The sequence below is a fragment of the Ambystoma mexicanum genome, chromosome 10 (genome assembly GCF_040938575.1).
Source record: "Ambystoma mexicanum isolate Mex_15411 chromosome 10, UKY_AmexF1_1, whole genome shotgun sequence".
NCBI classification, from domain to species: domain Eukaryota; kingdom Metazoa; phylum Chordata; class Amphibia; order Caudata; family Ambystomatidae; genus Ambystoma; species Ambystoma mexicanum.
The window spans coordinates 1,688,172,896-1,688,244,984 of NC_090932.1; positions in this window are offsets into that span (position 1 = coordinate 1,688,172,896).

Here is a 72,089-nt window from a genome sequence, read left to right on the forward strand (position 1 = left end):
TTTCGCTACTTTTCCCATTTTTATTGCTTTCACTAGGGTGGATGACGGGTTGGGATGTGTCTCAGGGTAGTATTTTTAATGGTTGTGTGGGAATTCTGATTTTATAGGTGTACGGCGTGCTGTTTCCCGTTCCGGGACCATGTTTTTACTTCCGTTTCCGTATATTTACGGTCACCGTATTTTCCGATTGCCGCTCATTACGGTGACCGCTATGATGGGTGGCGGAATTGCACCTAGGGCGCCGTACGACGGCGGTGAGGGGCGTTTTGGGGACATTTCCGCCATCGGGGACTTTGCACTTCCGCCATGGCGTAGTGCTCGTGCCCGATGGGTCGGAATTAGCCGCACTTTACTCCGTCGTGCAATGGCGGAAACGCTATTTACGCTATGGCGGTCAGGTCAGTTACTTTCCGCCAGGGTCGTAATGAGGGCCAGAGTGTTTGTCTCTTAACCCCAGTGGGTGAGACATGCGCCATTGATCGCCCCTTTGGCGGTGGGACCAAGTCTGATTTGCATATGTTTCTTCTGTAATTGCATGGCAAGAGAAGAACGATGGTCCGAAGGGTTGTCCACAGCAATTGTCAGAGGGTTAAGATAATTCTAAACCATCCAGTCATCACCTCTTTGTTTTGCTTTGTCACCCGTGGGTCCCGTGCCTGCTGGCTCTAGGGATCAAAGTTACTCCTCACTCATGATGCCCAATAAGACAGATACATGTCTGGGGATGTTAGTGGTCTTGTGCAGCAGTGATGTGACCTAGAAGTTTGGGCTGGCCAGCCCCTTTGGTGGGCGGGCCCACACATGCTTTGCATATGGCTTTTCCCCTTTCTGTAATGGTCAGGCAGGCAAAGTACGATGATGTGCAGGGTTGCCCAGCGCAATCACCAGAAGGTTAAGATGAATTCTAACTGGCCAGCCATCACCTCTCTGTTCTGCATTGACTGACACCTGGCAGAAGGAGTGGGGGCAGTTTGTGAGTTCGTCACACATGTCTAGTTTTGCTGGCAGGGTTTCAGCAAAGATTCTGGGGGGTAAGTGACATGCCGTTAGTGCTGGCTCCTGACGCCAGTAGTGAAGAAAAGTGGCATTTCTGGGAGAAATTTGAAACACCATGTTCAAACCCAAGCATGTGTGAGATAAAGGAACATCTGCTGCACCTGCTCTTTTCTCTAGTTCAGCAACACGTGCATTGGTGAGGACAGATGTGCACATGGCCTTTTCGTTTTATAAAGCACAGACCTAGCTTGAGTGCTGCGGAGGGCATGATGTATGCAGCTAGCGTCATGGTGTGCATCGTTTTACAGTTGCTCAGCACTGTGAGTTGCTTTCTGTGAGTCAGTATGGGAATCCATCAGTATAAATCAGGGGTCAGAAAATGTTGAAAACACTGTTTTTTGGGGAGCTTTGTGGAATTGGAGAATTGTGGAACATTCCGAGCCAACACCGGGGCAGAGTTCCAGAGGGTGGGTGCGTGACAAGAGAAGGATTGTTTGAGGGCACTCTCTTTGCAGGTGTTTTGTGATTGGAGCTGGTGTATGGGATGCACCTGACACCAGATATGTGAAACTTATCCACCAGGTACACCGATGTGTTACTTGTGACTGGTTTGTAGGTAACGCATGAAGTCTTGAACAGTATCCTGGCCTGGAGTGGAAGTCAATGTAGTTTGCATAGAGTGGGCGTATTGTGGTCAAAGTTCCATGCACCTGTAACGAAGTGTGCTGTGGCAGGGTGGACTACTTTTAGGTGAGCAAAGGTGAGAGGCTCTGGGGACCCGGCACCTGAATGGAAGAGAGACCAAGATGTACTCGTCCCAATAGAGGGTCAAACAGGAAACAGGGGGGAGAGATGGGTCCAACACAATTGGACCACAGATAGAGGGCCTTAGGTGAAAAATTGAAGCGAGAGGTGTCCAGAACTCAGAACAGGTTGACCACAGGGCACAGGGAGCACATCCCAGCCTTGGGGGGCCTGCTGGAGTGGTGGTTGCGGCATACTGAGGTGCGCTAGGGGGCAGGGATTTGGGTGGCAATTGTTCAGAACACTGGGGGTGGGGAGGATGCTGCCACTGAATTGCACTGTTGAGGAACCACACCTCTATACACAACATAGAAGTGGTACGTGTTCACACCAGAATATTCGAAGGGGAAAGGATATATGCACAGGCAGTCAAAACGGAGGGGTTGGTGAGGGTACTCCCACTAACCAAGTCTACTAAAAAACAAATCCTTCTGCATACACCTCTCAAACTCTGAACCAAACACAACCATGCCTCTACAGCACAACAAACTGCACACATTTCTCTATACCACAACAATGAAACAAAGCACACATAGCTTCACCCAACAGCACAAGGCTGCTACCAACCAAAAAACTCACCTACGCTCAGTGAACGGTTTAAACTGAACTGAAGCTGCCAACATCACATCACAGCTCGCTCGCTCTTTTCTCCCATTCTGTCCAACTAATAATCGTTATGCAGATAATTGATAGGTAATTAATAAGAGAGACGACTGATTTTCAGCAGGCGTTTTACTCTGCTGTACAGCTGAGAGTTGTTGGCACATTGGTGGATGGCTATTTCTGGATCTTCGAGGAGTGTGCCCAGAGGCTCCCTGTACAGGTTAAAGAGGATCCTTGAGAGGAGAGGATCCAGAAGGAACAGCAACTAGCCCAGATTTGGCCAAATAACCCAGGAATGATAGTGATGTCAGGGAACAGTACATGACTGATACCGGTTGAAAATTGTGTGAGTAATGTGGGCGCAATAAACCACAGTGAGGGGAAGCTGTAGCACACCCTCCTCAGTGGATCGGATATCTTGAATACAGATGGGTTATCAGGAACCGAGAGAAGACCTTCAGCCACACAGATGTTTGAAGGCTATATACTGGACACTTCATTTTTGTGAAGGGATGATGCCCTTTTGCCATATTGGAACAGCATGCTGTCTGCCTGGCCAGCAGCAATTGTGTGAGCAGGTGGAAGGTTTCTAGCTGCCCCCTCACAACTGTGCAGCTACAGGGAGTTATTAGTGCAGCCAGGGCTAATATCCCTTAGCACAGGAGAAGCCTTGCAGTGCTCCATGCTGAACAATTGACATTTATAAAAAGAATGAAGTCACTTCATTGCAGAAGCCTATGTGGCATCACCCATAGCCAACACACTAGCTCAGAAGATAATGAGTACGTCTTTTTACCCAGTCGAGGTCAGACACTGGCGAATGGAGATGTAGTTGCATGGTGAATGTGGCTGGAAAACCAAGAGCTGCAGTATTGAGTGTGACTGAGCCTGAGTGACCGGTTGCTGTCTTACACATTCCGTTTCATTGCTTAAACTGAAAGCGAGCAGCTTCCCACTAAATAATGTGAGGTGCTTATACAGCAAATAAATTGTGTTTCAAAGCGCCCACAGAGAAACAGGGAGGGAACATGGGAATGAAAATCAAATATAACAATGAAGGATACAGGCGGACCTATTATGCCGTGCGAGTATTCAGAACGTGCAAGTGCAGAGAGAGAGAGAAGGGATGAGGGGTGGGAGATAAGTGCAAGATGTACCAGAAGGGAGGTGCCAGGAATGAGCAGCTGTAAGGGTCTAGAGGAGTGGTCAGCTACCTATAAATGAATAAGTGCAAGCCTGTGGTGGCCTAGGCCAGTGGGTGACAAAGCAAGTGCTGGGAGCGGGCAGAGCATGAAGGCGATTGGGTATGGAGGCCAGGGCCCAAAAGGACACATAAGGGCCCTGGTCACCAATCCCAGTGACTGTGGAGTTTTAGCAGATTAGGGATGAAGGGAAGGAGGAGATAAAAATGAGAGTCTAGAGGAGCTTCTGGGATTTGAGGAGATCCTGCTCAAGACAAAGAGGAGGAAGCCTGCCGAGGAAAGAGATCGGCCACCAGCTCGCTGTTTAGCGAAGCGCTTGACACACAGAAGATTGGTGCCGGGGGAACATAGAGATCTGGAGGGAGAGTATTTAGTGAGCGCCAGTTGTAGACAGCATGTATCCTAGCACCAGACAGCCGTATGGATGATGCAAAGGGATTTGAATATGATCCTTGCAGCAACCGAGAACCAGTGCACAGTTTTTAGGGCTGGAGAGATGTGGTCCCTGGGCTTGAGGCCAAGGATGAGTTTCGCAGCCCTATTCTGGATTAGCTGGAGGGGCTGTAGAGATGATGCAGGTAAGAGTAGTAGGAAGTAGTCTAGCCCAGACAAAACCAGAGCTCTAGAGACATTGAGCTTTGGGGGGAAAGTGAGGAAAAGAAGAATTCCTTTGAGGGGGTCGAGATGAAAGTGCGCCTTCTTGGCAGGATCCAGAATGTGAGCGAGGAAGGAAAGAGAGAAGTTGAAGATGACTCCCAGGTTTCTGGCTACAGATGAAGCAGAAGGGGGAGAGCCCATACAGGATGGACAGAGTGAGAGGAAGAAAGAGGGAAAAGAATTCCCAATAGGAAGGATCTCAGTCTTGCTGGTGTTGAGGCAGATATGATTGGAAGTGCACCAGGACTGGATGGCAGATAGGCAGTAAGAAAGGATGAAGTAAGTAAGGAGAGGATCAGAGGGAAATTTGAAAAAGAGTTGTGTCTCATCTGCGGAACACTGGCAGTTAGGGGAGAAGGCAGGGATGAGGTGTGCAAGTGGGGCAGGATAGGTGTTAAAGAGACAGGGGGAGAGGTTTGAGCCCTGGGGGACACCCCAGGTGGCGATAGGGGTGGGGTAAGAGAAAGAGCCCAGAATGACCTAGGATGGATGCTCCTTGAGGAAGGAGGACCGCCAATCCAGTGCCCGCTCCGAGATACCTAGGGTGTATATGGAGACTTTTTATGAGAATGGAGTGGTTGACCGTATCAAATGCAGAGGAGAGATCAAGTAGAATGGGAACAGCTGGAGAGTTTGAGTCAAGAGATGCAAGCAGTTCCTCATGGATGTTCAGAAGATCAGTTTCTGTGCCTCTGGATGCTTAGAATCCAGACTGGTGGTTGTGGAGGCAACCAACAAGTTCAGTGTGCTGGATAAATTGAGGGAAGAGCAGCTTCTCCAAGAGTTTCCTAAGGAAGGGAGTGATAGATATGCAGCGGTTGTTGGCTGGACAAGAGGGGTCAGTAGAAGGTTTTTTCAGGAGGGGCTCACAAGGGAGTGCCAGAGAAAGGAGGGGAAAGACCGAGTAGTAAAAGAGTGGTTGCAGAAATCAGCAAGTGCAGGGGAAAAAGAAACAATGATGTCCTTAATGGTTCTGAAAGAGCAAGGGGAAACCTGTTTGGAGGAGACCTTCATGGAGCAAAGAACTCTGGTGACCTCATCAGGTTTGATAGGGGAGAAGGAGGAGAGAAAGGCAGAGGGTGGCTGGGAGGTCGTAGAAGTCAGGGGGCTGCTGGAAGAAGAGGGGGGAGGGACGTAAGGGAGCTCAGGATGTCCTGCATTTTTGCAGTGAAGTGTGTGGCCAGTGCGTTGCAGAGGGCCTGGGATGGAAGAGGTGAGGAGGAGACAGCGGAAGGGTTGGCAAATTCCCTGCAGATTTTAAAGAGTTCAGCCGTGTTTTTCGATGCACCATAGATGCGAGCATGGATGTGGACCTTTTACTTGATACGGATGGAGAGTCTGTATTGTCTACAGAGCAAGCGACAGACCATTTTGTCAGAGGGTGAGCCTGAGGTCTGTCACATCCATTCCGCAGCTCTGCACTTGTGCTTCAGGGCTGTAAGTTCGGTATCATACCAAGTGTTATTCTTGTAGGCTTGTTTCAGATGGATCCTCATGATTGGGGCAAGAATGTCAATGGTATTAGTAATGTCAAGATGGAGGTTGCTGAGAGCAGAGTCAGAAGTATAGTCTGGAGTGGGAAGAGTGGGGGGAATAATGGTAGATGCAAAGGCAGCAACTGACACTTGTTTCATCAGACGGATGTTTGTGAACAAGGTTGGCAGGGCTGGAGGAGGTGATATCAGATGCCGAGTGGGCCCAGGTGAGAAGAGAGCAGAGAGTGGTCAGACCAGGAGAGTGTGGTGATCAGTGGGGAGCAAAGTGAAAGAACAGTGTAGATGAAGGCATCAAGAGTATGTCCAGCCATGTGGGTGGAAACGGAAGGGAGAATGGAGAGGAAGAGTGAGAAACAGAGGTCACAGAAGAGAGTGTAATGCTGAGAATGAGTTTAGAGGTGGTTGTGAGGAGAGAGGTGAAGAAATCAGCTCGTTCAGAGAAGAACAGGGTAGTAGAACCAGGTGGCCGATAGATGGTGGAAATGGTCAGAGAGGAGGTCGGAGAGAAGACCAGCTTGCACACCAGGCTCTCGAAAGAAGAGCAAAGATAGGTGGGTATGAGGGAAGACAGGACCCACTCAGGGAAGATCAGAGCAACTCCACTGCCAGCACTGTGCGGGTGGTGCTTGGAGATGATATTATAGCCATCAGGGAGAATGGAATCAAAAGCATTGACTGAGCTAGCCTTGCACCACATATCAGTGAGAGCAAGGATATCAAAGTCAAGGTCTTCAAGGTGGAGGCAGATGACATCAGAGTGATTGATGGCAGAGCGAGGATTAGGCATGGCTAGATGCAGAGGGGTACAGTGGCATGGTACACCAGTCAGGGTAGGGGTGACAGAGAAGGTGTAAGAAGGAGTAACAAGTGTGGGAAGGAAGTTAATGAGGGACAGCAGGTGCTGGTCAAAGAGGAGGAGGTTGGGTTAAGGACCCTGAACCAAGATGGTGCCTGTATGATAGACATTAATGATACACCCGGATGATGTAAAGCCTGCCAAGAGGACTTCCCATTTAGTGCCACCATTAATGGTTGATGATGTAAGAGGAGAAATCGTAGAGGTGAGATGAGGAGTCCATAGATCAGGAGAAGGGACAGAAAAGAGGAGGTCAGACAATAGGTGATAGTATAGCAGTTAGAAAAGATAGAGGAGATGGTAAGTGCAATAGGGATAGTGGAGGATAGGAGGAGGAAAGAGGAGGGGGTGCAGAGAACAGTACTAGCACAAACTCACCAGGTGGCCTCGTAGCCAAGGGAAGCGAGAAACAGATGCACTGGGAGTAGCAATCAGGCACATCAAACGAGAATGGCTACACAGATGTAAGGGCATCTAAATTCAATGTTTTATACATGCAGTCTGAACACACAAAACAAAGTGGCTGCACAGATGTAAGGGCAGCTAAATTCGATTTTTGATAAAGGCACTATGAACATAAAAAAAAACGGAATGGCAGCACTGATGTAAGGGCAGCTAAATGCAATTTTTTAATATAGGCACTCTGAACACATAAAGCCGAAAATGGCAGCACAGATGGAAAGTGCATTCAAGCAAACGTTTTAGCTCGGCATGCATTTAGAGAAATGTGAGACAGGTGGTGATGACTCGTGCTATGTGGAAGTAGGAGAAAGTCAGTGCGAGAAGTAGAACGCCAAAGTGTCAGGAAATGTGGGGTTGCGTAGAGGAGGAGAGAGCATGCCTCATGCTAGATTACCAGGGCTTGCAGTAGTTCTTTGCATGTTTCTTGGGGCTGTGAGGTTGCAGAAGATTGTAGCCAGTGGTGCCCCCATGCCCATCATGCTCAGACAGGGGCCTGGGAATCGGGCTTTGTGTGGAGGGACGACTTTCATCTGCTGGCTTGCCTGATTTGATATTAGACGGAAGAGAGGCTCAATCAGAACAGGCACTCCAGTGACTGAAAATCCAGCATCGGCCATGATGGAAAGGAGGGCCACTACTGAATCACAATGAATGGTAGAGCACAACACAAAGCACAGAGTTGCAATGGAATGCTGCAGCAAATGTTTTAGCAATGAAAGTCTTTCAAAATTAAATTTCTTTTTTTCCTGATGACAAAACAGATGTGGGCACAGTGAGCCACTTATGCATGTGGGTTAGTGCCCCACAAAAGCCCAACAGGACTTACCTTTTGTGTGAGTGGTGAGGGGAGTCCTCCAAGCCTCATGGTGAGGAGACAAAGCCTGTCCTGGCAGTATGGCTTCACAGAAGAATATGTGGGTGGCACAGACACCCCTTAATGTTCATTGGTATTTTTGCAGGTTTTTAGACAGATCAGACCCCTGAAAGCGACATCTCGTCAGGGTACTGCATGAAAGAGAATAGGAAGGTTAGTGGGTGCATAGGTATTGAGAAGTTATGAGGTTTATCGTTTTATGTTTGTGGTTATAATAATAATAGGTCGCCATTGAGATCCCTAAAACAATGCACCTTGGTGTCTGTGTTACCATAATAGGAGCAAGGTAATAAGGTAAGAACTCAGTGAGAAGCCCATCTCCTGTTACAACATCTTTTGATGGCAGGTTGAATGGTGCCCCTTCCTGCCCAGCAGGTCCGGGGAGTGGGAATGCTTAGTTCCAGCTGGGTCTGTCGCTTGCTTGGGGTAAGGATGCTTACCCTTGCTTCAGGCTTGGTCCAGCAGAAAATTCAGGAGCTACACTTACATCTCTGCTCCTCGATCCTGTAATGTAGCTTCAGAACCTGCACTCTCTGCTCCTTTCCATGTTCAACCTGGCTACGTATTCTGGGCTTATCGCCACTCACCCAAGTATCCTTGGATACAGCGGCTTTCCACTCTGCCCTTCCCTGCTTTCACCCTGGCTACAAACCATGTATGCTCTACTTCTCTTCCCTACCATCTTGGATAGAAAGACTGGCCTCTGCGACCCTCTCTCCTGTCCCCCTCACTACATAGGCCTATTTGCTCCTCTGTCCTTTCACCCTGGCTTCAGCACCTGGCCTCTCTAGTCCCCACCCCCTGTCACCCTGGAGAAAGAGGCTGGAGTCAATGCTCCTCTCCCCAGTCTCCATGGCTGCACAGCCTATTTTCACTGTTCCTCTCCACTTACATCCTGGCTACCCACCTGAGACCACCTCTAGATTGAAAGTTGATTATTGTATACTGCAACATGTACTGGCAGCACAACATGGAGAGCTTTCATTGGTCGGCACCTTGCTCACCAACCGTGTCTATGACATGTCATCAGCACATGAAGCAAAGATGGAAGTACGGGATGAAAAGTCTAAGACCTGTGTTCTATCCCTTGTCCCCAGGCCATGAGACAGACATATTCCTTTGCATTTGGCCTTTTTAGCCACTTGGAGTCTGAGAACATGTGAGGAGTTGAGACAGGTGCTGGGTTGTGTCTATTAATGAATGGATACTGGTTTTGAATTATAAGTCATGTGTGTGGAAACCATGTTCGGAACTATCCTGTCCTGTATTTGTTGAGATTTTAGCTAATATGAACGCAAGTGTTATTACTTTTCCAACCACCAGGGAGTTGGTTTGTCCCTCTCTTGTGAGGTTTTAACTTATAATTTGTCGGCACCTAGCATTCAAAGGCTGGTTGTTCTGCAATTAATCTAAGAGAAATATGTCTTGTGCCTTGGGAATCATTGTCTTCTGTTTTCTTCTGGAATGTTCAAGCCCTTCCTTGTTTCTTCCATAACCTTGGAGAGGGGCCCAGCTGCCCTGGCTGTACCCTGCATGGGTCTGAACTGCAGTGGATTGAGCAGTTTGAGTTTTCATAAAGCTTTCAGACCTCTATTCATTTCAATGCGTGTTACGACTTCTATTTGGCGGCTATTACTGTTGAGTTTCTCCATTGGAAATGTACAATTGTATATCGTTTGTGTTGCGTTTCAGCTTATATGTTGCTTGTGTTGTGTTCTTCATGTCTTTATGGTGCAGGCAATATTCTTCGGGTTAAATTCACATTTGACCTAGTGCCTGAATTTCTTCATGGTGAGTGCATATTTGCTTTGTGTCTATTGCGTGCACGTATGTCAGTCTAACCGTAGGTCTACTTACTCTTGCCATCTTCAGCTACATCAGGTCCATCTCTTCCTGTATTGATCTGGGGTAAGGCTGGTACGGTCGCCTTAGAGCATAGCATTTCTCTCCTTTATGATACTGGGGCAGGAGAGGGGCAGTTGCCATTAATGACGTATTCATCTCTCTCTCGACAAATTCATTGCATATTATGTTACTGGGGCAGGAGAGGGGCAGTTGCCAATAATGACGTAGTCATCTCTCTCTCGACAAATTCATTGCATATTATGATACTGGGGCAGGAGAGGGGCAGTTGCCAATAATGACGTAGTCATCTCTCTCTCGACAAATTCATTGCATATTATGATACTGGGGCAGGAGAGGGGCAGTTGCCAATAATGACGTAGTCATCTCTCTCTCGACAAATTCATTGCATATTATGATACTGGGGCAGGAGAGGGGCAGTTGCCATTAATGACGTATTCATCTCTCTCTCGACAAATTCATTGCATATTTCTTGGGCGACTAATGCCCGACACACATGGATATGCACTCCTTGTTCAGCAAATTGACCAACCGGCTCAAACCACAACTAGTCATGTAAGGGAGGACTCACAAACCATCCTTCTCTTTTGTCATGCACCCACCATCTGGAACTCAATCCCAATATCACCTCTCGGCACCCCCACAATTCTCCAATTTTGTAAATCTCTCCTGACCATGGACTAATCCAAATTGATGCACAGACCACAACTCTCAGTACTGCGCCACTGTTAAACGATACCAGCCCAAACGCTGACAACCCAAACCTTGTACAGTGCTCCGTTGCTCTCGAGCTAGATCTGTGCTTTAAATAATCAAATATAGATACTAAAAGCCTTTTCATGCTTGAGGGCTGATATTCCTGGGCACATTTTCTGTTCTTTTAGTGTGGGTTTTTTTTTCTTTTTCCTGTGGATATATTTAGGGCCGCAGGTGCCCTCAATGTATGCCATAGCAAGAGCAGATCCAGTAGCCAAGCAGCCACAAGAGCCGTCTGCCTCCATGCCCTTGCCTTTCCTGGCGAGGTACCTACACACATGACGCAGGACTGTGGAGCGGTAGTGCAAAAGGCACACCATAGGCCAGCTGCCTGCACGCGACCGCCTTGTGGCGGCGGGTTAAGCACCAGGGAACGCCTCACAAGAAACAACTTTATATTTTAAAAAAATGAGCTTGTATTCTTAAATAATAGCACTGGACTGATTCAAGGACAGACCCTTCGTCCATGAAGCCATTCTTAATTCTCCACCTGCTTCACCTTCTAGGCGCTACTGTTCCGCTATCGTTAAAAAACAGGTTCTTCTTCACAGTCGTATCTTGGAAACAGATGTAGACTTTGCTTGCCATGTGGACTCTTATTTAAATGCCTGTATAACATAAACCTTAAATTTCAAACCTCACCCCAAGGATTGGGCGTAGCATTTTTGTGTAAACATTCCTATTAACCCATTAAATTCAAGAACCCCATCTTATAAAGAAAATGATCTTTCACGTGCAAATCCTACCATCTCCTGCAAAGGCAAGCTGCGTCAGAATGTAGCCATCATTTTGCTTCACCATTGCAATTCTACAGAGACTTTAATTAGGTTTAGAAAATCCGAATAAATTGAAAACTGCCACTCTGGCACATGCTCTGCCAACTCGAATCCTTTCCAGTGCATTAATACCAGGACACAGGGATGTGGTGCGATCCTTGAGGGGATGTTTAGGTGGAGGACAAAGTCTTAAAAGGGGGGATTTGGGTATTGACCTGGACTGAGAATATACGGTCAATCGCCAGCACCCGAGACTAGTGACACAACAGTCCTGCTATTGGGTGAAGGGTCTGCAGTGGTGCCAGTGACCCCAGGAGCACAGCATGCCGGTGTTATTGAACAATTCTTTAAGGAAATAGCAATCAATCAAATGAGTTTATTTGGACACTTGATGGAACTGTTACATACATATTTCCATAAATACACTACGGGGAATAAATATACAAATAACGATAAAAAAAGCCCTCACCCTACAATTAATAACTGTGTACATTTGGAAGACTTAAATAATTAAAACGACATTATCCAGTTCACGGTTTTACAAACTCGAGGTCATCGTGGCTCTTTGTTTCTCATGAGTGTCTGCCTCCCACGCCGGGCATTAACCGGCCATTTGAGACGGCGATTATTGCATCCAAGCTCAGTGTGTACTTACAGAACTCTTCCGCCTCGTGTAACGTTCAGACCTGATGAGTATTTAAGCATGGCTTTCCTTGTGTCAGCATGGGCGGCACAAATGCAGCATGCTACATTTCCCATGACCTCACACATAGCATCGTTATACATGTTTAGGTCATGGAAGGAAGGAAAAGCCACCACAGAAAGGAAGTAGCATAACAGCAAGGAAATGCCACATTAGTAAGGACATGCCACAACAGGAAGGACATGCCTCCATGGAAGGAAAATACAAACGAAGAAAGGAAATGCTACAACAGCAAGGAAATGCCACAGCAGGAAGGACAAGCCACAATAGGAAGGACATGCCACCACAGGAGGAAAATACCACCAAAGAAAGGAAATGTCACCACAGGAAGGAAATGCCGCAACGGGAAGGACTTGCCACCACAGGAAGGAAATGCCATCAGAGGAAGGAAATACCACAACAGAAAGGAAATACCACCACAAGAAGGAAATGTCCACCACAGAAAGGAAATTCTATAACAGGAAGCAAACGCCATTGCAGGAAGAAAATGCCGCAACAGGAAGGACATGTCATCATAGGAAGGAAGTAGCATAACAGGAAGGAAATGGCACAGCCGGAAGGACATGCCATCACAGGAAAGAAGTAGCAAAACATGAAGGAAATGCCACCACAGGAAGGAAATGCCACAACAGGAAGGGCATGCCACGACAGGAAAGAAATGTCATCAGAGGAAGGAAATACCGCCACGGGAAGGAAATGCCACCACATAAAGGAAATACCATAACAGGAAGAAAATGGCATTGCAGGAAGAAAATGCCATCATAGGAAGGAAGTGCCACCACAGAAAGGAAGTAGCATAACAGCAAGGAAATGCCACATTAGTAAGGACATGCCACAACAGGAAGGACATGCCTCCATGGAAGGAAAATACCAACGAAGAAAGGAAATGCTACAACAGCAAGGAAATGCCACAGCAGGAAGGACAAGCCACAATAGGAAGGACATGCCACCACAGGAGGAAAATACCACCAAAGAAAGGAAATGTCACCACAGGAAGGAAATGCCGCAACGGGAAGGACTTGCCACCACAGGAAGGAAATGCCATCAGAGGAAGGAAATACCACAACAGAAAGGAAATACCACCACAAGAAGGAAATGTCCACCACAGAAAGGAAATTCTATAACAGGAAGCAAACGCCATTGCAGGAAGAAAATGCCGCAACAGGAAGGACATGTCATCATAGGAAGGAAGTAGCATAACAGGAAGGAAATGGCACAGCCGGAAGGACATGCCATCACAGGAAAGAAGTAGCAAAACATGAAGGAAATGCCACCACAGGAAGGAAATGCCACAACAGGAAGGGCATGCCACGACAGGAAAGAAATGTCATCAGAGGAAGGAAATACCGCCACGGGAAGGAAATGCCACCACATAAAGGAAATACCATAACAGGAAGAAAATGGCATTGCAGGAAGAAAATGCCATCATAGGAAGGAAGTGCCACCACAGGAAGGAAGTAGCATAACAGCAAGGAAATGCCACATCAGTAAGGACATGCCACAACAGGAAGGACATGACTCCATGGAAGGAAAATACCAACGAAGAAAGGAAATGCTACAACAGCAAGGAAATGCCACAGCAGGAAGGACAAGCCACAACAGGAAGGACATGCCACCACAGGAGGAAAATACCAACAAAGAAAGGAAATGTCACCACAGGAAGGAAATGCTGCAACGGGAAGGACTTGCCACCACAGGAAGGAAATGCCATCAGAGGAAGGAAATACCACAACAGAAAGGAAATACCACCACAAGAAGGAAATGTCCACCACAGAAAGGAAATTCTATAACAGGAAGCAAATGCCATTGCAGGAAGAAAATGCCGCAACAGGAAGGACATGTCATCATAGGAAGGAAGTAGCATAACAGGAAGGAAATGGCACAGCCAGAAGGACATGCCATCACAGGAAAGTAGTAGCAAAACATGAAGGAAATGCCACCACAGGAAGGAAATGCCACAACAGGAAGGGCATGCCACGACAGGAAAGAAATGTCATCAGAGGAAGGAAATACTGCCACGGGAAGGAAATGCCACCACATAAAGGAAATACCATAACAGGAAGAAAATGCCATTGCAGGAAGAAAATGCCATCATAGGAAGGAAGTGCCACCACAGGACGGAAATGCCACCACAGGAAGGAAATGCCACAACAGGAAGGACATGTCACCACAGGAAGGAAGTGGCATAACAAGAAGGAAATGGCATAGCCGGAAGGACATGCCACCACAGGAATGAAGTAGCATAACATGAAGGAAATGCCCCCACAGGAAGGAAATGCAATAAGAGGAAGGAAATACCGCCACAGCAAGGAAATGTCACCACAGATAGGAAATACAATAACAGGAAGAAAATGCCATTGCAGGTAGAAAATACTACTATATGAAGGAAGTGCCCGACAGGACGGATATGCCACCGCAGGAAGGACATGTCACAACAGGAAGGACATGTCACCACAGGAAGGAAGTGTCATAACAGGAAGGAAATGGCACAGCCGGAAGGACATGCCTCCACAGGAAGGAAGTAGCATAACATGAAGGAACTGCCCCCACAGGAAGGAAATGCCACAACAGGAAGGAAATGCCACAACGGGAAGGAGGACATGCTACCACAGGAAGGAAAAGTCATAAGAGGAAGCACATACCGCCACAGGAAGGAATTGCCACCACAGAAAGGAAATACCATAACAGGAAGGAAATTCCATAGCAGGAAGAAAATGCCACTATAGGAAGGAAGTGCCACCACAGGACAGAAATGCCACAACATGGAGATGCCATCACAGGAAGGAAATGCCACCACAGGAAGGAAACACACCACAGGAAAGAAATGGCAACAAAGAGTGAATATGCCACCACAGGAAGTATATGCCACCACAGTGAGGAAATACCACTACAGGACGGAAATAACCCCACAGGAAGGAAATGTCACAACAGGAAGGACATGTCACCACAGAAAGGAAGCAGCATAACAGGAAGGAAATGCCACAGCAGTAAGTATATGCCACCACAGGAAGGAAATACCACCACAGGAAGGAAATGCCAACAACAGGAAGGAAATGCCACAAAAGGAAGGACATGTCAACACAGGAAGGAAGTGGCATAACAGGAAGGAAATGCCATAACAGGAAGGACATGCCACCATAGGAAGGAAATACCACCACAGGAAAGGAAGTAAATGGCACAACAGTATAGACATGTCATCACATGAAAGAAGTAGCATAATAGGAAGGAAATGCCACAACAGGAAGGACATGCCACCACAGGAAGGAAGTAGCAGAACATGAAGGGAATGCCACAACAGGAAGAACATGCCACCACAGGAAGGAAATACCACCACAAGAAAGGAAGGAAATGGCACAACAGGATAGACATGTCATCACAGGAAGAAAGTAGCATAAAAGAAGGAAATGCCACAACAGGAAGGACATGCCACCACAGGAAGGACACAGCCGTCATGAAGGAAATGCCACCACAGGAAGGACATGCCACCACAGGAAAGAAGAAGCATAACACAAAGGAAATGCCACATCAGGAAGGACATGCACAACAGGAAGGAAAACCCACCACAGGAGGAAAATACCACCAAAGAAAGGAAATGTCACCACAGGAAGGAAATTCCACAACGGTAAGGGCATGCCACCACAGGAAGGAAATACCATCAGAGGAAGGAAATACCACCACAGGAAGGAAATGCCACCACAGGAACGAAATGCCATAACAGGAAGGAAATGCCATTGCAGGAAGAAAATGGCACAACAGGAAAGACATGTCATCACATGAAGGAAGTAGTATAACAGGAAGGAAATGGCAAAACCAGAAGGACTTGCACCCCAGGAAGGAAGTAGCAAAACCAGAAGGACTTGCACCCCAGGAAGGAAGTAGCAAAACATAAAGGAAATGCCACCACAGGAAGGAAATGCCACAACAGGAAGATGCCACGACCGGAAAGAGATATCATCAGAGGAAGGAAATACTGCCACAGGAAGGAGATGCCACCGAAGAAAGGAAATACCATAATAGGAAGAAAATGCCATTGCAGGAAGAAAATGCCACTATATAAAGGAAGTGCCACCAGAGGACAGAAATGCCATGCCACCACAGGAAGGAAATGCCACAACAGGAAGGACATGTCACCACAGGAAGTAAGTGGCATAAAAAGAAGGAAATGGCTCAGGCAGAGGGACATGCCACCACAGGAAGGAAGTAGTATAACATGAAGGAAATGCCACCACAGGAAGGAAATGCCATACGAGGAAGAAAATACTGCCACAGGAAGGAAATGCCAAACACAGAAAGGAAATACCAAAGCAGGAAGAAAATGCCATTGCAGGTAGAAAATGCCACTATATGAAGGAAGTGCCCCACAGGACAGATATGCCACACAGAAAGGACATGTAACAACAGGAAGGACATGTCATCACAGGAAGGAAGTGGCATAACAGGAAGGAAATGGCACAGCCGGAAGGACATGCCACCACAGGAAGGAAGTAGCATAACATGAAGGAAATACCACCACAGGAAGGAAATGCCACAACAGGAAGACCATGCTACCACAGCAAGGAAATGTCATAAGAGGAAGGACATGCTGCCACAGGAAGGAATTTCCACCACAGAAAGGAAATACCATAACTGGAAGGAAATGCCATAGCAGGAAGAAAATGCCACTATAGGAAGGAAGTGCCATCACAGGACAGCAATTCAACCACATGAAGGAAATGCCATCACAGGAAGGAAATGCCACCACAGGAAGGAAACACACCACAGGAAGGAAATGCCAACACAGGATGAATATGCCACCACAGGAAGTATATGCCACTACAGGAAGGAAATACCACCACAGGACGGAAATAACACTGCAGGAAGGAAATGTCACATCAGGAAGGATATGTCACCACAGAAAGGAAGTTGCATAACAGGAAGGACATGCCACAGCAGGAAATATATGCCACCATAGGAAGGAAATACCACTACAGGAAGGAAATGCCAACAACAGGAAGGAAATGCCACAAAAGGAAGGACATGTCACCACAGGAAGGAAGTGGCATAACAGGAAGGAAACGCCACAACAAGAAGGACATGCCACCACAGGAAGGAAGTAGCATAACAGGAAGGACATGCCACAACAGGAAGGACATGCCACCACAGGAAGGAAATACCACCACAGGAAAGGAAGGAAATGGCACAACCGTATACACATGTCATCACATGAAGGAAGTAGCATAACAGGAAGGAAATGCCACAACATGAAGGACATGCCACCACAGGAAGGACATACCACCACAGGAAAGGAAGGACATGGCACAACAGTATACACATGTCATCACATGAAGGAAGTAGCATAACAGGAAGGAAATGCCACAACAGGAAGGACATGCTACCATGGCAAAAAACCATGGTCTTAATTACATTAGAATGCATGTATGGGAAAACAATATGGTGTTAGGAACCATCATGATACACTTGATAAGCATTAAGATGTTGATTACATTAAGTAAAATGGAGCACAACTGTTCGCATGAATCATCACATTTTTTCTGACCTAATAGTCACAGCATTATGACTAAAAACGAAATAGTGTACCTACTAAACATTGATGTATCAGAATGTTCTGACTTTCAACGGGTATATTTTCTGCACTTCTAATTGAAACCCCCTATCCATACGCCTAATGGCTTCTTTTTGCTTTTGTTGGGCATGGGCTAAAGCCTTTCCAACTTGCGTAATCTGTCTACGTGCGTTTTTCTCTCTGCTTTTGAGGCGTTGGGTGGCTTCCTTTCGCCATTCCCTAACGGCGTCAAAGGCTGCAAACCTTGCTTTCTTGCTCAACAGTACAGGCTCTAGATGCTCAATTCTAGCCATCTCAAAATGTCCTAAATCTGGCCATTGAAGTTCTGCTTCATGTCTAGTTTGACGATGCCATATACTATTGAACACTATAGCTCCTAAAACAAACTTTACGTTTCAGGCAATCAAAAAATTGACAAAGCTGCCATGCTCAGGAGTTGGCTGAGCTGGGGATAACGTTCTGAAAATCAACCATTGAAAACAAATGGTTGGAGGAAGTAGGAGGAGCTGGTGGTTGAGTGTGAGAGTTTGAGGAAGTGGGAGGAGCTGGAGGTCGAGTGTGGGAGCTGGAGGAAGTGGGAGGAGCTGGAGGTCGAGTGAGGGAGCTGGAGGAAGTGGGAGGAGCTGGAGGTCGAGTGAGGGAGCTGGAGGAAGTGGGAGGAGCTGGAGGTCGAGTGTGGGAGCTGGAGGAAGTAGGAGGAGCTGGAGGTCATGTGTGGGAGCTCCTGTGGGATGAGGGCCACGGGAAATCAACAGTACTGGCTGGCCCCTGCATGCACATAATCTACCGTGGGCACAGACTGCCTGCCAGTCTCAGCCAGAGCACCCACAGAGCCTGAGGAGCAGTCAACCCACCCTGCGGTGAGACTGAGCAGGCCCTACAACAAAGACCCCAGGCTGCATGGGCAGTGCACTTGGGGAGATGATCAGGCCTGCACAGTCTGGGTTGCATGTGTTCAACTGCCCGGACCAGGCAACGCAGCCATGACCCCTGTTGGTCTGCCCAGAAGGCCGTCTCTGGGATGGGACTGCCCACTGGGGAGGGGGCACACCCCAGGCTCCTGCCACAATTGGTGGTGCAGCATCTGGAGCAGGGATCTGTCCTGTCAGTGCAACCCAAAGGGTCTGCCCTTGACCCTTCCCAGGAAGGGTGGGCTGACAGATCAGACCCCTGAAAGGGATATCTCGCCGGTGTACTGTGTGAAAGTGAATAGGAAGGTTAGTGGGTGCATAGATATTTAGAAGTTATGAGGTTTATCGTTTTATGTTTTTGGACCAAAATGATAAGGGGTCACCATTGGGATCCCTAAAACAATGCACCTTGGTGTCTGTGTTACCATAATTGGAGCAAGGTAATAAGATAAGAACTCAGCGAGCAGCCCATCTCCTGTTTCAACATCTTTTGATGGCAGGTTTAATGGTGCCCTCTCCTGCCCAGCAGGTCCGGTGGTTGGGAATGCTTAGTTCCAGCTGGGTCTGTCCCTTTCTTGGGCTAAGGATGCACACCCTTGCTTCGGGCTTGGTCCAGAAAATGCGGGAGCTACACTTACATCTCTGCTCCTCGATCCTGTAATGTAGCTTCAGATCCTGGACTCTCTGCTCCTTTCCATGTTCAACCTGGCTACGGATTCTGGGCTTACGGCTACTCACCCAAGTAACCTTGGATACAGCGTCTTTCCACTCTTCCCTTCCCTGATTTCACCCTGGCTACAGTCCATGTATGCTCTACTCTTCTTCCCTACCATCTTGGCTAGAAAGACTGGCCTCTGCGACCCTCTCTCCTGGCCCCCACTACATAGGCCTCTTTGCTCCTCTCTCCTTTCAGCCCGGCTTCAGCGCCTGGTCTCTTTAGTCCCCACCCCCTGTCACCCTGGCTAAAGAGGCTGGAGTCAATCCTCTTCTACCCGGTCTCCACAGCTGCACAGCCTATTCTCACTCTTCCTCTCCACTTACATCCTGGCTACCCACCTCGGACCACCTCTAGATTGAAAGTTGATTACTGGATACTGCAACATGTACTGGCAGCACAACATGGAGAGCTTTCATTGGTCGGCACCTTGCTCACCAACCTTGGCCTTGACAGGTCATCAGCACATGAAGCAAAGATGGGAGTAAGGGTTGAGAAGTCCAAGACCTGCTTTTCTATCCCTTGTCCCTAGGCCATGAGACAGACATATTCCTTTGCATTTGACCTTGTTATGCGCTTTGATTCTGAGAACATGTGGGGAGATGAGACACGTGCTGGGTTGTGTCTGGCTTTAATAGACACTGGTTTTGAATTATAAGTCATGTGTGTGGAAACCATGTTCCAAACTATCCTGTCCTGTATTTGTTGAGATTTTAGCTAATATGAACGCAAGTGTTATTACTTTTCCAACCACTAGGGAGTTGGTTGCTCCCTCTCTTATGAGGTTTTAACTTATAATTTGTCGGCACCTAGCATTCAAAGGCTGGTTGTTCTGCAATGAATCTAAGAGAAATATGTCTTGTGCCTTGGGAATCATTATCTTCTGTTTTCTTCTGGAATGTTCAAGCCCTTCCTTATTTCTTCCATAACCTTGGAGAGGGGCCCAGCTGCCCTGGCTGAGCCCTGCATGGGTCTGAACTGCAGTGGATTGAGCAGTTTGAGTTTTCATAAAGTTTTCAGACCTCTATTCATTTCAATGCGTGTTACGACTTCCATTTGGCGGCTTTTACTGTTGCGCTTCTCCATTGGAAATATACCTACGTATATCGTTTGTGTTGTGTTTCAGCTTATAGATTGCTTGTGTTATATTTTTCATGTCTTTATGGTGCAGGCAATATTCTTTGTGTCTAAATTTACATTTGACCTAGTGTCTGCATTTCCTCATGCTGAGTGCGTATTTGCTTTGTGTCTATTGCATGCGCGTAGGTCAGTCTAAAAGCACGTCTGCTTACTCATGCCATCTTCAGCTACATCAGGTCCATCTCTTGTTCTATTGATCCGGGGTAAGGCCGGTATGGTTGCCTTGGAGAATAGTGTTACTTTAATTTACGATATTGGGGAAGGAGAGGGGCAGTTGCCATTAATGACGTATTGATCTGTCTCTCGCAAATTCATTGCATATTTCTTGGCCGACGAATGCCCGAAACCCATGGATGTGCACTCCTTGTTCAGCAAATTGACGAACCGACTCAAACCACAACTAGTCATCCAAGGGAGGACCCACAAACAATCAATCTCTTTTGTCATGCACCCACCCTATGGAACTCAATCCCAATATCACTTCAGAATGTCCCCCCACAATTTTCCAAGTTTGTGTATCTCTCAAAACTTGTTTTTTTCAGCATCTGACCATGGACTAATCCCAATTGAGCAAAACAGAAATGTGATGGCTGGAAGGTTTTGAATGAATCATAACCACGGGCAAAGCTCTGGGCAACCCTCCAGTCCATCGTTAATGATTGATGCAACTCTCATTACTGTGCCACTGGTAAAAGATACCAGCCCAAACATCAACAACCCAAACCTTGTACAGTGCTCTGTTGCTCTCGATCTAGATCTGTGCTTTAATTAATAAAATGAAGAAACTAAAAGCCTTTTCATGCTTGAGGGCTGATATTCCTAGGCATATATTCTGTTCTTTTAGTTTGAGGCTTTTTTTCTTCCTGTGGATATATTTAGGGCTACAGGTGCCCTCAATGTATGCCATAGCAAGAGCAATGATATAGCTATTTGAGCTACAAATGGGACCACTTTTTTAGTTAGGGGCTTGTGGGATGTGGTCAGAACTATAAGCACACAGAAAAAGTCCCAGAAAAACAAGCTACCTATTAGTGTCACACTATTTGGGCTAGTGATGTCTTGAGATAAAGCACAAGTGAATTACAATCTTGTATTAGGAACAAATATAACAAGATATGTGCATCAACTCATAATTAGATTATATATAAAGTTTTATTCAACACATACATAAAAAATTGAACTATATATGTTCAATTGCTAAAAAAAACCAAAAACAAAAAAACACAGGACTAAGCCTAGAGAGAAATCACAAGACTGTTGGAAAAACCATGTAGTTCATAGAAATGACATCAAATGAACAAAGTGATGTTAGTAATAGCTGCAGTGACTTTACATTGTAAACAAAAACATATTGGTATTCATTGCCAGTATGTACATCAAAACTAAGGGCATCAGCCCATCTTAAATGTGTATGTCGTCAACAGGATGGCTCTGTTTCTAGCCTTATATTGGACAGTTCTTCTGAGTTTTTTATAGATCACTGTTGTCCCTTATATCACAATAGGACCATATAGGGCTTTCATCAGGACACATAAGGGTGGTAATGGTAACCCGGACATCATTTTCTTCACGATGGAGATACGGTGTCTAATGCTGTCTCTCTATAAACCAAAACAGACGAATCAATTAAAATAAAAATAAAAGATTAATACCTATAATATCAAAACATTTGTGACTAGTTGCTCTATCAGTATCACTATCACCAGCCCTATTACTTTATTTGCTCAGTGTGCACCTACACAATTCTCTGTGACTGATCAATTCAATCTCAGTCATACTCCATTTCATATGACCAGCATGTACACATCATTTGCTTTGCCGTTTCATATGTATCGCCAGAACTGCTCGCACATCTTCCGACATTATTTTAGACCAACATCTATTATTTGTGTTCTTACACTATTGCTTGGTGTAATATCATCTCGTTAGGCATTGAATCGAGCGTTATTACATTTTAGCTAATACACGTAAACAGTTCAATTAATTGTTTCAACGCTCCATGGATAAAACATGCCAATATTAGTCACACACTAACTCAGTGACCATCCACAAAAGCATGCCATCAATGCATGTCGATGTTTTATCAAATGGTTTCAACAACTCACACATATTTCTAAAGAAAAGTGTTCGTACCTGTAATTACTAGAGAGTACAATCGAAATCAGGAGTGTACTAATTTGGAGGCGAAGGACACACAAAAAACTGCTCTGTCGCTTCCTGACCGTGCTTCAACAATGCACGTTTGAACGTAAGTTCATGTCTAACATTGATGTGCTGCAAAACACAAAAGACAAACGCGAGCGCGATCAAGTAAAAGCTTCATAGTGTGTGCTGTGCAAATATATTATTCTGTATACACAATAGCGGAAAAAACGTACTCATGCACGATTTTAACGAACACTTCTTCCCGCATTTGCACCCTCGCGTATCGTCAAAGGATGTAACACATTGATCATGTGATTGCTGTGCCATTTACATATTAACGTGCGTAACGCAACGTAATGATCATGTGATTGATATGCCGTTTGGATGTTCACGTGCATAACGCAACGTGATGACAAACTACTCTAAAAAACGCCCAAATGAGCTATGAAAAAAAGGTTTGCCATCTTCAAATGGATCACGAACCGATATACTATATGGATAATAAGGATAATAATATATAACCATATATCTAACGTGCACGTAGTTGTTGTTAGTATTGATGTCAAATGCTGTATTTCTGTTAGTATCGCAAAATTGTTCACACTACACTTGTGACTAACTATTAGGCATCCCATATTGCTTGGTGTAAAGTTTATGCATGGTTACACGCAAAAGCCGTTAAAACTACGACTAGTAGGTTATGAAATTATTATGATCTTTTAATCATAGCAAACATGTAAAAGTGTGGTGACGATGGTGTTTTTACACAGGAAATTTACATTGAGGAAAAGGACAGTCATCTTAATCGAGGACCGATAGACATCTCCATATTGCCAGGTCTATAGTAGAACAAATAAAAGAACAGAACAACCAACAACAAAAAATTATTTGTGTAGGAACAAATTCCATTCAATATATAGATTTAAACCACATTGCACTGAGTCCTGTTTATAAATCCATTTTTGTTCTAATTTACGCAAGTTCAGATCTCTATCTCCTCCACAAGGGTGTGCATCCAAAGTTTGTAAAACAAACCAAGTAAGATCATTATAAGAATGCTTCATTTTGCTATAGTGTTCTACTAATGGTTTGTCTTTGATATTGTTTTTGATACATGAACGATGTTCCCCTATTCTTGTCCTAACGGTGCTTTTAGATTTTCCAATGTACATAAGATTACACGGGCAGATAATGCAATAAATGACCCATTTTGTTGCACAATTCGAAAAAGATTTTAGGGTCCAAGTTCCCGTTTTCAATTCAATACTTTTTACGTTCCTTGTAAAATTACACATCAGACATTTTCCACATTTGTAGTGGCCTACAACCGGAGGTAGATTCCAAAGTGTGGGTTGTGTAGATAATTGAATGGGAGGTCTCGGGTACGTATGGACCAACCGGTCTTTGAGGTTCTGTAGCCGTTTGAAAGCAAAACGAGGTGGAGCAATGGAGAAAGTCTCTGTGTTGATCATTTTCCAATGTTTAAGAATAGTTCTTCTTAGTGCATTGCTAATAGGGGTAAAAGTTGTCACGCAGGTGATTTTGTCCAACTGTGTATGATCCTGTTTGACAAGACAGACAGCCCTAGATGTATGTTTTGCCCTTTTGTACGATCTCCTAATCGTGTGGGAGGGATACCCCCTTGCTTTTAGGTTGTTCTTGAGTTTTTGACTATGAGCTACAAAGTCTTTTTTCTCAGAGCAGTTCCGTCTAATCCTAAGGAACTGTCCAAAGGGCAAATTCTCCTTCAAGGATTGAGGATGAAAGCTGTCAAAATGAAGTAGTGTGTTTTTTTGCGTCGGTTTCTTATAGAGACTAGTGCCAATGATATTGTCAGGTGTTCGGAAGATTAGAAGATCCAAAAAAGGTATTTGTTTCTTGTTGGCTTGACAAGTAAATTGAAGAGACCGCTCACGTTGATTAAGCTAAGCATTAAAACTGTTTAGATCTTCCATTGTGCCATGCCAAATCATAAAGATGTCATCAATATAACGATGCCGTGTGCGAATATTGCTGAAGAAAGGATTAGTATTATTGTATAGTATAGTATTATTGTATATAGTAATAGGGCTGGTGATAGTGATACTGATAGAGCAACTAGTCACAAATGTTTTGATAGTATAGGTATTAATGTTTTATTTTTATTTTAATTGATTCGTCTGTTTTGGTTTATAGAGAGACAGCATTAGACACCTTATCTCCATCGTGAAGAAAATGATGTCCGGGTTACCATTACCACCCTTATGTGTCCTGATGAAAGCCCTATATGGTCCTATTGTGATATAAGGGACAACAGTGATCTATAAAAAACTCTGAAGAACTGTCCCATATAAGGCTAGAAACAGAGCCATCCTGTCGACGACATACACATTTAAGATGGGCTGATGCCCTTAGTTTTGATGTACATACTGGCAATGAATACCAATATGTTTTTGTTTACAATGTAAAGTCACTGCAGCTATTACTAACATCACTTTGTTCATTTGATGTCATTTCTATGAACTACATGGTTTTTCCAACAGTATTGTGATTTCTCTCTAGGCTTAGTCCTGTGTGTTTTTAGTAATTGAACATATCTAGTTCAATTTTTTATGTATGTGTTGAATAAAACTTTATATATAATCTAATTATGAGTTGACGTACATATCTTGTTATATTTGTTCCTAATACAAGATTGTAATTCACTTGTGCTTTATCTCAAGACATCACTAGCCCAAATAGTGTGAGACTAATAGGTAGCTTGTTTTTCTGGGACTTTTTCTGTGTACTTATAGCAAGAGCAGATACAGTAGCCAAGCAGCCACAAGAGCCGTCTGCCTCCATGCCCATGCCTTTCCTGGGGAGGTGCCCACACACATGACGCAGGGTTGTGCAGCTGTAGTGCCAAAGCACACTATAAGCCAGCTGCTTCTTCACAGCCGTATCTTGGAAACGGATGTAGACTTTGCTTGCCATGTAGAATCCTATTTTAATGTCTGTATAACATAAACCTTTAATTTCCAACCTCACCCCAAGGTGTAGGCGTAGCATTTTTGTTTAAACATTCATATTAAACCACTAAATCCGAGAACCCCATCTTATTAAGAAAATGATCTTTCACGTGCAAATCCTACCATCTCCTGCAAAGGCAAGCTGCGTCTGCTGGTCTGGCCCGTCCTCATGTCTCAGACCCTGGCTTGTATTTTTCAGAATGTATCATCGATTATTAATTTTGCTTCACCATTGCAATTCAACAGTCTTTAATTAGGTTTAGAAAATCCAAATGCTGCCACTCTGGCACATGCTCTGCAAACTCTAGTTCTTAATCAGTGCATTAATGCCAGGACAGAGGGATGTGGTGCAGGGACGTCATTTGGGGGTCGCCAGAGGTTGCAAGTGCGACCTCTGAGGTCTCCCTTGCGACCTCTGTGGTCTCCCGTGCGACCTCTAAAAAAAATTTTTTTTTTTTTTTTTTTGCAATGCAAGCTCCTGGGCTGTGGGCAGCACCATGTGGCTCTTTACTTCTGGATTGGCTGGCTTTCTTGTTCAGGCCCCTTAAAAAAAGAAGAAAAATAAGAACAGGAGTGCCACAAGTCTAACACTTTCAGCAGTGACCCTAAATAAGAAAGAATAGGAAGACCAAATAATGCGTCTTTCTGGAATTCTATACAATAATTGCTAGACTCATTAAGGGTTTATTTCAGGCACACTTCAGGGAGTGAGTCACTGATTTAGTCTGTTCTTAAACACTTCAACTCAGCCCCTTTCATCCTTCTGAGGTTGATAAATGAATACCAACACAGGTTGGGTGATATTGGGTGCATATTTTTTCTATATAAAGCGCTCAAGCGTAAGTGCTATATAATAACACATCATTATCATTTGGTCACGGACATCTGCTTGCATTCACAGTCATTTGGTAATATGGGCCCATACACACTGATCTTAGTGATACATATAGCGATCCATTCTTGTATGAAATGTACATCACATTATAGTGATATCGTAACCATATTTTTCGTAGTGTACAATGCTATGTGATGCCACTTCCTGTTTTTTCAACGGGAGATAGGTCGTCTTCCATCACTCCCCGCGATATCACTTTGCGGTGGGGTCAAATGACATCACTTCTTGTGATGTCATCAGGGGGTCAAGGGTCGTGTGATGTCACATCCGCTACCCCTGGCATTTTGGTGAAATGAGTCCCTGATGTGGTGCGATCCTTGAGGGGATGTTTAGGTGGAGGACAACGTCGTAAAAAGGGGATTTGGGTATTGACCTGGACTGATAATATACGGTCAATCCCCAGCACATGAGACTTGTGACACAACAGTCCTGCTATTTGGTGAAGGGTCTGCAGTGGTGCCAGTGACCTCAGGAGCACAGCATGCCGGTGTTATTGAACAATTCTTTAGGGAAATAGCAATCAATCAAATGAGTTTATTTCGACACTTAATGAAACTGTTACATGCATCTGTCCATAAATACACTACGGGAAATAAAAATACAAATAACGATAAAAAAGGCCTCGCGCTACAATTAATAACCGTGTACATTTGGAAGACTTGCATAATTAAAATGGCATTATCCAGTTCACGGATTCCCAAACTCGAGGTCATCCTGGCTCTTTGTGTCTGTCTCCCGCGCCGGGCATTAACCGGCCATTTGAGACGGCGATTATTGCATCCAAGCTCAGTGTGAATTTACAGAACTCCTCCGCCCCTTGTGACTTGCAGACCTGGTGATTATTTAGGCTGGGCTTTACTGTGTCAGTATAGGCGGCACACATGCTACATGCTAATTTTCCCATGACCTCACACATAGCATTGTTATACCTTTGTAAGTCATGGAAGGAAGGAAATGCCACCATAGGAAGGAAATGCCACCACTAGAAAGGGAATATCACCACTCGAAAGAAACACGCCACCACAGGAAGTATATGCCACCACAGAAGGAAATGCCACCACTAGAAAGGGAATATCACCACTCGAAAGAAACACGCCACCACAGGAAGTATATGCCACCACAGGAATATATGCCACCACAGGAAGGAAATACCACCACAGGAAGGAAATACCACCACAGTAAAGAAATGCCACAACAGGAAGGACATGCCACAACTGGAAGGAAATACCACCACAGGAAAGGAAATATCACCACTGGAAGGAAACACACCACAGGAAGGAAATGCCACCACAGGATGAATATGCCACCACAGGATGAATATGCCACCACAGGAAGGAAATGCCATCACAGGAAGGAAATGCCACTGGAGGAAGGAAATACCACCTCAGGAAGGAAATGCCAACAACAGGAAGGAAATGTCACCACAGGAAGGAAGTAGCTAAGCAGGAAGTAAATTCCACAACAGGAAGAACATTTCACCACAGGAATGACATGTCACCACAGGAAGGACATGCCACAACAGGAAGGACATGCCACAACAGGAAGGAAGTAGCGTAACATGAAGGAAATACCACCACAGGAAGGAAATGCCACAACAGGAAGGAAATGCCACAACAGGACAAAAATGGCACTATAGGAAGAAAATACTACCACGGTGTGAAAACAAAATCAAAATATTGAGGCTGAGTACCACAAAAGGAAATACACCGAACACGGGTTACAAAAAAACATACAAAGTACTTTATTTTATACTGAATCCAGTTACAAAAACAGAGCAAAATCATATAGCTATCGGCCCTCAGTACAACACAACGAACTCCAGCGTGGTTCAATGTGTTCAGTGAGAGACGCTGTACATTAGAATACATTGGCTTTTCATACCTTTTGTGAGCACAATGTCCAGCCCCACTTCGGGTTAATAACCCACTAATACATCACCGATCTAGGGTTCATGCCAAGACATGAACATCCGCATTTTGCTTTTAATACATATATCAACAAGCCTATACGGCAACTGTGTATTCTGGGATTTTCCATGCAAGTCTTCTTAAACATTAATACAATGTAGTTAAACAAGTGTTCTACGTTCAGTATTTGAATACATTGTCTTTATCGTATACTTGTGGATTAGTTTCATTGCACGAGTAATCCTTTATACACAGATCAACGAAGGGCAAGGTCTCAGTTCATGACCACAACAAGTATCCTGAAGGCAAGTTACATATTAGCTTCGTAGAGAGGTCAAGACGGCCATGTTGTATTTTGGAATGACATCGTCCACCATTTTAACTCACAGAGTGACTTTACAAAGCAAACCTAAAATGGCGGATTGACCTAAAATGTACTGCCCTTCTCCCTCACCAGATCGTATCTCTCATTGATTTAAAGGTCAGTACCTTGCAACACGGATTCTTTCACAAGCGACTTACGAGCAGCTTGGCGTAGGCCAATATTAATATATTTATTGCAATAGGAGGCACAATATAATTTCTCTTTTGACAAACCCTCCTTTTGGCCTATGCCAAGTGCTAAAACTACTTTGGATCTCCTTGCAAATAACTCCATGCATCATCGTCCATACACCCTGAATCGCTGTCGGAAATATCTATTGCCATTAGGTCATTTGCTAAAATTTCTTTCGACGCATATTGTTTGGAACTTTTATCTGGGGCATACACTTTATGTCTTATCGAACCTATCGCTTGTGCTCAACATCCCTCTAGCATTGAACACATACCAGGTAGACACTGAATACAACAACAAAGAAACAACAGGATTCCCAAAATAGTCAGCAAGACCAAAAGTACCTTCCAACCTCAAGATCGCAAAAAGTCCCAGAACCAAGCGCTAAGATCCCAGTTTCCCTTGGGAACATGCACTTCTGAACTAAGGATGTGCAGATTCTGTATTGCCTTGAAGATGGTTGGGGAGGAATCTGGTACGAAAACACAGCAAGTGGACACTAATTTACATACTCCACCACGTTCAGCCAGAATGACATCTAATGCCATCCGGTTTTGAAGAGCTACAAGTCGTATCGCCTTCTGTTCTAGCGTCATATTATAGAGTATGTCCGTGGTCCGGTTGATGGTTCTTTCCAGTACTCTTGCTAGTTTTCTGATATCTTCTGAATTCGCTATCTGCCCCCAAAATGGCATAACTGCTTTTGCTATATCTCCCAAGATTTGTGCTGGGGTGTCACCATTCTCGTCCCGCCGTGGACGAGCCTTTGAAACGTCTTTTGTACTAGTTATAAATACCCCAGGTAACAGGATCCCTAAATAACATGTTCCCTGCCAATCCCTGGGCAACGATGGGAATGCTACATTACCACAGACAAAGTAGACCGGTTCGCCTACATACAAAGGTCTGTTTTCCCCAGTCAAATTTGCAACGTTGGCACAACCTAGAAAATCTCCCATTGACTGAGTTCCATTCCTCTGTATGCAAAAAGAAACTGAATCGGGGCTATGATTAACAGTGTAAGAAGGAGGCAGGGCATCCTTATTGTCTATCGGAGCCATTTTAAAAGAAATCAAAGATTGGAAAGGACGAGACAGTCTATCAGAAGGCCTAATAGAAGCAACGTTAGGTTTACTCCTGTTTGCGAAAAAGCGAGCATCCCAGGGGAGTCAAAACACATTTCTCAAAACTATTCAAATTGGTGCCATCAAAGTTCCCTGAGATGCAATCATTCCAACGGCCAAAGAACAGTGATCTAAGAGAGGCATAACAAGCAGTTGTCAAAGGTAAAGGATGAATATACCAACCTAATCCCTTATCCCCGTGTTGCGGTAAATGTGAGCAGACCCAACAGTTAGACTTATTAAAAATGGCATTCATGATAAGTAGTAGAGTATTATTGTGGTACCTTTGTCCATGATGAGAGTCCCTAGGGGACAGAGTATGGAAATATACAAAGGGAGTAGGAACAATAGGTGTACTTTCAGTAGGTAACAAAAGTTCTAAAGAATGAGTTTCCTCAAGGTACCACTACCTTAAGGCAGTTACTATTAAAAACCCAAATATCATTATAAAAATACAGCAATACATTTTCGGGGCCCAGGTGTTTTGTCCATCGTCCCGGTTGGTCGCCCCCTTATTTACAAGTCCCATACGAGCGGTAGTGGTAACAGGCATTGTAGTCTTCAGACGAATACTCCAATGTTCGTTGCTGGCGATCTCCCGGTCGAGCGACTTCTTGGTCCTTCCACAAAACTAGCCAACAGAATCCTCTCAGATTTGGGCAAAAACAAGCCCTCGATGATCCTTTTCTTCTTCGAATGCACAGCCGAACCGTGCCGTAACTCTATCAGATGCACAGCAAAACCGTGCCATATGTCTATTTTCTTGGACGCAGATTGTACCTAACTCTTCCCGGTACTGATTGATCCGGAAACAATATGTCGTCACTTCCTGTTAGAAGCAACGTGTCAGAGACAGGTGAAGATGCCGAATTTGAAATAGTAGTTTCCGGATGCAAGACTTTTGGAGAGTGTGGAGACAAAATGGCAGCTTCCCCAAGCCTCACGGGCTCAGAGAGTTTCTCTGACACACTCTCAGTGTTACTTACTGCTTTGGGATCATTGGTTGCAGTATTAGCAAGGGGTTCTGTTTCTTCTGTAACGTGTGGCACAGGGTGAGGAAGTCTCTTGACGTGGGACGCGTGGATCCAGTTCTTTCTCCCAGAGACCTGCACCGCTGTTTGGGTGACCAACAGGACTTGGAACGGCCCGCGCCAGCGAGGCGTAAGGCAGGAAGAGCTCTCAAATGCTTTGACGAGCACCCAGCTTCCAGGCCATGTGCTGTGGCCCGGGCCCTCGTATCGCACAGGTACAGCATCTCATACCTGGTAATAAATCAAATACAGGTTTTTAGTCAACTGGCTGCAATAATCTGAAAGCAATACATTTTCAACATTTCTCAATGCATTGCATTTAGGAAGGTTCCAAATATTGCCAGGTCTCCCCATTACCACCTCAAATGGAGAGAGCCCAGTCTTAGTTTGAGGGGTTGTACGCATGGATAATAACACAATCGGTAAGGCGTCGGGCCATTTTAGTTTGGTGCCAGCACACGTCTTAGCGAGCTTGTTCTTAATGATACCATTGTGTCTTTCTACTAGTCCGGCGCTGTGAGCATGTCTGGCCGAATGGAACCGTTTGTCAATTTGTAATTCCGCGCATATCTGCAGAATTACAGCAGCGACAAAATGTGGACCATTGTCCGACCAGATCACTCTCGGTAGCCCGAACCACGGGAAGTATTCCCTTAACATGGTTTTTGCAGTAGTCATAGCTGTAGCATCTTTAACAGGGAAAGCCTCAACCCATTTACTAATAGCACAGATAACCACCAGCACATATTTTTTATTGTCACATTGTTCCAATTCAATAAAGTCAAAGTGGATAACTTCGAAGGGGACAGAGGGTGGCCCAAAACTTCCCCTTGGAGTTACTGTCCCCTTTCCCACATTGTGTTGTAGGCAAATCATGCAATCCTGGACGTAGCGTTGGGCAATTTTCGAAATTTTGTCATTCACCCAAACTTTCTCTAACATTTTTATCATTTTCTGGGCACATACATGCGTAGGACCATGGGCATGATGACCATCATCATTATACACGCATTAGGGAGTAACCATTTCCCTTCCACTATATCCGACCAACACCCGTCATCATCAAGTTTCCCCAAGCCTTCAGCCCACCCTTTGGATTCTTCTAACGTGGCATCAGCTTGGATATCCCGTACAGACCCAACACCCTCATCCATTGCATAAGCATTTACAGTCTCCCTTGAAACATATATCTCCGTAAGGGGATCGGTAGCAGTTTGTCTAGCTATCTGATCAGCGAAAGCATTCCCTTTCCCTATGTCATCTGTAACCTTTTGATGTGCTGCACATTTCATAACTGCTAAATGAGTTGGGAGCGCAATCGCTAAGAGTAGTTGTACTATTAGGGAGCCGTGTTGGATTTTAGTGCCATGTGAAGTTTGGAACCCTCTCTCTTACCAAAGTCTCCCAAAGTTGTGAACCACCCCAAAGGCATACTGACTATCAGTATATATATTTACTGCAAGCCCTTCGGAAAGTTCACAAGCGCGGGTCAATGCTATAATCTCTGCGGCCTGCGCAGAATTATGAGTGATTCTCTTAGTTTCCACAACCGTGCTTAATGTGGTGATTGCATAAGCAGCTGTGGATGTACCATCCGGAAGTTTGAAGCAAGAGCCATCACAGAACAGCTCCCTTGAGGATTATCCAAAGGAGTGTCTTTCAAATCAATTCTACCCTTCGTCTCTTGCTCGGTAGTATACAGACAATCATGTGACTCTTCATCGCCACAAGTAGTATCTTGCGGGAAAGGTAGGAGTTCAGCCGGATTAAGAACAAAACACCTCTTAATTTGAATGTGAGGAGCAAACAAGATCAATTCATTTCTTGTCAACCGTGCAGAAGTGAGGTGTTGCGTTTGGGTTCGGTTCAGTAGAACATCTACAGAGTGAGGCACCATCAGGTTAAGATCATGGCCTAGGACCATTCCCTCGCTCTGTTTTACAGATGCAGCAGCAGCGACAGCTCGAAAACATCTTGGCAAAGCGCATGCTACAGGATCAAGGGCGGAAGAAAAGTAACCGCATGGCCTATTCTTCCCTCCATGTTCCTGTGTTAATACAGCCAAAGCACATCCATCACATTCATGCACAAACAACACAAAGGCCTTTTAATAGTTTGGTGTGCCCAAAAATGTTGCAGAGCATAATGCAGTCTTAAGCAAGTCAAACGATTGCTGGTGTTCCGCGTTCCATGGCAATGGCGAAGAAATGCCCTTCTTTGTCAAAGCCAACATTGGTTTGATCACTAGTGAAAAATTAGGGATCCACAACCTACATTAAGAAGCCATACCTATCAAGCTTCTAACTTCCTTCTGTGTATTTGGGACAGACATGCCAGAAATGTGTTTTATTCTTTTAGGTGTCAATCTTCTTCCCTCCTTTGACAGGAGATAGCCTAAATAGGCGACCTCCTGGCAACAATATTGACATGTTTTAAGCAAAGCTTTGTGACCATGCTTAGCTAGATGGATAAGCAATAACACAGTGCCCTCCTTACAGGCGCTCTCGGAATCAGCAGCTAAGAGCAAGTCATCAACATACTGAAGCAATGTACAGGTAGAGGGCAATTCAAGGGTATCAAGTTGTTCCTTCAAAGCCCTACTATAAATTCTAGGACTCTCTGTGTACCCTTGAGGTGCACGAGTAAATGTGAATGAGCATCCTCCTAAGGTGAACACGAACAAGTATCTACTATCCTTGTGTATAGGAATACTAAAGAAAACATTCTTTAGATCACCACACTGAAGTAAGTAGCTGTAGCTGGAATCATAGTTAGGATTGTCGTTACATCAGGCACAATTGGAAATTGTGGAGCGACGACTTTATTAATGGCACGTTAATCAATTATGAAACGAATGGAATTGCATTATCGCCTTTCTTGTACATGGGTAAAATCGGACTATTACACAAACTTCCTGAAATTTCTTCGATCACCCTGCGATGCACAAAATCGGAAACAATGCATTTCAAAGCTCGCTCGCCCTCAACTGAAATCTTATACTGAGGAATGCGTGGCAGCTCAATTCCATCTTTCAAAACTATCTTAACAGGTTCAATCTGTAACACACCGACATCATTGTCAACAGCATCCCATAAGCTCTCTGGTACCTTAATGAATTCTGGCGGCAAATGTTTAGTCAAGAATTGCGAGACAGGAAATTGCTGTGGTGAAATCGTCAAGTGCACTCCATCAGAAGAACAATAAATCACTGCATTTAATTCTTTTAACAGATTCAACCCCAGCAAGTTATCTCCATGATTCGAAGTCAACAGAAATGGACAGTGGCCCGTAAAGGGACCCAAAGAAATGGGTACCGGCGAAGAAACCGCACAAACAACTGGCGTGCCAGAAAACCCTACTGAAACATTGGTTTGCCCTGAGAGTGGAATGTTTGGAACCCGTGAATGATCAATGGAACACTTCTGTGCTCCAGTGTCTATCAAAAACTGATGTTTCCTATTTCCCACCATCATTTCAATGTAGGGACCTTTCTGATTGACGGGAATAGGTGTAGGTTCCAAACCCTGCTTCGGGCAATCCTAACGAAACAGAATGTCATCAAAAGGAAGCTCTTCAGATAAATATGCAGCGGAAGGATGATCAAATATGTTCCTGGTGTCCACACTCGGAATCTGATTGTCCTGTGAGAAAGTTTGCTGAGGATCCTGTGTGAACTGACCTCTACCAGGGTCCCCTACACCAGGGCGACCTCTGGATCGTCTACCCATATTCCCGAATGTGTTATTCGACCTTTGTCGAAGGACAGGGCATTGTGCACACCAATGACCCTCTTGACGACAATAGGCACACTGGTTAATGTTCACAGGAACCAAGGGCACATTCCCTTGCGGGACATACTGACCTCTAATCTGAGAACTACCCACTCTGGGGCCTCTAACAATTTGCTGCAATAGCACTTTAGTTTTCAAATCACCTTTTCGTTTTTCAACTCTATCTTTTTCATTATTTGCACGGTTCTCGTAGTACTGAGCCATGTGCAGTACTTCTGATTGTTGATTTTGCCTGCCAAGCGCTCTCAGAAGACATCTTTTGTGACTGGATGTCAGGTAGCAATCCACGCACAAATTTGTCCACAAATAACCTTTTCACAGACTCTGTGCCTAGGTCTTGTTCACTGAAATCCGAGAATACCTGTTCGAACCGATTAAAGAACTCGGTAGCACCCTCAGACTTTCCTTGGACACAGGCCGTAAGTTTGTCCCAAATAATTATTTTCTCTGGAATTATGGTTTTTAATTTTGCAATAATTGTTTCAGGCAAAGTCAATATCACCTGAGGCGGTCTTTCACCAGCTGGCCTTTCTCCATCGAGTCTAGTTATATTCACCCATGTATCTCCCAACCTTGGCACGTCGTCTAGAGTTCGAACTTGTTTCCACAAATCTACGGGCAGGAGTACAGGGAATAACAAATCAATATCACCTAAGGTGAACACTGAGGATTGCAAGACGGACTCTATTTCTTTATAGAATCCTGTCGGATTTTTCCTAATATCAGGAATAGATTGTCTAATAGTATTCACTTCCTGTCTTAAGAACGACACGTGAACGAACTGTGATACTAAATGTGCAGGAATGTCCACAGCGACTATACCGCGTGCAGCATCTGCTACAATCTCAACCTTTAGGACAAATGTCAGAGGAACCTCTCTCATAGGCAACTGAGAAGTAGGTGGCTCCGAACGCTTACTAAGCAACAGAGCTAAATCGAGCGCTAAAGCAGTCAAAGAAGTGTCAAGTGAAAAAGCTCTCTTGTAAATACTCAATAACTCTGTGGGACAACTAATCTTTCTTTTGACCCAATCATCCTGTAGGTATTCTATCATTACCTGTATCACTTCTCTCTGCATTTCTGGCGTATACTGACTATATGTGTCATATAATTCAACTGGAGTTATCGACATATCCAAAATCCATCTAAGTGCGTCCTTCGTACAAATTCGTGCTTCCTCAGATATCGATTTACGACAAGGAAGGAACCGTTTCTGTACATACATACTTTCCTCCTCGTCATCCTCATTCTGCAACTTTTCTAACTCCTTTCTATACCCAAATAACCTCTCGACATGCTCATTTACTTTCTCCACAGTGTCTCTAGAAAATGCTAACGTATTTAGATCCCTTAACCGTTGTGGGAGATCTGTATTATTTAATTTTCCCCACATTACGCATAAATGAATCCCTAAACCTTCAATAAAAACATTTTTGACAGGAAAATTATTCATATTAAAAAGTGTGGCAAAAACATTAGCTTGATCATCCTTCTCCATACAATACTTAGCCCATGCAATCAAATCACGTTTCTTCTCTGGTGGTACAGTATTGCGAGTGACATCCTTTGACCCTGCTCCTCGTTCGACTACAAGCGGCCCAGGACCACTTGGAAGAGAAGGAGCAGGGAAATTCAATGGAGGTACGTTACAGGTGTGATAAGAAGAGGTGGAGGGGCTGGAGGAAGGGGAAGATTAGGAGGAGCAGGAACAACAGGAACAACAGCAGGTAGAGCAGGAATAACAGGAGGAAGAGTCAAAGCAGCAGGAAGAGGAGCATACGGAGGTGGCGCAGAGGCACCAGGCCTTTGTTCATTTAATAATGTATCTATAAATTCATCGGAAACATGGAGGTCTTTGGAAGGATAGATTTTTTGAATTCCAAGTGAGAAAGTCCTATCCATATTCCTAGTTGATTCAGAATGTTTATCTTGGTCATACAATAATGCTTTTTCGGCATTCGTCGTAAGACGGCGCGCATGTTTTTCTCTACTTTTAAGTTGCTGCAACGCTTCTTTTTTCCAATTCTGCAAAACATCAAATGCTGCAGGTCTCGCCTTTTTCTTTAATAGAATTGACTCTAAATACTCAATACGAGGGATCTCAAAACTGCCATTCATTGGCCACTGAAGTAGAGGCATGTCTGGTTTGTCTGTGCCAAATGTCATTAAATACTATACTTCCAATGCCATGCTTACAGTACATAGTACAAATGCCGGCAACCCCTCCTGTGGTGTGGGACGGCTAAATTCCAAAGATTGCCTATCACTGCGGAACAACGTCCTGAAGCAGGTAGACAATTTCCCAGGCATATCAAATTATTGGTGTTACCTGGTCAATAATTGTGTCTGCAGATGCAATGCGCCAAATTCAAATTATCAGGGTTGAATTAAGAGTCGGGTCACGACTCACCTGAACAAACCTAAGGAGGTCCGATCGGATTTCAAATAATCTTACCTAACTAATCTTACCTCATGTATGGTGATTTTAGCAAATCTGCCCGCGTCGATAAGTGGACCCTCGTCAAGATGCCGTCTCAGACCACAAGCTAATCGTCCAGGGATCGGGTCGTGCAGCGCTGCTGAGGTGTCGCTTCTCATTCAATGGGGCCCCTTTTTGTCACACCGTCTGATCCCGGTCCGATAGCGTGCGTCAACCTTCGACAATCCGGCATCAATCTTGAGGGTCCCTATTCGGGTACTAACTGTGAAAACAAAATCAAAATATTGAGGCTGAGTACCCCAAAAGGAAATACACCGAACACGGGTTACAAAGAAACATACAAAGTACTTTATTTTATACTAAATCCAGTTACAAAAACAGAGCAAAATCAGATAGCTATCAGCCCTCAGTACAACACAACGAACTCCAGCCTGGTTCAATGTGTTCAGTGAGAGACGCTGCACATTAGAATACATTGGGCCTCATTACAAGTCAGGCGTTAAGGGTTTAACGGCGCTGTCGGCGCGGCGCCGTTAACCCTTAACGCCTGATTAAGAGGTTTCCGGGTTTTAACGCCTGCTTTTTGCAGGTGTTAAAACCCATGCCGCAAAGTGACCTTGGTGCAATTTGCGGCACCATACTTAGCGCCTTTCCCCATTCCCATTATGCCCTATGGGGCAAAAATGGGAATGGGGAAGGGGCCATTGGTGAATGGGGAATTACCGCCCCACTCACCTTGTAATGGGGCGGTAATTCCACCATCCACCATGGCGGAATCGTAACCTTAGCGGCATGGACCATGGTGCTAACAGCACCATGGTCCTCCGCCAAGGTTGTAATGAGGGCCATTGGCTTTTTATACCTTTTGTGAGCACGATGTCCAGCCCCACTTCGGGTTAATATCCCACTAATACATCACCGATCTAGGGTTCATGCCAAGTCTCGAACATCCGCATATAACTGGTTTGCTTGTAATACATATTTCAACAAGCCTATACGGCAACTGTGTATTCTGGGATTTTCCATGTAAGTCTTCTTAAACATTAATACAATTTAGTTAAACAAGTGTTCTACGTTCAGTATTTGAATACATTGTCTTTATCGTATACTTGTGGATTTGTTTAATTGCACAAGTAATCCTTTATACACAGGTCAACGAAGGACAAGGTCTCAGTTCACGACCTCTACAATTAGCCTGCAGGCAAGTTACATATTAGCTATGTACAGAGGTCAAGACGGCCATGTTGTATTTTGGAATGACATCGTCCACCATTTTAACTCCAGGGTGACTTTACAAAGCAAACCTAAAATGGTGGATTGACCTAAAATGGCGGCTTACATTGATTTAAAGGTCAGAACCTTGCAACACGGATTCTTTCGCAAGCGACTTACGAGCAGCTTGGCGTAGGCCAATATACATATATTTATTGCAATAGGAGGCACAATATAATTTCTCTTTTGACAACGGGAAGGAAATGGCATCACAGGAGGGTCATTCCATCACAGGAAGGAAATGTCACCATAAAAGATAGCAATTACCATTAATGTAATATTGACTTGAACACTGAACAAAATAGTCCCTAGGAAAACAAGGTTAGTTAAATCATGAGCTACAGTATCCTGACCATATTAGAACAAGGTTTGGGTCAGAGGCAGTCTATCAAACAACCAGAGTGGGAGGAACCTCAAAAGCTCAGAGAACAAATTGTTCTTGTTAATGTCAATCTGCAACTATAAAAGAAGCATTGTTTACACAAGGAAAACTTTTTTGACTGAGTCCTCTCTTCAATCACTGAAAGTTTTTAACATAACGGATGAACTCTCAATGTCATCAACATGTGCTGCTAGTAGTATCATCTGCAGTATGTGCCACTACAATCACCATCAGCATGTACTACTACTATCAATATCAACATGTGTTACTACTATCATCTGCAGCATTTGCTACTGGTATAATTCTCAGCATGTTCTACTAATATCAATGTTACCATGTGTTACTACTATCATCAGCAGCATGTGCCACTACAATCACCATCAGTATGTACTACTACTATCGATATCAGCATGTGTTAATACTATCATCTGCAGCATGTGCCACTACAATCACCATGAGCATGTACTACTACTATCAAAGTCAGCATGTGTTACTACTATCATCTGCAGCATGTGCTGCTACAATCACCATCAGCATGTACTACTACTATCAGTGTCAGCATGTGTTACTACTATCATCTGCAGCATGTGTCACTACAATCAACATCAGCATGTACTACTACTATCAATATCAGCATGTGCTACTACTATCAGCTTCAGCATTTGCTACTGGTATCATTCTCGGCCTGTTCTAATACTATCATCAAAACAAACACAGTGATAGCTGGAGGTAACATCTGGCATTGCTCTGGGCAACCCTCCAGACGTGGGTCCCTGTCCTGCTGGGCCTAAGGACCCATGCTACTCCTCACTGATGACACCAAATGAGGCCAAAATATGTTTGGGGATGCTTGTGGTTTCGTGCATTAGGGATGTTTCCTAGCAGTTCAGCCTAGACTGCCCATTTTGGGGTGGGGTAAGCCTGATTTTTATATGGTCTTGTGATGGCTTGGCAGGCAAAGAACAATGGTCTGGAGGGTTGCCTAGAACAATTGCCAGAGGTTAACATTAATTCTATACCTTCCAGTCATCTCCTCTTTGTTTGGCTCTACCTCTATCATCATGAGCATGTTCTACTACTAGCATCTTCGGGGTGTGCTACTACTATCATCATCTTCAGCATGTGCTACTAGTATCATCAGCATGTTTTTATAATATCATCATAGACATGCAGTACTCCTATCTTCATCAGCAGGTGCTACTACTATCATTACCAGCATGTGCTACTACCATCATAATCAGTGTGTGCTACTACTATTATCTTCAGCATGTGCTAATAGTATCATCATCAGTATGTGCAACTACTATTATCTTCAGCATGTGCTACTAGTATCAACACCAGCATATGCTACTAGTATCATCAGCATGTGCTTCTAGTATCATCATAGACATGCACTACTCCTATGTTCAGCAGCAGGTGCTACTACTATCATTACCAGCGTGTTGTACCACCATCATCATCAGCATGTGAAACTACTATTATCTTCAGCATGTGCTACTACCATCATAATCAGTGTGTGCTACTACTATTATCTTCAGCATGTGATACTAGTATCATCATCAGTATGTGCAACTACTATTATCTTCAGCATGTGCTACTCATACCTTCATCAGCATGTGCAACTACTATCATCAGCAGCATGTGCTACTACCATCATAATCAGTGTGTGCTACTACTATTATCTTCAGCATGTGATACTAGTATCATCATCAGTATGTGCAACTACTATTATCTTCAGCATGTGCTACTCATACCTTCATCAGCATGTGCAACTACTATCATCAGCAGCATGTGCTACTACCATCATATTCAGTGTGTGCTACTACTATTATCTTCAGCATGTGATACTAGTATCATCATCAGTATGTGCAACTACTATTATCTTCAGCATGTGCTACTAGTATCGACACCAGCATATGCTACTAGTATCATCAGCATGTGCTTCTAGTATCATCATAGACATGCACTACTCCTATGTTCAGCAGCAGGTGCTACTACTATCATTACCAGCGTGTTGTACCACCATCATCATCAGCATGTGAAACTACTATTATCTTCAGCATGTGCTACTACCATCATAATCAGTGTGTGCTACTACTATTATCTTCAGCATGTGATACTAGTATCATCATCAGTATGTGCAACTACTATTATCTTCAGCATGTGCTACTCATACCTTCATCAGCATGTGCAACTACTATCATCAGCAGCATGTGCTACTACCATCATAATCAGTGTGTGCTACTATTATTATCTTCAGCATGTGATACTAGAATCATCATCAGTATGTGCAACTACTATTATCTTCAGCATGTGCTACTAGTATCGACACCAGCATATGCTACTAGTATCATCAGCATGTGCTTCTAGTATCATCATAGACATGCACTACTCCTATGTTCAGCAGCAGGTGCTACTACTATCATTACCAGCGTGTTGTACCACCATCATCATCAGCATGTGAAACTACTATTATCTTCAGCATGTGCTACTACCATCATAATCAGTGTGTGCTACTACTATTATCTTCAGCATGTGATACTAGTATCATCATCAGTATGTGCAACTACTATTATCTTCAGCATGTGCTACTCATACCTTCATCAGCATGTGCAACTACTATCATCAGCAGCATGTGCTACTACCATCATAATCAGTGTGTGCTACTACTATTATCTTCAGCATGTGATACTAGTATCATCATCAGTATGTGCAACTACTATTATCTTCAGCATGTGCTACTCATACCTTCATCAGCATGTGCAACTACTATCATCAGCAGCATGTGCTACTACCATCATATTCAGTGTGTGCTACTACTATTATCTTCAGCATGTGATACTAGTATCATCATCAGTATGTGCAACTACTATTATCTTCAGCATGTGCTACTAGTATCGACACCAGCATATGCTACTAGTATCATCAGCATGTGCTTCTAGTATCATCATAGACATGCACTACTCCTATGTTCAGCAGCAGGTGCTACTACTATCATTACCAGCGTGTTGTACCACCATCATCATCAGCATGTGAAACTACTATTATCTTCAGCATGTGCTACTACCATCATAATCAGTGTGTGCTACTACTATTATCTTCAGCATGTGATACTAGTATCATCATCAGTATGTGCAACTACTATTATCTTCAGCATGTGCTACTCATACCTTCATCAGCATGTGCAACTACTATCATCAGCAGCATGTGCTACTACCATCATAATCAGTGTGTGCTACTATTATTATCTTCAGCATGTGATACTAGAATCATCATCAGTATGTGCAACTACTATTATCTTCAGCATGTGCTACTCATACCTTCATCAGCATGTGCAACTACTATCATCAGCAGCATGTGCTACTACCATCATATTCAGTGTGTGCTACTACTATTATCTTCAGCATGTGATACTAGTATCATCATCAGTATGTGCAACTACTATTATCTTCAGCATGTGCTACTCATACCTTCATCAGCATGTGCAACTACTATCATCAGCAGCATGTGCTACTACCATCATAATCAGTGTGTGCTACTACTAATATCTTCAGCATGTGATACTAGTATCATCATCAGTATGTGCAACTACTATTATCTTCAGCATGTGCTACTAGTATCGACATCAGCATATGCTACTAGTATCATCAGCATGTGCTTCTAGTATCATCATAGACATGCACTACTCCTATGTTCAGCAGCAGGTGCTACTACTATCATTACCAGCGTGTTGTACCACCATCATCATCAGCATGTGAAACTACTATTATCTTCAGCATGTGCTACTCATACCTTCATCAGCATGTGCAACTACTATCATCAGCAGCATGTGCTACTACCATCAGAATCAGTGTGTGCTACTACTATTATCTTCAGCATGTGATACTAGTATCATCATCAGTATGTGCAACTACTATTATCTTCAGCATGTGCTACTAGTATCAACACCAGCATGTGGTACTAGTATCATCAGCATGTGCTTCTAGTATCATCATAGACATGCACTACTCCTATGTTCAGCAGCAGGTGCTACTTACTACTATCATTACCAGCGTGTTGTACCACCATCATCATCAGCATGTGAAACTGCTATTATCTTCAGCATGTGCTACTCGTATCGTCACCAGCATGTGCAACTACTATCATCATCAGCGTGTGCTACTACTATCATCATGGGCATGTGTTGGAAAATACCTCACTTTGATGTCCCAGAATTGTGACCTTGATGTACTGAACCCAATCTGGGATGCTTATAAAAACCCTAGCCAATGTTGTTTTATTATTTTCATATTTTCTCCAATCTCTTAAAGTGAACACGATTTTGCCTGAGGAAGAGCCAAACCAAATGGATCTCACTATGACCTGTATCTTTCCAAGCCCGACAAGACTATCTGCCCTCTGTCTGAGTATTCTAATAAATCATTCACACCTGCCATAGATCCAAGATTTTAAGCATGTGATGGTCTGCACTGCTCAAAAAGCCCAATTTGGATCCCACAGTTTCAGCTGGTTTTAGACCTATTCCCCGCTGGTCCTTTATGAGGAAGCCTTTCTAATTGGTTTCTATCAGGCAACTGCAGACCGATGTGGAGGAAAATCAGCTCCCGGGTGATTGGCAGCTAGGCCATTCCTAATGCAGGAGCACACAGACCTTTACAACCTGAATGCCTGGAAAATATTCATAAAGTAGCAAGAACTGGTGCACTGGTGCCCGTGCCCAGCTTGATAATGCCACGGCACTTGATACAGTCAACGGAAATATTCTCATGGGTTGACTGTCACACATTGGTACCTCAAACATTGCATTATGCGGTATTGTATCTTTTTAGACATCCTGACACCAATCAGTAATGGTAGGCTCTGCGCAATCAGACCTATGCTCCATGGGGCATGGGGGTAAAGCAGGGTCCACACACACATCCATTTTTACATTTCAGTTTATATCACAAACCTCTGACCATCCTCCTGCATATGCATAGAATAGATCTCTTTGTCTGTGCAGACCGTGCCCACATTAAGTTTCTTATTGACAATGATTCACTTACTGCCCATTACAACATTACAACTGCACAATGGAAGGTTCTCTGAGGATTGGCACCAACAGGCTAAAAGGCAGGGGACGAAAGACTGAAGACCTATTCATTGGTTCTTCTAGTCTTCAATACCACCTCTTGCCATGGACCAATGCTTTAGTCCCTCCCCACTGTTAGGAAAGATTTCATTCTTGGGCAATTTTTACTCCATTTATGGACCCACCAAACTTTTTTGATTTTGTTAGTCTATCCTAATCTGACTTTTTCCAGTGGAGCCCAGCCTTCAGCTGAGCTTCCCTGGGCGTTTGCTCACTTGTTATGGGGAATCTGACATGTCCTTCAGGCTGTTAATTCTGGGAAACGTACCTTCCAGTACAGTGCGCTGGGGTCTCTTTTTGTTTTATGGCCCTAGACAGCCTCAAAGGATTTTTAGGTGATTTTACGAGTTTGCCTGGGACAAACTGGTGGCTGCAGTTACCTTTCATAATATTTAACTTCTTTTTACTGAGTTAAACCGCGTTTACCACGTTTAGCTCAAGACTGTGGCCAGGTCCGAAGATGGCTGAGCCACAACGTCTTTTGTTCTGTCCCATAGCCATTTTGTCCCTTGTCTTCACCATGTTGAGTATCCCGGGTTGTCCTTATTTGGGCATGCAGCCTCCTGTGAAACCCGTTCTCTTTGGCGTGCTCCTGCATGTCATGTGTGTGTGCCCAGGAAGAGGGCTGGAGCTGTCTAGTTCCAATCCACACTGCTGGTGCCAGATGTCTGAAGTACCTGAATGACTGAGACAAATGTGGGCCGTGATTGGTCCACATCTGGGACGCCTGCAAGAAAGCAGATCTTATATTGCAAGTCCTCGATTTTGGCACAAAGGACCTTTCACACCAACAGAAATATAAATACAGTAATAGAGTATTTTAAATTAAATATGCTGACAGTAAAATGATAAATTATGCATGGATGTCACTTAACAATTTTTTATCGCCCCTTCAGGTGAAAGAATGTCAGAAAGGAGTACACTCACCGATAACGGCACAGTGTTACTTAGCGGTAGGGTAGCTAATAGAGTTAACAAATACTATAATATAGAATGTGGTATAAAATACTGTGTAATACTGTTTTCTACAATATTATTTTTTATGGCATGGTACTATACTGTGTCTTTCATTATTGATAACATGAAAGAAGGGGGGAGTGGGGTAAATCTGATACGTGAAGGCTCAGCACTCATCTGGGCGGGTGTAAAAACTATGTGGAGACATAATCCCTCAACTACTGCAAATCTCACTACGTTGCACAAGAATCGCACAACAATCGCCCCCTTTTTTCCACTGCTATCAGGCCAAGTAATGGGAACGAGACCAATCAGTATGATGGTGATTACTTTTGGGAGAGTGAACCTGATCTGATAGATACTGATGGATGAGCAATCACAGTACCTACCTCACAAGGCACTACACTGCACTTTAATATTGCTGCTACCAACAAACCAGAGACGCCAGGCCTACAGGCCTGGCACGCTGCTAGCGAAATTAATGACACAGCATGGGCGAGTGTCTTTCCCATACACTATCGAAAAGTAAAAGTGATCAATGACAGGGAAGGGAGGTAGAGGAGAAGGAAAAGGGGGGCGGGAGGGAAAAGATATGATATCTACCATGGCCTGGGACTAGATGAAATAGAAGACCCCCGCTACCCAGACCAGTCTAACAGATGCTACATAGACATGAGTGCAACAGCAAAACAAGCAACTAACGAGAGCTGCTATGTTTGCTCTCTCATACCGCATGCAACAGGCACGACAAAAATACTTGTACCCCAAGAAGTGCCCTTGTCGGAAGCCCAATGTTTGATTCATCTCATATTATGTAGGATTCGGAGCACCTTTCCAGGCACACACGGTTACAATAGAAATGCTGCAAAACGAGAAAACCTGCACCAGCAATCACCGAGGAGCAATTTGTATCAAGGAGCCATTTATCGTGATAAGAGGAACGAGATTTACAGAAAATAAGTGGCATGATGAATCAATCATGTGCAAAGTTGAAGCGCTCAGAGGACTAACTGAAGAAAACCTTCAATGGGTCAAAGAAACATGTGCTCTCGTCTGGTCCCTAGATACAAAGGGGGTTTGCTCTGACGTCTGAAGTTTTGGGGTCTGCTAATTGGCTTCAGTAGACCTGAATTTATTCAATCATGTCTCATACATACAGAATCACTTTGAATGTAGTAGTACTCATAGAATTTGAAAGAGTTCAGACAACAAAATAGAAAATAGAACATACAGCTTTTATTTTATTTTACTGTAAAATGCATTTCAAAGTCATGCATTTGTAATCTTTTCTGAAAAGAAGGGGATTCCTTCCATTAAGGGTAGAAAGTTCTTAGTGTTCACAAGTCCTTGGATGGACTGTATTGACAACTCAGTTGAAAATATACAAAGCTTAACAACTCAGTTGAAAATATACAAAGCTTAAACAAAATAGTGCTTTGAAAATAGTCTGTGACCACCACCTATAGTGACAAGTGATAGAACAGATACTTAATGTAAAACAACCAAACTGAGAACAATAAATGGTAACACAATTGGTTATGTCAAAACAATCAAACTGAGAACAATAAATGGTAACACAATTGGTTATGTCAAAACAACCAAACTGAAAACAATAAATGGTAACACAATTGGTTATGTTTAGCCAGGCTAGAGGGTGACCTAACACGTGGTCGACGTCTAGAGCTGAATCATAAGGTTGAAAAGACCAGGTAGAGTGTGGGTTGCTGGTCATTAGATGTTTCGGCAAGATGCCTTCATCTTGGGCCTGGAGTAGGTCTCCCTAGAAGAGAGTTAGGGGGACTCTATTAGTGCCTGAAATTGTGGTTTAAAAACTGAAGGACATGACGTACTAAAATGTACAATTGTGATACACCACTGTTAATGTGAGTAAAATCAAGGGAAGCACAGGACTGATCTGGTGGGAAGCAAAGTTGGATGAAGCTTGGAAATGCTTGTACTCGGGTGTGAAGAGAGGTATCAATATGTCTCTGCTTCTTGGGTGTTATGGACTCTAGAGGGGAGCATACACCCATTAGTAATTATACCACATACATATAATGAAACCAGTAAATAGCATACATCTGCTGGAGGGACCAGAAGTGGAGGGAGACAAAGAGAACAAGAAGGAGACGCTTGATTAAACTCACCTTGCACAGTGTGCTCATGTTTGAGAGGCACTGGAGGAAAGCAATTGCTGGGTAGCAACAGCTTAAGAAAAGACGAGCCCTGGCTTTTGTGGGTGTTTGAGTTCTCTCAGTGGTTACCCAATGTCCGCTATTCTGGGAAGTGAAATAAGAAACAAGGGCACAAACTTCGTTAATCAAGAGGCTGGGGTGGCGTGATAGTTGCCAGGTAGAGGTGGCTAAGTCTGACATTTACCTGGAAATGAAGTTCAGCACAGGAGACTGGTTGTCCTGTGACACCGCGGTAACGAGTCGTGGCTGCGGCGCAGTGTATAAAGAAAAGCTGGTACGGGCGCCAAGCTGTGTATGGATAGGCACAGTGCGCATGCGCAAGGGGGATAGTGTAAGTTTGTATACTATCCTGCGCGTGCGCAGACGCGGGAGGCCACAGCGTTCCAGGGTGCGCGTTCATGGTAGTGATGGTGGTGATACACTACTGTGCATGCGTGGATAAGGGACACGTCTATGCGATAGTTGGAATGGCATGGGAATCACCATGGAGCCAATGGGGTACTCGTAATGCGTGGTTGCTGGAAAGATGTGTGATTAGGAGGAATATATTATTAGAGGCAAAAAAATTGCGTTGAGTGAGAAAAAAATAAAAGAAATAAATTAAATCGGTGTAAGTGACCCAGAGGGCCGAGAGCTAAAGGTTAAGCAGTATATGGTAAAAAGTAAGTGATTGCGGGAATACCGGTACTTACAGAAGGGTGGTGATAGAGTAGTGCCCTGAAGTGCCATGAATGTGTCAGGGTAACAGATGTGAAAAAATCTAAGTACTAAAGGAGAAGAGGCCCTGTCAGTTGGAGGGTGAAGAGGAGAGCTAATGGAGTGTGATACTTGATGGCTCCCAGAGTAGGGGGTAGCTATTGGGCATGATGAAGAGCTGCTGAGTAGTAAAAAGGTGTGGAGGACAATAGGGGAGAGGGTCCTGTGTCAATAACATTGGGAAATACCAGCAGTAGTCCAAAGTATAGTTAGGAGTTTTCAGACTGTGTGGCAAGATGGCCGGATAGTTTTTTAAGTATGGAGGCATGTAGCGTGATTATCCCCGGAACCCTGTAGGTTCTGCCTTGTTAAGTCCATTGGTGGTACTTTTCAATTTAAAGATCCATCATGCCTCTTTATGGTTAAGAGAGTTGACGGCACTGCTGTTGTTGGGTACTGAGTCTGCTATCCACCATAACATGTCATCAGGTCCATGGTGATTTTTAAAATAGTGTTGAACCATTGGAGCTGTTAGGGATTTGCACCTGATCCGAGATCGATGTTCTCCTATTCTTTTGTGGATTAGACAGGTCGTTTGGGCATTCAATTATGTATATCACGATGGCTGTTTTACAATTGGTAAACTTCCTGAGTTGCCAGTCTTTTTCCCCAATCTTGAAAGAAGTCATTTTCTTGGTGAATCGACACACTGTGTCCCAGCACATTGCAAAACTCACATGGGTTACCGCTCTCGAAAAAGCTATCAAAACCCAAAAAGAAATCGCACATGAACGTTTTTTTCACGTAGAAGGAAAGGTGCCGATGGGTGCCAACGAGAAATGCAACAAAACAATCATAATTCCAGGCATTAAAAAAGGTACAGCTGCATTCATGCACATGTACTGGGTCTGTGGCAAACAAGCCTACCTGCACCTAGCGGCATCATAGAGAGGTACTTGCTCCTTGACCACTCTGCACTCAGCACTAATGGTAATACCAGAAAGCAATATCCAAGGGGGGAGAGGTTCGACTGGCATATCGGCAGCAGGGGAATTGGCTGGCATATTGGCAGCAGAGCAATCGGCTGACACATCGGCAGCGCCCCAACCAGCACCCACAGAGCTTCCATACAACATTCTATCTGAAAATGACCTCAAAGATAGACTGTCCCGCAGAAGGAGGTCATCAAACTATATCTCCAGCGAATCATCCAACCTTCTTGCTGAGATCCCAGCAAAGTATAAACTCTTTAACTCTGCAGAGACATTCTTTGCCTCCCTCCTAATGCCAGGACTTCAGGCACAAACAAATGCCAAATGGTTATAGATCATCCGCTGGGAGCTGATCCAACTGGCCAACGACACTGAAGAGGGATTCAATGTGATCAAGGTGGAACTTCGCGCCTTGCGTCTAATGACAATGCAGAACCAGTATGTCCTAGACCTCCTCACAGTGATGGATGGTGGTGCTTGCTGAAAAATCGGGAGCGCATGCTGTACAAGGCGCAGATAATGGGACCCTATCCCACGTCATCTCAGCAATACACAGCCTGGAGGAAAGAATGCTGAAAGAAGGAGGAATGGAGCCTAGCAACTGGTTTGATAACATGTTCAATTGGATACCATCCTGGTTCAGCATCATGATGAAAATGTTTGTCCCAGTCATCGTGTTTATTTTACTATTTTTCTGTGTGTGCTAACTGGGTATCTGATGCTGTGCAAAATCTATGCCTAATTCAACAATGATGATGGTATCGACGGGCCGACATACAACGGTAGCCACTATGATAGATGCACAGATGCAAACTGGAGAGCCAGACCCACCAAAATACTGCATGACAGCTGTCTACTGCCAAAATGGGGCTAGGGTGGATAATTTGTATCACACAACAATAAAAGAACCAAGGGAGCTGCAACGGTACAGGGAGACCCACACCTCCCTGTCTGGGGATGCAGGGATATATATGACATGCACACCTGATGCATATTCTAGGAATGGGCAGAGTTTGAGAAGCGTATGTCAGGCTTGGATGCCAATAAAAGGTACACCTGTTTGGGATGAAGTGGTAGTGGTAGCAGAGTATTATCGGAATGAGAATAATAATAAAAAGTAATTTGTTACTTTAGATGTAACGAAAGGGGGGAATGTGTGGGAGTGAGGGGTCATTTGGGCCCCCCTCAGGCATTCAGTACGAAGTGCATCACTTGCTCGACCAACAGTGGGGGACGCCTCCTTTGCAAACAAACAGCCCTTATGCTGGCGATGGCATAGGTGGGACTGTTGCAGAGACACTTGGCATCCATTTTGTGCACCCCGACTCCATTTTTAGACTAGGCCTCACTGCGATAATATGAAAAGGCTTATCTCCCCTCCGCAGTGCCGCACACACCGCGCTCCTGGCCCCCACCGTTTCTCACTATCCCTGAAAACTTTGCAGCTCCATTCTCACGCTTGAGCCAGAGGTAATTGCAACAAATAAAATGTAATATCTCGCCCTTCTTCTGAGATCACTGTCCCATGTGTGAACCAGCCTGAACCATGCATTGTAGCTCATCCATCTCCAAAAACCTGCCTGTGCCCTCTTACCCCCATCTGTTGGAAAATTACTGCCAGTATAACCCTGTGTCCCTGCAAGGTATTCTCTTGATGTGCCAGACACACAACCCTGCCATGAAGCCCACCCCAGTTTGCCCCCAACTAAAATCAGACCTCTGTCACAATATATTGCACCCTAGAACTAACAAAATGTTAGCATGCCCCTTAGGTTCTTTTGATGTGCTCAGACCCACCCCACAATCAATGTTATCACACTTGCCAAGACCCCAAAGCTGGGTACTCCATATAAGTCTTAATGAGTGATGGTGTAATCATATGTATACAATTTATAGGTTTATGATGATTTGCTCAAAGGAGATGTAGTGACTATTATTTAGTGCATGTCTAATGGTAATATCTCATCTTAGCTTAGTTAGTGGCCACCATGCTCCACAGCGACCTGACCCTCACCCCGCCCAGACACAGACAGATGGACCTCGTGACGCTCACCCTCCCGCCAACCGAACAGCCAACCCGGAAGGAGCAGCACCTACAGCTACATATGTTACTTAATTTTTATCCAATCCTGTGTCTGTATAGTCCCTTATATCATGATGTCACCAGTGACTGGATTTTGCCTTGATAAGGTCATGTAATTGTAATGTTTGCCAGAGCGCTCTCGGGCAGCAGAGTTCTCTGGATGCCAATTTTACATAAAAGACAACTAACTCTCACAGCCTGTTCTCTTAGTCTCATTCCCCGTTGGGGTGTTTCTTATTTTTTTGCATTGCACGTTTAAGACAGGGATGGGCCTTTACAATCCTCAAGTTGTTTGTGTTCACAATGATGCTCAAGATCAGAATGGGTGCTCTCATTCAAAGGCACACATTTGGTTTCAGGATTATCAACCCCCTTCTTAACCCACTTATCGTAGGGCAAAGGCAAGGGCACTTGTTTCAGGTGTGCCGCATGGATCCAGTGTTTCTGCCCCTCGACTCTGACAGCCGTCTGAGTAGCCAACAGCACCTGATAGGGTCCTATCCAACTTCATTTCAAATCCTTAATTAGCACAAAGTCCCCAAGTCGAATGCGATGACCAGGTCCTTTGTATTACTCGGACTAAGCTGCTCAAACCTGTTGGTGAATCAACCACTGGTTTTGAGTCAATTGGTCACAATAATCAGTTAATAATCAGTTACTCTATCTCTTACAGTTTTCTAGCTCTGGGTGCGTTCCATATATTAGCAGGTCTCCCCATAACAATTTTGTAGGAAGAAAGTCCCGTTCTTATCTGAGCCACTGTTCTCATAGACACTAATGCTAAGGGTAAGGCGTCAGGCCATTTTAATTTCTTCACTAACTGTTTTCGGGGGAGGCAAAAATCATTTCTGCACACATGATGTCTGCTGTGTACCTTGGTTCAATTCTATTTGATGTAAGTGATCAAATTCATGTTTAAAGAAAAATAATTTTGCTAAGTGTTCGCGCACTTTCAGTGGTAACAGCTATTCTTGGCGCACTCTGCTTACCCACCGAACAAGCACCATCTGAAGTGTTCCTGGGCCATCCAGTGAACTGTCCAGCTCTACCACAGAGTACCCAGGAAAACTTCTGTGGCTCAAGTGCGAACCCGAGACTTGGAAAGTCCTTGATTGTGGTTTTTTGCATTCTCTCGCCAAATTTCATAGGCCTTGCTCCTCTGGGTCCCAAATTAGGAGAGTGCGTAACGCTGCCTGCACCTGTGATTCCTGCATCACTACTCGCTGTAGTCCCCTTGCTATTCTGCTCCCCTGTGCCCTGAAGCTCGCTGCACCACAATTTTCTTCAACCCTCCTTCAGAAGCTGAGAAAAGGCAACTGTCCCGTCACAGACGATTGTTCTCCACCGCAGCTGCTGTGAGCGATGACCTGCGAAACATCAGGACTAGGACCTATCAGCAAGCTCAACTAAACTGGCAAAGTTTGGTCCGGACTGTTCCGAGAGTCGGTGAGTACTTGCATAACTTACCGGTGGCCCCCTGGCACAGCCGATCGTTTTTATGCACAAGTATCTCATAAAGGTACTCGAACTTGGCTGGGTTAGCCTATGCTTCATAGCTATTCCCCCCTTTTGAATACTACTTTGCTGCCAAGGGCAGGGCCTACTTGTGTAGTGGGAACCATTTCTTCATTGCCTTAAGCCCCTTCTTGACTTTCTACAGCCTCTACAAGAAGACACCATTTTTAATTCATTTGTGCGATTGTGCATATTTACGCACCACTGTACTGTTGAGCACAAAGCTCCACTCTTCTTAGGGTTGAACTCAAAAGATAGGGAACAAACTCTGAAGAATTGCCTACTGCCATCTACGTGTTAATTTAACCCTCTCTTTACAGGTTGTGGTTGCATTTATAACTATACTTCAGTAGGAAACGTAATGTATGTGTACTGTATAAATTAAGGATTTGTGTGATCATTGTTTTGCCTCATTGCTAAAGTTACTTGTATCTATCTATCTAGGCCTTACTCCGCCGGCGGGCGGATAAGGCCTAGGAAGAAGGCCAACAGCTGACTGAGCTGACGAGCAGCTCAGACCCTCATCGCATCTGCCGGAGCAGGTGCTCCCAGCCCTGCCTCGTGTTGCAAGTGTCCACCAGCAGGATCCTAATCAGAAAGGCCTGGGAGGTAGAGGTAAGGCAAGGCACTACACGTGCAGCCACACAGCTCCTCTATGCCCACTGCCTACCCCCCACCACCACCAGCCTCCGGATCAGCAAGGTCAGCTTTGCCCCTCTTAATTCTTCCTTAACTGCAGTGCCGTCCCGCTCTGCGTTCGACCGCCGATCGAAATTCCAAGATGGCTGCCACCGTGATGCCCGGATCTGCCTGACCCTGTCTCCGAGGCTCCAGGTATCCAGGAATCTCCCCATTGGCTGTGCCCATCCACATCACTCACGCCCAATCACCGTCAAGCAGTAGCCGGAGGGTGGAGTAAGGCCTAGGAAGAAGGCCAACAGCTGACTGAGCTGACGAGCAGCTCAGACCCTCATCGCATCTGCCGGAGCAGGTGCTCCCAGCCCTGCCTCGTGTTGCAAGTGTCCACCAGCAGGATCCTAATCAGAAAGGCCTGGGAGGTAGAGGTAAGGCAAGGCACTACACGTGCAGCCACACAGCTCCTCTATGCCCACTGCCTACCCCCCACCACCACCAGCCTCCGGATCAGCAAGGTCAGCTTTTCCCCTCTTAATTCTTCCTTAACTGCAGTGCCGTCCCGCTCTGCGTTCGACCGCCGATCGAAATTCCAAGATGGCTGCCACCGTGATGCCCGGATCTGCCTGACCCTGTCTCCGAGGCTCCAGGTATCCAGGAATCTCCCCATTGGCTGTGCCCATCCACATCACTCACGCCCAATCACCGTCAAGCAGTAGCCGGAGGGTGGAGTAAGGCCTAGGAAGAAGGCCAACAGCTGACTGAGCTGACGAGCAGCTCAGTCCCTCATCGCATCTGCCAGAGCAGGTGCTCCCAGCCCTGCCTCATGTTGCAGGTGCCCACCAGCAGGATACTAATCAGAAAGCCCTGGGAGGTAGAGGTAAGACCAGGCACTACACGTGCAGCCAGACAGCTCCTCTATGCCCACTGCCTACCCCCCACCACCACCAGCCTCCGGATCAGCAAGGGCAGCTTTACCCCTCTAATTCTTCCTCAACTGCAGTGCCGTCCCGCTCTGCATTCGACCGCTGATCGAAATTCCAAGATGGCTGCCGCCGTGATGCCCGGATCTGCCTGACCCAGTCTCAGAGGCTCCAGGCATCCAGGTATCTCCCCATTGGCTGTGCCCATCCACATCTTTCACGCCCAATCACTGTCAAGCGGTAGCCAGCGGGCGGAGTAAGGCCTAGGAAGAAGGCCAACAGCTGACTGAGCTGACAGAGCGCCACAGGCGCTTAGGTGCCGTGATGCTGGCCGCACACGCGCCTCCACTTGCAAAGGAACGTAGGTGAGTCTTCCGCATGCCACCCCTAAAATCCTTCCCTTGCAGCCCCCTGCTAGCAAGCCAATGGCCCCCCTGACCCTTTCAAGTCTCAGGCGTAGCTTTTCACGCCACCTCTCCTGTGCTGCCCTCGAGCACAAGTCTAACTTTTTAACAGCCTTACAACTATAATGGACTACCGTGTTACACGGCCCTGACCTATTGTGTTAACTGCCTGCCCCTAGTGGCCTTGACGATTGTGTTAACTGCCTGCCCCTAGCAGCCCTGACCTATTGTGTTACTGCCTGGCCTCAGCGGCCTTGACCTATTGTGTTAACTGCCTGCCCTTAGCGGCCCTGATCCATTGTGTTACTGCCTGCCCCTAGCGGCCTTGATCTATTGTGTTACTGCCTGCCCCCAGCGGCCTTGACCTATTGTGTTACTGCCTGCCCCCAGCGGCCTTGACCTATTGTGTTAACTGCCTGCCCCTAGCGGCCCTGATCCATTGTGTTACTGCCTACCCCTAGTGGCCCTGACCTATTGTGTGAACTGCTTGTCCCTAGTGGCCTTGACCTATTTTGTTAACTGCATGCCCTTAGCGGCCCTGATCCATTGTGTTACTGCCTGCCCCTAGCGGCCTTGATCTATTGTGTTACTGCCTGCCCCCAGCGGCCTTGACCTATTGTGTTAACTGCCTGCCCTTAGTGGCCCTGATCCATTGTGTTACTGCCTGCCCCTAGTGGCCTTGATCTATTGTGTTACTGCCTGCCCCCAGCGGCCTTGACCTATTGTGTTAACTGCCTGCCCTTAGCGGCCCTGATCCATTGTGTTACTGCCTGCCCCTAGCGGCCTTGATCTATTGTGTTACTGCCTGCCCCCAGCGGCCTTGACCTATTGTGTTAACTGCCTGCCCCTAGCGGCCCTGATCCATTGTGTTACTGCCTGCCCCTAGCAGCCCTGACCTATTGTGTGAACTGCTTGCCCCTAGCGGCCTTGACCTATTGTGTGAACTGCCTGCCCCTAGCGGCCTTGACCTATTGTGTGAACTGCCTGCCCCTAGCGGCCCTGATCCATTGTGTTACTGCCTGCCCCTAGCGGCCCTGACCTATTGTGTGAACTGCTTGCCCCTAGCGGCCTTGACCTATTATGTGAACTGCCTGCCCCTAGCTGCCTTGACCTATTGTGTGAACTGCCTGCCCCTAGCGGCCCTGAGCAACAGCGTTATTGCCTGCCTGCCTGTACATCTGTTGCCCACACATGCAGCCCCCTGGCACACACCCCACAGCACCTACGCACCTCCTTCCCTCATCCACCATCTTCATCATATCCCTCTCCCTTCTGTCCATCTGCAGCATGCCGCCTGTGCACCCAGACCAGCATGCTCACCCACCACTCCACCATCTAACCTCATACACACCACACCATCGTCTGCACTCCAGTCCACACTCATCCACCGTACCAATCTGATCGGACATCACCGACTCCACCTCAGGCTCTGTAGACGCACCATACCCCTCCTAGCTCTCCGCAGCACTCCACCCTCCACACTCCTCAGGAACACCAGACTCGGCTCTCGCACCCATACATCAGTCGCACAGCTTCACCTCTCTGACCATGCTCATTACCCTAGCAACCATCATGCCGCATCCATCACGCCCCAGCCTCCCACACCCAAACACGCACCCTCCACCTCCAGCTCCCCCAACGCCAACACACACACTTCACTACCAGATTTAAGATGTGCACTCATTAATGTGCACTCTGTCTATTCCCATGCCATCGAAATCAATGACCTTATCACCACCCACAATCTTGACCTACTTGCCATATCAGAAACTTGGCTCCATGAAGCTTCCAGCCCATCCATCCACCTTGCCCTCCCACAAAACTATACCATGCTCAGACAGGACCGTCTTTAAAGATGACGCCCTCATCTTTAAAGACACCCTCGCCATGAGAATGTGTAGTCAACAATGGGACAACAACACTGACCTCCTCACCGCTAAAGTAGCCCTCTCCCCCAACTGCACCATAAACTTCTTTATCACCTACAGACCACCAGGATCCCCCCCCTGACTACTAAAAGCAACTCCTCCAAATCATAGGCAACAACCTCAAAAGCACAACCAAAAGCATCCTTCTAGGGGATATTAACCTTGGCTTATCTGACCCAAAGGACAAAGCAGCCGCAAATTTAGCCAAAGAACTATCACACATGGGGTTCAAACACAAAATTACTGCATCCACTCATAATAAGGGCAGATCCATTGACTGGCTAGCTGACCACAACTTCTCATCTGCCATCACCTCCATCTCGGCCCTCCCATGGACGGACCATTACCTCATTCAATTCTCCATTCCTACCACACCCACCCATAAAACCTCAACTCATGCCCCCCCTGCTAAAGTAAGAAGCTCCAAAAAACTCACTTCTTCCAACCTCGCCCCTCTCCTCGACATCCCTGAACTCAAGCCTCCATTTACCCATGACCTTACTTCTCTCGCCAACATCTACTCCAGTGCACTCACTCAAGCCATCAAACTCATTTCCCCTCTAGGAGATAAAAAAGGGAAAAAATCAATGCGCTGCAACTCTTGGTTCACTGAAGAAGTATCTGACCTTCGCACCAAGAAATGCAAAGCTCTATCCAGATGGCAATCAGCACCTAACCAATCTTCCCTCAACAAATTCAAAGAGATCTCATTGACCTACAAAAAAGAAATTTTCACGCTAAATCTGAATCTTATAACCAGAGAATCACTATCAAGAGAAATATTCTCCATATTCAAGAAACTCATCACACCTGCCTCCAGCCCAGACGAAATTATCAAGGATGAAGCATGGTGCACTGGCATTCAGTCTGCCCTCCTCAATAAAGTCAACACACTCAAAAACAAAATAGCCTCCCAACGCAAAGCTCTCAACACCCCCACCTGCTCGCCCACACCTCCCACTAACAACTCTCTCTCACAAACACCCCTTTTCGCTTTCAGAAAAGTCTCAGAGACGGAAGTCAAGGACCTCCTCAAAAAAATCAAACCTTCCACCTGCAAAGGGGATATCTGCCCACCCTCCTTAATCAAAGAGTGCTCAAAATCCCTCACACCCATCATCACAGCTTTCCTCAATGACTCATCTACATCTGGAACCATACCACAATGCCTAAAAGAAGCTTGGGTTCGCCCGCTCCTGAAAAAAAACCCTCTCTCGATCCTTCCTCCCCTAATAACTATCACCCCATCACCACCGTCCCCTTCCTCCTCAAAATCCTAGACAAAGCTGCACACAACCAAATCCAACACTACCTGGAAACCAACACCATCCTAGGCAAAAGACAATCAGGTTTCCGCAAAGGCCATGGGACGGAAACTGCCCTTCTAGATCTAAAAAATCAAATTACCAAGATAATGGACACAGGCAAACCTGCTCTCCCCCTACTGCTCGACCTCTCTGCAGCATTTGACCTGGTCGACCACAGCATTCTCACATCTCACCTCTTCAACGCTGCACACGTCTCTCACAAGGCAACCACTAGGATCACATCCTTCCTTGAAGGTAGGGCCATGAAAGTGTATTCAGACCAGGCCAGCGCCCCCCCCCCACCACTATAAGTTGTGGAGACCCACAAGGGTCTTGCACTGCAACAGCCCTCTACAACCTATTCACCACACCCCTCTTTGACTTATGGACTCACTCAACATAGCCTACACAAACTACGCCGATGACATGCAAGTTCTCCTCCCCCTCTCCGGAGACTACGACCGTGACTCAGAAGCCCTCCTCAAAATCTACTTTACTATCCAAACCTGGATGGCTATCAACGGTCTCTGCTTAAACGGAGACAAAACCGAAATCATCATTCTAGCCCCCAGCGAAACTCTAACTAAACTCAGCCCAGATTACTCTCACATGATTATCGACAGTATTAGCATACCTGTCTCCACTGCCGTCAAGACCTTAGGAGTCTACTTGGACGCCACACTCTCCATGAACAGACAAACAAGCACCATCACCTCAGCATCTGCTCTGACCACCAAACTCATTTATGCCATAAAACCCTACCTCACCATGCCCAACTGCCTCTCCATAGCCAGAGCTACTATAGGAGCCAGATTGGACTACTGCAACGCCCTCCTGCCAGGCACATTGTCTAAAAACCTAAGTAGGCTCCAAATAGTGCAAAACAATGCCCTCCGCGCTGCACTACACATCCCCAAAACTGACCATATTTCACAGGCCAGAAGACTCGTCCATTGGCTCCCAGTCAAGGAAAGAATCAACTTTAAAATTGTCATTCTCACTCTCACACACAAGTGCATCAATCTCACAGCACCCCCCTACTTATCAGAAACTATAACTAAGAACTCCTCCATCTGTCCTAGAAGAAGCCATCACTCCAACCAACTCCAAATACCCACTGTAAGAAGAGCCAAAGCCGGAGGCATTGGCTTCCCACACATAGCACCTAAGCTCTGGAATGCCCTCCCCAACTCACTCAGAGCAGAACCTTCGCTGTACTCTTTTCGCAAATCCCTCAAAACTACACTATTCAACTAACTTCCTCCCTCCTTCACCTACACTTGCTCGCATACGTATGTTTTGAAATGTGCCCTGTAATAAAAATTGCTTTGTAACCATCTTCCTTCCATTGTAACCAGACTATGGGCCTCATTACAAGTGCTCCGGTCCGGAATTAACGCTGGCGATATAACCATACCGGCACCGTTTCCGCGTCCGCCCAATCATGACCCGCGGCCCCGGAAATAGCACCTCCCCCAACCGCCACCGCTGAGTTAAGGGTCCCGTAAAGTCCACCTCCACGGAAACCCCTCTGTTACCGGCAATACGAAACACTGCGAGCATCACAACTAGCGCGGACACGGAAACACCGCCAGAAAAATGGCGTTAAAACCGTGATCATGGTGGCGGTACCGCCGCCAACGCGAACATGACATTAAACAGTGCCTGCTGAACTCAATCAGGGCACAGGTGCACCAAATCAGCCCTGCTGGACCCAGCAGCACACTGGGAGCCTACAAAATGGCCACACCCAGGCCAACACAACACAAAACCATGCAGGCAGCAGCTCTAGTAGCACTTGGACTGGGCCTACTCAACCAACAGGCAGCACTGCACATGATGGCAGTAATGGTGCAGAGGAGGAGGCGGAGGCTAAGGAGGCGCATGCGCCAACCAGCCAACCCTGCACCTATGGCAAACCCCATTGTCCAGCCGGCACAACCCCGCAGGCAGCCTGCAATACCATGCATCAGGGCCTCACCCTGAAACCTTACCCCAGGACAGATCCACACACTATACCGGCTGGACCGTCCAACAATCCTGTACATCACTGCCATGATTGAGGACAACATCAGCAGCCACATAGACACCCCCACCGCCACCCCCCCTCCTGACGGTTGTGTCTGTGCTGCATTTCCTTGGCACTGACACCTATCAACACACGGTCGGTGAGCTGCACGGCATATCGCAACCCTGTTTTTCAAAAATCCTGGTACAGGTACTGGATGCCCTGTTGCGCCATGTGTCGGAACACACAGCCCTACCCCGTACCCTCCCCTAGGTCTTGGCCACCAAGTTGGCCTTCTATGCCATAGCAGGCATGCCAAATTGCATAGGTGCAGTTGACTGCACCCACATTGAGCTGACAGTACCACGTGCAATTGAGATGGTGTTCCGCAATAGGAAACAGTATCCCTCGTTGAATGTACAGATGGTATGTGATGCCACGCTACTGATTACACACTGCTGCGCACGTTTCCCAGGCTCAATCCATGACTCAATGGTACTGCGGAATTCCATGTTTGCCACGGTACATGGAACGCTATGATGGACAAAACACATGGCTATTAGGTAAGTACAGCTGACAATGCTCCGACCCTGTTGAAGTGGTGTGTGTGTCTCCAGGCCAATGAGCAATGTGAGTGTGCCGGTGTGAACGCACATGCATCACCCCCCCTGCCATCAACCAAATAGACAGCGGATTCCAAACATCACAAAGGAAGACATGACAGGTCAACACAGTGTGCCCGTACACACCCTGCCACATGACACACACAGCCGATACTGTCACTGTCCCATACACCTTGTGCCACTGCAAACACCTACCCACAAATGGAACACTGCCCTCCCAATGCACATGATGCCTGTAAATGAGACGTCCTGCATTAACTACTTCATTACAGTGGAGTGACTCTGCCATGTGTGCACATCACTGCACTATGCCATACTCACAATCAAATGTCACCCGCAGGGCAGAGTGCACATGCACGTAAATGTGTAGGTCCATATCCATTTGGCTACATCCACTGTGAAGTCCGATAAACACTTCCAACCACTGCATGGCACACATGCATGAATGAACAATAATACAAAATAGCACAGCATCAGATGAAGACATGATACAACAAACACTGACATGTCCCCCCATCTACATCCCATGTAGGTGATGCTGGATATGCACTCACGCCATGGATGATGACACCTGTACGGAGACCAAGGAACAGGCATGAAGAGGCGTACAATAGGGCACATGTCCGCACACGTGGACTGATTGAGAGGACATTTGGACTGCTGAAGGCCCGGTTCTGCTGTCTGAGCAGATCTGGCAGATCACTGCTGTACAGCCCAGTGAAGACGGGTAAAATCACGCTCGTATGTGCCATGCTGCACAATCTGTGCCTGGCAGGAACATCCCAATGCCCCCAGACGCAGATGAAGAAGATGGGGATGGGGATGGGGATGGGATGGGGATGGGATGGCACCACCTCCCCCTGGGGGGTGCACTTGATGGCCAAAGAGGACAGGATGAACTGATTGGCATTTACTCTTGAGACTCAGCACATTCACAGCAATGCATGGACATGGTGATGACAATAAATGATTTGTTGTACTGCAAATGAAATGATAGATGTCCACACATGTATGTTTTGATTTCAAATGATGATATATTGATGAATTAACAACAGGGAAGGAGGTGCAATGGTTAGGGAAGCTGTACAACTGTGCCCACCCACCACTCAAACGTACCCACACCCACCCAAACGTACCCACCCCCACCCAGGCCCCAATGTTCAAACACCCAAAACAACCTCCCCCACCACCCAAACGTAGCCACTCCTCACACCCTTCAAGTCCACGTGTGTCCTGCAGTGCCCCACACACATGCCATCACTTCCGTGTGCGTTTCTGTGCCTGTGCATCCTTGCCCGAGAGCCCCGTTAGCCGACTCGAGCGCCTCCTTGGACTGGCAGTAGTGGAGCTGGATGGGGTGGTGGTATTGGATGGCACAGAATCAGGTATGGATGGCATACGTGCAATATTTGCCTGTTGCCCAATCAACATGGACTCTATGAGCCTGGAGGTGTTGTCATTACTCTCCCGCACATGGTGTGCCAGGGTGACAATAGTGCTGGCAAAGCGTCCAATGGACCTTGATAGGTGACGCACTGATGTGCTTTAGCACTCCCTCTGCAGCCTAGATTCCTCGAGCTGCCTCGCCACTAGCTGGGTGAGGGTAGCCTGCTGCTCCTCCATCCCCTGCATGCGGGAATTAAGCTCTGCCATGGATGGGGTGGGTGATCTCATGGGACTTCGGAGTGATGTGGGACTAAACTCCAGCTGATGGAAGGGTCCCAGGTCATCAAATGTGGGCATCTCCCCCTGTGGCCCAGTATCAGAGTGCTCTGCCGGGGCACTGTTGTCACTACAGGCCGCCTCCTCTGCAGTGCAGCTGCCTTCTGTGTTGGTTTGGGTGGGCATGATGCGTTCCCGTGGCATCTGTGTTAATTCAGGCAGCGTGGAGACGCTGGGGATGTTGGTGGTGGTGGCGGGCACATTTGTTGCAGTTGGTACTGGGAGAAGAGATTCCGAACTGCTGGCAGCATCCTCTTGTGCAGGGGCGGTGGCTTGGACACGTGCCGGTGCAGATTGCCTGGCCTGTTGTGCAGTATCACTGTCACTTGACACGGCTGTGGGGACACAGAGGACATGCAATTAGTGTTGTGGTGGTGGGTGATGGGTGCATCACATGCATCATATAGGTTGATCATTCAATGGTGTTAGTTACCTGCATCTGATTGTTGGGGGTATGGATTGTTGTCATATTGGTTGCCATACAGATGATGATGGGTCCTTTGGCCCAGTCATGCACTGCTTGGGGGGGGGGTTGTTAATGGGTCCTTTGGCCCAGTCATGCACTGCTTGGGGGGGGGTTGTTAATAGGTCCTTTGGTCCAGTCATGCACTGCTTGGGGAGAGGGGGGGTTGTTAATGGGTCCTTTGGCCCAGTCATGCACTTCTTGGGGGTGGGGGGTTGTTAATGGGTCCTTTGGCCCAGTCATGCACTGCTGGGGGGAGGGGGGTTGTTAATGGGTCCTTTGGCCCAGTCATGCCATCAACATATTCTCATGTGGCATTCATGTTTCACCACTTACCAGCATCTGCAGGTGGGCTCACTCCTGCCTCAGCCTCCCCGATCCCATGGATGCCCTCAAGGTGGAGGACACTGCTGCAGCCTCAGTGGGGAAGGGGGACCTCCACCTGTCCCACTGCTGCGTTGGCGGTGTGTGGAGATCAGGTTCCGAACCCTCAGCCTGAGGTCGTCCCACCGCTTGTGGCAGTCCTTTACGCTCCTCACAGTCATGCCCACAGCAGTGCACTTGCGTGCTGCTTCTGCCCACACTTCCTTCCTCTGCTACTGTGTGGCACACCGTTGATCGGCACTGAACAGCATCTCTGCATGCTCCACTATATGCTCCACCAGAACAGTTAGCTCCGCCTCACTAAAGCGCTGTTTGCGCTGCCTCTGAGCTGGAATCCTGGCAGACATGCTGGTGGTCCCTTTTGCCTTCTCACAGTGTGGATTCTGCTTGTGCTGACTCTGGATGGCAATGGATTGTGCTTTATATGATGGCCCCCTCTCTGTTTCCTGTTTTGGCGATCATGGTATTTCCAGTTCCGTGTCTGTGGCGACGGAGGCGGACACGGTTTTTGCGCTACTTGTGGCAGCGCTATGTCCATTTCCGTGGCTTTTTACGTGATGGCGGTGACAACGTTTCCGCATCCGTGTGGTGCGCACGACCGACAGCACTTAATCGGACAGTCTTTCCGCAACCTTGCGGACATGGAAACTTTGTTACTGCCGTCACAGAATCACCGCTGTCCAAACCTGACAGGTTGTAATGAGGCCCCATGTCTTCATGTAACAGCGCCACGATGCCCCCGGGCTGATGTGCGCTTTAAATAAATGTGAATAAATAAATAAATATTTGGTCCGGCCGACAATAAATGTATAGATATTTTTCATATACACTTCTCTAAGAGTAATTTGTGGTTCGTTGCTGTGTGTGCTCATTGCGGGCTTCCGATCACTCTCACACCTCCTGAGACCTAGTCTTAACTGCCTGCCAAGCTACCTAGATTGGTCTGGCTTGTCCAGAAGGTTCCCCTGTTTCACTAAACCGAGGGTGGCCTCCTAAACTTCTGCCCACCAGGTCAGATAGAAACTCATCTTAACACCCACGCACCCACCCACCGCCTCAATGATCAATCAAAGTCAAAGACTTTGGATGGACACTGATCCTGATTTTCCAACTCAAGTTAAGCGATTTTTAAAAATCGTGCAACAATTCACAATTCATTGACCCCAGGCTAATGTTGAAGCTTCCTAAAAACCATGTATGTCTACATCCTTGACGCAGAGTCCGAACAGATTACATTGAAAAGTCTCTGGCTGATATTTAAGGGCATTGAGAAATCTGGACCAAAAGACCTTTCTCGCACTCTGCTCTTAGAGTCTTGACTTGGTGGCCTTGCTCAAATTCCACTGAATGAAGTGGAGATATTAGGACTTTGGAAACAAAGTCGACATTCAATAATGAGCTCTTGCTCCCTGAAAATTGAGTGACTTTCTGCTACACAGCGTAAGACTCTGTTCATTTCTAACAAAGGGAGTCATTACAATTTAAGCAATATGGTAATTTCAGTGATATCCATCAATACCATCAGTCATCACCATCGGCCCAATTGAATAATGCCATGAGACATCTGCCAGTAGAAATGTCTGGAACGCCTATCAGTATCCCAGACAAATTGCAAAGTGGCAGTATACCCGAAATACTATCTGAATGAACTACTGCTGTATTAGACATTGGAAATGTGCCTGAAATCATGTCAGGGTGTACAAACCACTTCGTATGCACAACACATGTCATGGTTGATTTTGTGATGGATTGCATCATCGTAGCTCTGTCTTACATAAGGTTTTTCACTGAATTTCGTGGGTTTTGTTAAGATATATCAAATTCAGCAACTATTGGCAGTGGTTAATGTCCAGGCTGAAACAATTAGGATAAAAGACACAGGTCCACTAGCCATGGTTTTCAGCCCTGCGCCCTCCCCGTTCAGGTGTAACTAACCCAATCCTATAAGCCATGGCTTTTGGCTATGTCCATTGTCCACATTAAAACAATTAACCAGATCCAAACATCCATGTCCTTTAGCCACGGCCTCTGTCTACATTGCACCAATGGCACTAAAAGACAAGGCTATGGACCATATGCTCATCACAAATAAATAACCTGAACACACTCCCCGTTGAGAGAATTAGGTTAAAACATCATGGTCCATTGGCCATCGCCTTTGGCCATGTCTATTGACCATGTCTATTGGCCATGCTCCCCTCATTCTTCCCCCTTTTTATTATTTCTGTGACAGATTCTGTTGTATTCTTCATCTGTTATGTATATACCATCTGTAGGTTGTTATTTTGTGAAGTTCTTAGCTGTTCAATGGTTACTAGAATGTTCAAGAAGGACTTTAAGTTATAGTTCCAGAGTGTCAAGTGAAGAAGAACAGTTGGAGGTGAGGGGAGCAGTGGACAACCTGGAGCAGGGGCTTAACGAGAGTTCTTAATAAACATACCTGTTGATACCCACCTAACTCAGTAAGAGTAAGTTGCATATTGGTGATGAGGTGGTCCTGAAACATTAGCCCTTGATGGTGACATCATCCATTGGAAGTCCTGCAAGATCTGTCTTGATGGATGTGCCCAGCACCCGCAAACTATCCTTTGGCGTGGCTCTAGCTGAGTGTGCTGCTACCGTTGGAGATTGGCCCTGATCGGGGCTGGTGCAGTTACTCCTCTCCCCTGTGCTGCATAGCTGCAGCCGGAGAACTTCTCACTGCTTCCCCAGTAAGGAGAAGGAGGGCAAGGCTGAAGTGTTCCGGTGTAAACAGGGGAAGTCTGTAACTGCTACACTGGGCTCTCTTTAAAAACCAGCTGCTTCGCGAAGAGAAGCAAAGTGCGGCAGAAGTGTTCTGCGTGTTCTGTGGTGGACTTGGTGGATGCAGCTCTTCTACATGCAGTAAGTCTTGTGTAACACACACGCTTGATCTGTTCCTTTTTCAATTCCACTTCTTCCTATCTGTATTTGAGAAGCAATTCGAGTGGTAGTTGTAACTACAACTGCATTTGTATCTAGCATCCTCTTAGTTTAAATGATTAAAGGGCGTGTCTGCTGTTAATCACAGCCCTTGAACTCTATGTTTTCCTTATCTGTCCATATAAATCCATCTAATCGCAATTCCCAAATTCATCTCTGTAGAAATTGGAGTCTTTAAGCCTCGCTGCTCTAAGAATTCCTGTCTACAGCATTGGAGTGACTGTCGGCTACAGTGCCTTTGAACTCCAGCGCCTCCTGTCTCTCTTGGGGTAACGGTAAAGATCCTCTACCCTAATAGGATCTTTGAGTTCTACTTTCGCTGTACCTTTCTAGAATTAGCCTATTTTGCTACTTTGTGATCCAGATTTGGAAGAACGTGTAATTATATTAGTAGTGCAAATTCCACCTGTGGAAGCCTGGTTTAAGTGGTGGGTAAGTAATGTATGACTTGAGAAGTGGAATTTATAAGGATAATCGATTGGCGCTGGCGGTGGACTGTGAGATTCCCTGTACTGACTTATTAGTAGCAGAGTCTTCTTGTTCACTTGAAATGCTTCAAGTGCTCGCCACGGCTCCAATCATGGTGTCTACTATATCTTCATGTTATAAAGTCTCTCCTGAGCTGGATTCATGCATCAACATTCTGACAGCAAGCACTCCAGGCCAGTGACATCACATTATGAACAAAAATGGTATCAGGAGAACAAGAGAGACTGAAGAAGGTGGACAGACAAATATGAGCTTAAATCGGTATATTCATTTTATTAAGATTTATCTAAAAAACACTTAAACACATATTAATTTAATTAATTCTAAAAGACATTTTGCTAATCATACAACCATACATACACACTCTAATGCAATATTTGAATAATATATTGACGTGCTGAAAATTAACGAAGCTGATCAATTCATTAAACCACTTCTTTTCCATTGAGTTATAAAACATTCACAATGTTATAAACCACAGTTCATTCCTAAATGTAATATCCATTTGTCTGTCCACCTTCTTCAGTCTCTCTTGTTCTCCTGATACCATTTTTGTTCATAGTGCTTGGTGTTACCTCTAGGTATAAGTGAAAGTTGAGGTTCCCACTTTGGGTTTGTTGTTCAGTGACATCACATGACAAAACTACATTACAACACTTCGCTCCAAATATATATAGGGGAACACTGTGCATTTCATCCTCAATGAAAAGAAGGATATATGATCACCTCCTGACTGACCAGTATTCTATCTTGATGGATGAGGTTATTCAGGAAGGGGTTAGGACACAAATTTAAGCGAGCTAGACCTTCAGGGTCCTGCTCTGTTCACATCAACAGCACATAACCCACAGGAAACTCTGTTCTCTAACCAGGGCGCCAGTAAAAAAATGTGAAACATTTCTTTTGGCATGTCTGAAACCCCGCAAATTAGTCCTATCTCTTCAGCTAACAACCCAAAAGAGAGGGCCTCAAATGAAGTCCGAGATATGCCCAGTATGCCGGATGGGGACTCCTCAGGAAATTTAGAAGATTCCTTTCTACCTTCGGCTCCAACTAATCCTCCCCACTCAGTGTTAGTGGTGATTAATGTTGTTCTAACTTCCATAGTAGAGGTCTTTGAATTACTAAAGGCTGAGGTCCATGTCCAATCAGGCACCTTACTCTAATTTAAGAAGGACGTGGGTGGTTGTGAATCCACAATGATTGGGCTGAAATCTCAGTCAACATGGATTTCTCCGAAAATCTTTCTTCCATCAAGAGGGACGTCAGCTCTCAATCTTTGACTCTGGATACCTTGCAAGGGGAATTTGTATCTTTGAATCAGCACATTTTGGGAATGGACATTAAAATTGATACTTTCATTGATATGGTCTCTTATTTTAAACCTGCACAAGCTTGTGTCCCTCATGTGGCGCCTTTTGATATGCTGGATGACCCTCCTCTTTCGCTTTCAACAATGGAGGAGTTTATTAGGCTGGCGCAAATTCCTCCTGAAATAGAGTCCTGTGCTGACGGAGTAAATCTGGGACCTGCTCCCTGTGACACGGAGGCAGCAACTCAAGGGCCGAATGTCCCATCCGGATCTAACCACAGAGGCTATTCAAAAAAACAAAACAAAAACATGTTAATAGCAAAAGTGATAAGGAGAAATACCCTCTTCCCACCTCCCGAAAAAGCAGAAAAAACAAAAGTCAAAAAGATTTAGGAGATCTGGAAACTGGCAACTCTTTAGTGCTTTGGCCAAAGCCGGTGAATCGTCTAAAGCTATGGAGGCTTGAACTTTGCCAGCACCAGCGAATGACTCCAAACAAAAGGAGAAACCTAAACAGAGGCTGGTGACGGTGTCAACTTTGGGCACAAATAAACTTCAGGATTATACGGCCACAAGATTAACTGACTCAGCATCTCAAACAGAGGAGGCTTATTTGCCAGCAACTGCTTTTTTGGATTTGACCTTAGAACGTCTTAAGAAAGTCATCGAATTGGCCCCGATATTCTGCAGTGGCATAACAAAAATAGACTCTGCACCTTCTGTGTCAGGCTTTGTCCCCACAGTATACTCTATTTTGCCTACTCCCGTAATTGTTGATCTCGGAGTCCAAGCGGTGAACATGGCTGCTTCCGCCATCGTCCAGCCAAGTGAAGTTTCTTGTGGTGGTGTTGGCCTGAGTGTTAGAAACAAGTATCTGAGCTTCTTCCATTTGGTATCCCCAAAATATGTCTGGAATGTCAATTCCCAAAATCTAATTTGGAGGTCCTGAACAGAAGTTTGATTCTGGCCATCACAATGAAGATTCTATCGTCATGTCTTTTTCAACATATATTCTGGATATTGTTTGTTTCCCCTATGAATCCAGATTGGATTTGGTGCAGTTGGGATTGAAATCCCGCTTAGGGGTTGACGCATTTTGTGCGGCGATGGCTGATCTGGAGAATTTGGGTCTTGTAATTTCTAACTCTTTTCCTGCAAAAATTAGGTGTTTTGATCAAATTCAGGTGTTTTGATCAAATTCTAGTACAAAACCAAAGGGGGGGGGGGGCGGGTGTTTCTGATGTTGACTCTAAGGGCTCCAAGAAGAAGAAGATCCATGGACTTCTACCAAATCTTCTGTCAGAGCTTTTTCAGCGATTCGGAGGCTCTAGTAAATGATCAGATTAGGCTGATGAGCTGGAATACGCAGGGTTCCAATAGTCTTAATGCAACAATAGATTTTCTAAAGTTTTAATGTGGTACTATTGCAAGAGACTTGGCTATTAGGTTCTCTTGCTGTGGATGGCTTTACCATTGTGGAACACCTCGCCTCCCATTTGAATGGGGGCTACCTGTCTGGTGGTCTCCTGATTGCATCTAGAAATGCTATGTTTTCGAGTCTGGTTAAAATACAGATCGAAAACCGGGGAATCCGTGCCGCGAGGGCCAAACTGTGGGTTAACGGGCATATCATAACTTTAGTTTTGATTAATGTTTATTGGAACCCAGTCTCTTCCGCATTAACCGTCTTTTTGGAAGATGTATCTTCTCTGCTGTCCACTGTAATGAATGATAACGAGACCTCTACAATACTACTATGTGGCGATCTAAACTCTGCTTGTATATTAGTCACAGACAGGTACAAAGTAAACAGTATAGGAATGATGAGAAATGGAGGGATTCATGTCTGAATGGAATTTACACATGGTAAATGGGTCTATTATGGGTGCAAAGGTAATGAATTCTACTTGTAAAAATGGTCTGTATAACTCAGTGATAGACTATTTGTTTCTGTCGGGGTCTTTAATAGCTGGCTGCGATAGGTTTGATATCATCAAGACAGATAGAAGCGATCACAGCATCTTGTCAGCAAGCTTCTATCTTGGGAATCACTGTGCCTCACAAGTATATAAAACCCCTCTATAAGCTAACTAAGTGGACACAGGGAGATGAAGCTTTGTAGAGATGGTAAATCGCTAACTCTAAAGCATGAATGTTATCTAGAGCAAGGTGAGCAAATGGATCTCATATGGGACTGTAACCCTTTCAACTACACTGAATTCACCTGGGGCCTTAAAAATCCAGACTTTGAGGTTGAATGGTGTGTCACAGCACCAGCATGAATTTGATGACATAACCCGAGATAAGAACAAACATTTGTGAAGAGCTACTAGAGCCCTTAGGAATGAGCCACCTGGGGCCACTGTACTAGCCAGTAAGCGTACATTCCTGCTTTATGGCTGTAGGAACTGGTCTAAATCCCACCAGGCTCTGAGACTTCTGTGTGATGGGGAAACCATGTTAACGGTTCTATGTAGGAACAATTCATGGAACTTTTGGGAGTTAGTTAATCAAAATAAGACATCCCAATTGAGGCTACAGTGTAACTCTGTCTCAGAGGAGGCGTGGTGTTCCCATTTTTTGAAGTTATATGGCCCTTTGGCTCCTAGCATTGCATCTGTCCTCCCAAATCCTTTTGGGACTTGACCATTACGAGGGAGCTTGTTGAGGATTTGATAGTGAGGACTTCCCCCTCCAGAGTGCCTGGTATGAACGGCCTATCAAATTCTATATTGAAATCAAACGCCCCCACTTGGTCAAAGATCCCTTATAGCCTATTTGAGAACATTCTGCAGTTGGAGGAAACTCCACCTTCTGGGAGCTCCGCCATCATGGTCCCAATCTTGAAGTGGGACGATCGAGTGGAGGCAGTCAACTACCGCCCTAACGCTCTCCTTGACGCCGACAGTAAGATCATGGCAGTGGTAGTCTTGGGTGAACTGGAGGCATGGGCGGAGCATTTTGGAATCCTGCAGAAGTTTCAAACTGGGTTTATGAGAGGTCGCTTGACCTCATTGAACAGAGTGGTCCTACAAACGCTAATAGGTATATCTTGCACAAATGAAGGTCCGGTTCTATGTGCTGCTTGGATCGACCTGTCTCTAGCATTTGAAACAATGAATAGAAACAGGCTGTGGTCTAAATTACAGCAGGGGGGAATTCCTGCAGGGCTATTGGCGATTATCATACATGTGCACACTGACAGTAAGATCTGGGTCAGATTAGATGGAAGGGGATACCTCTAACAGGTAGAGGAGTTAGGCAGGGGTGCCGATTGGCTTGCTGCCTATTTAACCTGTACCTCGCTGATTTGAAAAGGGCTTTGCTAAATTGTGTGCTTGCCGCCCCGAGGATCGGGAATCAACCCCTGTCATGGTTTGCTTATACGGAGGATGTGACCCTGATGGACCTCACACCAATAGGCCTCCAATGTCTCTTAAAGGGTTTTGAGGAATATCCAGTGAGTAACGATCTAATCATGAATCCTGCTAAAACAAGCATTGCTTCTCTACACCTAGTAGACGCATTTCACATTTCAAATGGCACTTGAATGGCGTCCTCATTCCAGTGAAGTTGGAGGTTAGGTATTTGGGCATGATTTTGTATGCAAACCCATCTGCCACGAAGAAGACAGGGTACAGGTATAATGGATCAGTTAATTTGTCAGATGAAAAAGATCTTACTGAAATATTGTAAATTCTCGCTGGTCCCTCTGATCCTTTTTCACAAAGGTAAGGTGATCGCCAAAGTCCTATATGGCCAGGCCTAGCCAGTTAACTGGTCAAGGATGGAGGAGAGACTTTGGAAAAAGTTATTAAATCTCCCCCAGTCCCTCCCAGTTTCCAACATAAGGTATGAATCGGGCTTGAGTTCTTTGGAAGCATTGCTGGAAAAAAAAATAGTTTCCCTATATCGTTCCATCCTGGTCTCAAAGGTGGGATGTTTGTATGAAGATGGGGCTTTCCATATAATACAGGGTAACTCATCATATTTGATGAGATTGGAAAATCTAGCCACAAATATCTTAGCCCGCTTAGAAAGAGCCCCTAAAGACTTGGTGGGAATCCTGAGTGTGTTAAAAAATCTATTTTAACATGGGATTGGATTCAAACAATAGATTCCGTCTGAAAGTTGAAATTGGCAAAACCTCTATCCATCCTGGAATAACCCAGAGGTCTTCTTCCGAGATACCTGATCAAATTTCCAGACCCATATGAAAGGCACAAATTTCTCAGGTTTCAATTTCATTTAGTCTTGACAGGGGAAATAAAGGCTTCTCAGCATAGCCTTGGTGTTTGGATAATGGTTTTTGAACACTATGTTGGAAAGGGGTACTTCAAACACTCAAACATATTGTTATTGAATGCCCTGCTTTACAAGAACAAAGAGTGAGAATTCTTTCTCAATTTGTCCATCATAAATTCATACTTCAGACGGTTGAATTTTGGGAGAG